The following is a 56217-nucleotide window of genomic DNA, read 5'->3' on the forward strand; positions in this document are numbered from 1 at the left end:
CGATTATCTTGTTAATAACTTTGACTCTTCACTACGTACGACTCTGGATATTGTAGCTCTGGTGAAAAATAGAGCCTGGAAAGAGAAGAACTTGACTCCGTGAACTTTTTGTGTCTGTCTCTGTGACCATGTGTCGTCCTCCTGCTATTCTCTTGTGGGGTGTCCCACAGGGCTCAGTTCTAGGCCCCCTAAAAAAATTTTTTTTTAAAATCAACAGACTTTAACCGTGTCCACTGTGAGGGTTGTTGTTTCTGGACTTTTCCTTTCTGTCATGCTGAAATGAACTTTGACCTTCAGTGTGTTAACGCTGTGCAGGCAGCTCGCTGCAAACTAAGCAGGAAGGTAAAGTTGTGTTTTGATGTAAGTGAAGAAGAAGAAGGAAAGCTGTTTTAAACGGATTCATCTTCACTTATTCACACGTTGTAAGTTTGACAAACTGAATTTGTGCTGGTTTCAGTCTCTTGGTTCCTGATTTGTAGCTAAAAGTAAGAAGCAGCTACTTTCAGCTGTTTGAGAGAAACTGAAGAAGACGTTTACTGAAGTTTTAGGACCAACAGACTGATGAATAAACCAAGTAAACCAAAGTAAAGACAAGCTGCACTTTGACTTTTATTTGAACAATTTGCTGGAACTACAGAGTAATGAAGTACTTCAAGGTTTTGTGTGGATGACTTCCAACCTTACTGTACAGCACAGAGCACAGAGGGACAATATATGTAATCAATATATGATGCAGAATGAACAAGTAAAGACTGTAAGCTGAGTCTGAGGCTCATGCAGGACATTTCATAGTGAGGTGTCTTTGGTTGGATTATTCAAACATTTACATCAAAGCACCAAACTCATTTCTCACAGATGAAGGTCTTTGAATAGGAATAATATGAATCTGTCCATCTCCCATCACGGTCACAGCAGACTCCATAGAAACCATAACCGGGATTCCCATATCCTTCTTCCAAGAACCTGTCAGAGAGATCAAATCTGATATGAAACTGGACTAAACTCATAACTATTGTCACATTCATATAAATATGAGTCTCTTTTGGAATATTTCCAATATTTCCTGTATTTCTTTCCCAGGTTTCTCGCCCACTTTCCCTCCTTTAGACTTTTCTCTGAGAATCATCATGCACACTAAAACAGCTTTCAAGCTTTGATGAATATGAAATCTTCCTGCTGTAAAAATGGAGAATAAAAAGAAGTCAGAGCTGACTTTCTGCTGTTTGAAATTGTTTTGTCAGCTGTTTACAGACATCACTTTGAAATGTGTGTCTATCAGGTCATATTTACTGAAGCTTCTTCCTTCATATGTTCTGAAGTTTTACAAACACCAAAGAAGAAGAGACAGGAATTCTCTGAAACAGTTTTTGTTCTGTGAGAAAAGAAACATTACAGCACAAAAAACATGAAGACAAATTGAACAAAGTGAAATGTGTCGGTCGCTGCTTTGAACATGTTTCAATCCTGATTTCTTCAAACTGACTTGTTGTAACTGAACGTCATCACAGACTGCAGATGAAGAGAGTTCAAGCACAGCTGTTCATTCAAAGGAGGATTTCTGCTTTTCTTTACATTCAGTTTGTGGGGCTGTTGGAAAATAGCTCAACTCATGTATTGCTGATCTATCTTCCAAAACATCAATGTTTCACTTCTAAATAATAACTCTGGAATAGAAACAAACTAATGTCTCACGTTTCTGTCAGCGGTGCTCCGTCCACCCATTCCCATTCATATCCTCCTGATGTGTTTTTGGCTTCCAGACCAATCCAGAAGAATCCTCTGAATTTCCTGACAAATTCCTGTTTGAGAAGAGACACAAATATTGTCTCCAGTCATAATTCAGCACTTCTGTTGTGGTGACATCATCTTGTGAATATGTCTGAAGGAAGAATAAATGTGATGAAACTTTTCTTCCATTGTGCAGAAATCAGAGAGAAATCCATCAGAGTGGAAACAGGAAGCAGGTCACAGACTGACAGCAGGTCAAAAACACAAGTAACAGATGACTGTCAGCTCCATCAAAGATCACACAGACATGAACAAACACACCCACCCGTTCCTCTTTGCTGTTTATCATCACCAGATCAGCTCCTTTATCCTGACAGTCTCTCCTGCTGTCAGACCAAGTTTTAATCTCACTGGATTTAAAGTAACAGCTGCTTCCAAATCTCGTCCATCCTTCATCACACTTCTCTTAAAGTCAAACACATGTTTTAAAGTCAGACTTTGTGTCATGTTGTATCACATTAATCTTTGGTCCCTGTCATTTTCCCTGTAAATACTTCATTTAAACTCAGGTTTTCTCTCTTATTCATAATTAACTGAAACTTACATTTATACAGAGAAACTGTTACACAGCATCAAACATTTAGGATTCAAGACAAAGACACAATCAGGTTATCACTGTGTAACACTGATGTTTTCTATTAGTTATTCAAACTTTATTACCTTCTATCTTCTCCTTCAGCTTCTTCACTTCTTCCTGTAGCTGAATGTGGTTTTTACTCAGTTCATCATAACTGCTCTGTAACTGAGTCAGGCTGGTTTTTGTGTCTTTAGAGAAAAAAAGATTCAAATTAGGTTAAAATGTTCTGCAAATATATCTGTGATATAAGAACTTGGTGTTTGCTTACCTTGAAGTTCATCCTCAGTGTGGCTGTTCTTCATTTTGTTGAATTCACTCTTGTTCAAAGCATCTGAAATATTTCAGTGAAATCAAAATAAAATAAAATAAAATGAGTGAAACATTGAACAGAAATAATCTTCTTCCTCTGCTTTGTCAAATATCAATAAGAGTCAGAAACTTGCAGCCATTGTTCTTTAACATGTCCTGTGGGTGGAGGTGTTAGAACTACAGGAAATCTGATGAGCTAAATACGTATCAACTGTGAACAAAAACCACTGACAAGATTCAGAATAATTGTGCTTCAGTGTGGAGGAAGAAGGTGAAGAATCAAACAGCATTTCTACACCTGTAGTCAGAGATGTTATCTATATGCTTTGAAAGAACAGACAACACTGGGAATCAACACTTCCTCATATCACAGGTGTTTCCATGTGATCAGGTACTTCCTGTGGAAGTGCAGCTCTCACTGTGTGTTTCCTGTTTCACTTCGAAGGAGTTTGTAGGGCTGAGCTGCCTTTGACTGTGAACAGTTTCTCCTGTTTATGTTATTTTGGGAGGTCAGCTGCTGTAATTTGGTTTGTTTCTTTTTTTATCTTAACACAAGAAGCTGATTCAAAATGTAAAATCAGTTACCTTTCAAATCCGTCTCCAACTCTGACAGTTTTTAATAGTTTCTTACCTTCCATCTCGTCCTTCAGCTGCTCTTTTTCCAAACTCACCAAAATATCTGGTTAGAAATGCAACAAAACCGAAGATTTAGAATTTAAAATGATTTAAATAAAGTTTTTCATTTTCCTATGAGATGAATGGAGCTAACATTAGCTTGTTAGCTACCTGCTTAATACACCAAGTGAACTAACTAGTCGCACAATGACAGACGGCCACTGTCTAACATAGTGTGACTGCACCTGCATCAGTCTGCAGCAGATGCTGCTGCCTGTCTGCTTTGTTGATATAATCACAGAATCACCGTGTTGAGTGAAGAGTTTGAAGGAACAACAAGAACATTCACTCCACCTCCACAACACACACAAGATATGAGCCAGGAATCATGCACACAGACACACACCTGCTAATCAGTGCTAAGTAACAGACTCATGAAATACTAGAAGCTCAGTCAGCAAAACCAACGTGTTGGTCAGGCTGTACCACACAGCAGCTCATATTATTGATCAGAGAATTCCATTTAAAATGCCACCGTGCAGGTTTTATGAAGAGGAAACTATCCTTAGAGACCAAAACTCATTTGGTCCTGAATGGAAACATGTTTTTAAGGCAGCAAAGGTGCTCATTTTAACATGGGAGTGTATCATGAGCATGATAATAAAACTCCTCACAGCGTGTTGTGATTCCAGCCAGAATCAGCACATACAGAACCACCAGCTTCACTTCAACAGCTCTGAAACGGCTTCTTTTCACAGCTGGAAGCTTCTCCTGGGCTTTTATTTCTACGAAGGCAAAATGGAGAGAAAATAATTTGTTAATTTAATTATTAAACATGTTTTAATCATAATTTGTTTCCCATTTTTCAAGCGTATTTTATTGGTTTATTGTCAGAAAGACTTTCCACCTGCAGCCGACCTGATGATGAGCTGAACAAGTTCATTCTAGCAGTTTTGATATTTACAGGAGACTTTGTCACATGTTTGTCTTCAGGTGACTTTTACATATGTGAGAACAGAGACTCTGACAGAGAAACGCTTTGATGTGACTCAGAAACAGACGAATGTGTATCAGCCGTGTTTCACACAAAGACCAGATCATGAAGACAATGTTGGTTATTATAATATGAATATTATGTCATTAAAACAATATCTCCATGATTTGCTGAAATGAAAACAGAGTTGTTATTCATTGGTCTGATTTCCTGTCAGCTAAAACTAGCTGTGAAAAGTGTGCTTTGAGCAGTTTCTGTGGTTATACTCGCTCCACAGTGTCGACCAACACTTCCTGGTTTCTTATATTTCTGCCTTCACCACTGATCTGTGAGATAACTCCTCCAACACTTTTCTGTCAGCTTGTGGAGACTGAAGAGTTTCTACACTTACTAAAATAACACACTGATACTTTAAACTAGACAATTTTTATCATTTATTCTCTAAATAAACAGAAAACATTAAAAATATAGAAACATATAAAGCATAATAAGAGCAGAGACTGCACACCTTCACCAAAGCTTGAACTTTCCTCCACACTATGAATAAACTGAGTCTCTGGACCCAAAAGCTTTGATGGATCTGTATTAGTTTGATATTTTATTGAGAAGATGGAAACAGTCTCTCCTGATTCCTGATCCCTCAGTATTTGATACTTACCTCCGTCCTGTGTTGAAACAGGGACCTGATGGTCTGTGCAGGAGTCCACATTCTCATGGAGGAGGACCAGTCCCTCCAGTCTCTCTCCTCTGTCCTCTCCTTTGCTGTATTTCACACTCATGCTCAACTCTGGATCCTCATCGATGATGGAAGACATTTTAAGATGCTCAGTTTTCAGCAGTATCAGTTTCCTGTACAGCAGAGCTGTCACTCAGTCGCTGTGTTTCTCTGTTAACTGGAGCTTTTCTATGTGAAGCTGATTCTGATTCTGCAGTAAATCATAAGTAAATGTTGGTCCTCTGTATTCTGATGCTGCTGTCGCTTCGCTTCCTCTGTCTCTCTGTGAGCTGCTTTGAACAGGAAGTGCAGAGGTCATGACAGGAAAAGCTGAACCACATTTTGTCCATAGTTAGAATTAAAACTGATAACACAAAGTCCAGATAAACAGAATCAACTTTCTGGGTTTATTGAAGGTTTGTTCAACAAATTAAACTAAATTTCCTTCAAAATAAAATGTTTGCATTTTATTTTATTTATTTATTCATTCATGATTTGAGTTTATGAACTCTACTTTTTCACAGATATTTCTTTGTTGTTGTTTTTTGGACAGAGACCATTGAAACAGTAAAGAAAGTGGGGGGAGAGAGAGGGGCTGACCTGCAGCACAGAGCCTGGGCTGAACACGAACCTGAGACTCTGCAGTACTTTTTACTGCTGCTAGTTTTTCTGTCCTGACAGATGTGATGATCTGATCTGTGACTAAATAAGAACACAGAAGTGTTTATATGACAGCCGAGTCACATGATGGAACAAATTTATAGGACAACATGATAAAAGTGCATCTGAACTGTTTCTGAAAATGTTTTTCTTATCTGATATGAAACTTACGTTGACCCCTAGAGACAACGCATGTACAAACTCCAAAACACGTACAAAATCCAAAACATGTACAAACTCCAAAACACATGCAAAATCCAAAACACATGCAAAATCCAAAACACATGCAAACTCCAAAACACATGCAAAATCCAAAACACATGCAAAATCCAAAACACTTGCAAACTCCAAAACACTTGCAAACTCCAAAACACATGCAAAATCCAAAACACTTGCAAACTCCAAAACACTTGCAAAATCCAAAACACATGCAAACTCCAAAACACTTGCAAAATCCAAAACACATGCAAACTCCAAAACACATGCAAACTCCAAAACACATGCAAAATCCAAAACACATGCAAACTCCAAAACACAACGGAAGTGCTCCAGGACGCTAGGGGCAGTGTTGAGGTCGATTTGCAAAATAAACGGCAAGTTTGTTGCAAACACATGGGCTGTATGGGACGGTCTAGTCTCCGTCGCGCTTCCCAGGTTGCCTAGCAACCATGATACTAACCGCTGGAAACTGTCATATAACTTTGTTTGACAGAAATGAAGGAAAACATATTTTTTTCATTTGTTTGTTTGCTTCTACAAGAGCTTTGTGTGATTTGATAAGTATCTGAGGCTGAGACCACAGGACAGTAAAACATGATTTTTGGGCTTCATTTCTGTACTGAACAGTTATTTAAGATTAGCTAGTAAATAACAATTAGCTAATGTTGTTCATGAGACTAAAGTCATCTCACTGTGGTAATGTAAATATAATATGGCCAATATTATAGTTATTATATTAATCATTATTAGCTATTACAGCAGTGAACATGAACTCTGTGTCAAATACTGAGCCTCAGTACAGATTCAAGTTGCAGTTATTTATATGTCTTATCACCTTAAATCTTCACTCAAAGACAAGTATCTTTGACAGTGCATATATAGGTGTATCATATATAAGAGACAAATGTTGTTCCTTCACTATGTTGGCATCACTAAATTTGGCTCATTGCTTACATATATTTATAAAAAGCAAATGTACAAGCTGTGATAACTGTGTCTGATAAAATGAAGAGTAGACTGATATATTGAATATTCCTTTATTGGGTGAGAAAATCAGACCATGTCATAACTGCTTTAAGTCATACAGAATAGATATCAGAGCCTTAAACAGGCTGACTTCTCATAAAAACCTTTTCACAGAAAATGTGAGTGCATTGCTGAACCAAGTGAAGCGGTCCCTTACCCACTGGACACCACTCTCTATGTCTCTGGTAGGACGTATCAATTCAATTAAAATGACCATTCTACCCAAATTTTTATACCTTTTCCAGGCCATACCCATTTTCATTCCCAACACTTTTTTCAATAAGCTGGACTCTGTCATCTCATCTTATCTATGGCAGGGTAAACGCCCAAGGCTTAATAAGATGCATCTTCAAAAATCTAAAATTGAGGGTGGGTTTGCACTTCCCAACTTTCGTTTTTATTATTGGGCTGCTAACATACGATGTTTGGTGTTTTGGTATTTTTACCATAATCGGAGTGGTTGTCCTGACTGGGTCACTATGGAATTGCATAGTGACAACAGTATATCCTTACCAGCTGCACTTTGTTCTCCACTCTCATCCTCTTCATTCAACTTCATTCCCAACCCTGTAGTGGTGCACTCATTAAAAATATGGGGCCAGTTTAGGAAATATTCTAAACTTTGTGACTTCTCCCTTCTCAGCCCCATTGCATCTAACCATCTCTTTAAACCTTCGACCCAGGATGGTGGGTTTGCGGAGTGGCACAGAAGTGGAATAACTTACTTTAAGGACCTATTCATAGCCAACAAACTAGCATCATTTGAACAACTTGCTAATAAATATATTCTTCCACCATCACACTTTTTCAGATACTTGCAAGTCAGGCACTTTATTTGTTCCCAGACTTCAGGCTCAAGCCCTCCACCAGAGCCTACACTACTAGAAACTATCCTACAACTCAATCCAACCAATAGAGGGCTGATTTCCTTGCTTTACAATAAAATGTTAAATTTGACACATACCTCTTCATCCAAGCTCAAGACACTGTGGGAAGAAGACTTAAACATGACAATCTCTGACGAAACATGGGCCTCTATACTCAAACATGTCAACACAACATCATTATGTGCCCGCCACTGTTTAATCCAGTTCAAAGTGGTGCATAGAGCCCATTTCTCAAAATCCAGATTATCCCGTATCTACCCTGAAATCACTCCATATTGTGACAGATGCAAAACTGCTGAAGGCTCACTGGTCCACATGTACTGGTCTTGTCCCAACCTCATTCAGTTCTGGTCAGAGGTTTTTCGTACCCTGTCCAGGATTCTCAATGTGACGCTGGCCCCCGGCCCCCTTCTTGCTCTGTTTGGCATCAGTGGGAATGAGGTGCTTCTACCGGCCTCTAAAAAACAGGCATTATCATTCTGTTCCCTTTTGGCCAGGAGGGCAATTCTACTGAGGTGGCGGGACGCTGCCCCTCCCACTCACAAACAGTGGTTATATGACCTCATGGCCTGTCTAAAACTGGAAAAGATAAGACACTCACTTCAGAACTCCACTGGGAAATTTCAAAACATGTGGGGACCCTTCCTTGATGCTTTTCAAAATCTATAAGAATTTTTCAGCAAACTCTCTTAAGTCAGGTGTGGAATTACAGTGTGCAGGTGCAGGCAGTGACCTGGTTGGGAATGAATGGGATTGTTTTGCAGGGATTATGTTACTTTGGGATATATTATACATTTGTTTATATTTTTCTCTCTTTTTTCTCTTTCTTTCCCTTTTTTTTCTTTCCTTTTATTTCACAGCCGAAGATCTGAACTCATTTTACAGCTTAAATGTACTACTTAACCTTAATGTACAGATCATCTGTAATCCTTCTCTTTTCTTTCTGTTTATATGTATAATATATATGTTGATGTTTATGTGTATAAAAGGAAACCTCTTAATAAAAAAAGACATTGTTTAAAAAAAAACAGGCTGACTTCTGCTAAGTGGGTCAAACTGGGCAGAAAGTCTACAAACACATAACATCCTTATAGAATATGATGTAACACTATAGATCAACTTACCTCAGAATATATAAAGCATATAAACAATTACAGCAATATGATGCAACAAACACAGCAGTGCTACTAATCCAAAATACTCAAAGCTTCATAGAACTGAAACAAACATTTATTTTTAGCTCCATTCTGCTGCTGATACATACTTTAGGTTTCTGAACATTAAACTTGTTGCTGCCTTTCATAGTGTGTAACTTGAAGGCCCTGAGTACTTTCTCCCACACTGAAAACACTGGATGATAACATTATTTGAACATTACATAATAAGACTGATTCAGGATAGACAATTAGTTATTTTAAACTTCTCTAGCAGTCCTTCAAAAACAGGGAACAGTCTGTCTATTCTCTCCATCTGTCAGCTGCTGCTTCCTTGGTGTACATCTGGCTGAGGATCTTACGTGGTCAGTACACACAAACAAAACAGTGAAGAAGGTGCAGCAGCGCCTCTTTTTTCTCAGGAGACTGAAAAGATTTGGCATGAGCCCCCGCATCCTCAGGACCTTCTATCGCTGTGCCATTGAGAGCATCCTCACTGGATGCATCACCACCTGGTACGGCAACAGCACCGCTTAAAACAGCAAAGCTCTCCAGAGAGTAGTGCGGTGCTCTGACCAGATAATTGGAGGTGAGCTTCCCTCCCTCCAGGACATCTACAGGAAGCGGTGCCTGAGAAAAGCGGGGAGGATCATCAAGGACTCCAGTCACCCCAGCCATAAACTGTTCAGACTACTTCCATCAGGAAGGAGGTTCTGCAGCATCCGGTCCTGAACCAGCAGACTGAGAGAAGCTTTTTCCACCAGGCCATCAGACTGCTGAACACTTCATAGACACCTCAGCTTCACTACTGGAACTTCAACATTATGCACCACACACTGTATATTAATGCCACTTGTTTTGCACATGTCCAACTACCAACGTCTGTATATTTTATATATTTTATTTTATTGTTTACTCTATTTAATTTGTAAAATATGTATATACACACACACACACACACACACACACACATATATACACACACGTAGAAAAACATATTTAGTATTGTCGGATTATGATATTATTTTATGCCATGTTAGACCCCTAATTAAAGATTGTGAATTATTATGTAGTTTTAGTTTGCATTATGCTCCTGAATTAGAAGAAGGTGATAACTATTACATTTGGTAAACTGATTTGCATTATATTAGACTGCTGATTTATTGTGAATGAATGATATTGTTTTATGATGCATTATACTGCTGAGTTATAGGAAATATTGTTCACAGAAAGTCATCACCTCATTTGTCTGATTAGAAGAGAACAGAGCATACTGCCCCATCTTAGCAGGAGCAGATAAACAGGGAGCCAAGGTTGTAGCTTAGGCGCTGTGTGAGAGAAAGAATGTGAATGTTTAGGCTCTGATGATTAGGTGGGGGCCACTAGAGGCTATAAGAGTTTGATCAAGGCTCCACCATTTTGAGATCTGATGCTGTCTGATGTATGGTGTCCATCTCCCACGCGTGTGTTCATTAAATCATCGTTTGACTTGACCCGGCCGGACCAGTGTGGTTATTTTGGGTTTTCCTCCTGTATCCCTCCTCAATATTTGAATCCGTAACAGTTTTGGGGGCTCGTCCTGTGGTATTGAGGGGGAAGGTTTGGAGGTTTGGACGGTCCGAGGTGGTCGAACGGGCAGGCACGAGCCAGTGGTCTGACGTGAGTGGGCAGGCCAGCACATCTAAAGGTAAGGCACAACCTGTTGAATGTAAATCCAAACTGTGCCAAATTGGATTGTATAAATTAAAAGTCTACTCACTGAAATTACTGGTGAAGGCCTGTTTTGATTTTGATGAAAAAATCTCATGAGTGTTGAAACTTGAAATAAGCTTAAAAGTAATAATACTGGGTTAGAGTCCCAAGGTAAAGGAAAATAATACTGAGTTAAAGTCTCAGGTAGTTTGATAGGGAATTGGTCATTTTGTGAGTTAGAGTCTCCATTGGTTTAAAGGATTGCATCTGTGTTGGCCATGTTGAGAGTTAGAGGCTCCATTGTCCATAACGTTGCATCTGCGTCGGTCATACTCTTGTTTTAGAGGGTTGACGGCGGTTTAAAAGTATTATAAATTTTGTTAGAACGGTGGTTAGAGTCCACTAAGAGGCGCATAGCCCGGAGGTTACGCTCCCTCCTGGCCGCGGACGCGCGACCTTGACCTGTCGGCGAACAGGGTTAGTTCAGTTGGCTTGACTGTGGGGTACAGGGCATCCTGGAACAAGCTAGGAGTTAGAGTCTCCTTATCTGCGCTTTTTTGGGCACTGTAAATTGACGTAGGGATTTTAGAGATGAGGCCAGATACAGTTAGAGTCTGATACTGGTTAATTGATTACAAAAAAGTTGGACTTTCTTCGGTTGGACCCGTTATCTTAAATTTGTCAAAATTGTGTAGGCGCTAAAACTTTCAGGCCTGAGAGTGAGTGTAAATATAAGACGTCTTTGTAAAATAACATAGAGAGTTGAGTGTGAAACGAGGCTGTGTGTGACGACAGTGCGCTGCGAGCTATTTTTAGATAGTGTGTGAACATGCAAATGAGGTGGCTGCTGTGAAGCCCACAGAGGACTTCCTGTTTAGCGTGTTATTGAGTTATATAAATATGATTTGCAAACAATGATACATGCCTGTAATTAAAACGCTGATTTTGCTGATTACAATATTACAAAGAAAGTTTTAAATCACTACGGTGAATGTTTAATGTTTGGCTGGGTTTTGATATGGGAGAGACGGCTTCGCAGCTGCTGGGGGTAAGTGACCGGAAACTTGCATGCCCATAAAAGGCAACTGCCTGACTGTGTGAACTATGCACCAAGAGAGAGAGTAAAATCTAGGTAGATGAATTAAATGGATGTTGTAAGAAAAATAGTAAATGAATGTTTTAGTCTCTTAATACAGGTGGATTTCTCTCAACCAGGAAACCTGAGTACAGCAGCAAAAGGATAGATTAATAAAATTGGGACGACACACATGCCAAGCTCTGGCTCAAAATTTTACAGGTTGACCTCTCACTTTGTCCCCACCCGAAAAAGAAGCTTAAAGGACATCTTCTCCTCCAGTTATCGGTTACCATCACTGGAAATTTTCAGGCAAGTTTTTCACTGAATTGTTTTTGGCACCATGTGTCCCTGAATCTCACAAGCAAGCTCTAATTCCTGGCTGAAGACATGGAATGCTGTTATTTAAGGTGGGAAATCAAAATTTGGGAAACAAAATTAAAAACACACACAATTGGAGAAATGCCTTGCTTGAGAAGAAAAAAAAAAAAAAAAAAAAAAAGTTAAAATAACCCACCCACAAACGCACACACACGCAATGAAGAAACAGCTTACACTCATGAACACGTGAAAATTTTCAAGCAAGGTTAAAGCAGCGAAACTTAACATACACCTGATGTTAAATGATAAAGTCTATCCAATACTAACAAATAAACTCTCTGGGTTGCAGGACAACAACTTGACTTCAAAAAGACAGACACTGGTAAATCACAAACCAGTGATGAAACAACAAATTTAGTGGTTAAAAGAGTCAAATTGTGACATGTTTTCCTCTGATTGATTAATATAAGTGATTATTGAATGAAATAAAATTCCTTTTTTGAATTATTAAACATGATCTTAAGAATTTTAACGTGTACCTGTGTTGTCCTGTCAACTTGGTGGGTTAGGAGTTGATTATATAGTGAGAAAAAACAAAAAAAAAGGGGGGGAGAAGGCTGAAGGCCTGGCCCCTCTCTGAATAACATAGCCAAAACAACATTATTTTCAAACAACATCATTTTCCTGTTCGTCTGTTTTTGTTTTGTTTTTGTTTTTTCTCTTTATGCTTAATTACAGGCTGCTTTGTCGGCCCGGAAAGCCGAGGCTGACCTGGACTCCTGCTCTCCCCTCTACCATCTTTGCTCTCCCCTCTACCATCTTTGCTCTCCCTTCTACCATCTTTGATGTGACCCTGACCAAATGCTACAGCAGCTGGACTCACAACAACAACCTGAGAATGTCAACAGTGCTGCAGGAAAGAGATCTCATGCAGCGGAGACGGAGAACGTTAAATCCAAGGCCCGTTTCACTACACGGGGGAGATTTCCAGACAGCTTCAGCTGACAGAGCTGTGACGAGACGCCTATTAAGCCCGGATGAAAAGTGAGGCCGAGCAAAAGAATGCTAACCTTAACAACTCTGCATTAAAACTGTGCAGGACAGTGATGGACTAACACGGAGGATCGGGCAGCAAAAAGGGCGTGCCAGAGACACGAGGAGTAACTGAGGTCAGAAGGCACCTCAGATTGGACAAAAGCAGCAGAAGAACATAAGCTGAAGGCACAAGTGTCGGGGCTCAGCCAGGAGCTGACCTCTGAGAAGAGCCGAACAGCAGAGCTGCAGAAGGCCGTGGAGCAAAGCAAGGAAAACATCAATAAACTTCAATCTGACGTGTACGGAAAAGACTGAGGTTTCTGTCCTCAGTAAGAGCTCAAGGCATCAGAGCAGAAACTGAGCATGCCTGAGGAGGAGCTGGCTGCTAATCGAACCCATCAGTCAGGCTTGGAGTCCCAGATACAGGACTTAAAATCAGGCCGGAGCTTGCTGGAGCAGGAGGTTGTCAAACCTGACGAGAAGCTCCAACACCAGGAGCAAACCCTGAAGAACCTACAGAAGCAAAAAGGGCCAAGTTAAGGAGAAGATGCAGGACACTGGAGAAAAGGACTGCCTCAATTGGGGCCAGAACCAGTATGGAGAGAACTTTGGGCAGCAGCACCAATGGACCCAAACGGACTGAAAAGGAGGAGAGCAGGACCCCAGAGCACGCTTCAGGCCATGGTTTACCCAGAACACCAGAACAGGAAAGTGATGAACACAAACACACACACAAACACACACATTTACATACACTGACTCAGAAGCAAGAGAAACACATATGAACACATATGCACTCGTTGATTGACTGAGAAATGACACACACACACACGCACACAAATCGAAATGCTGATTCAATTCATTGAGAAGTGATCCAAACACACACTCACATACACACATACACCTACACATGTTTGTGCAATGAAGAGTGATACACACACGCTGCTGCAATGAAGAATGCTTTACTAACAAATGCTATGCTGATACGCAAAATGCTGCACACAAACGTCCAAATACAGAATTTGTTACAACAACTAGAAGCCATTGATTGTTTAATTGGTTAAATGCATTTCATGTCACCCAGAGGGCATTTGTGTAGATTTAGGGGACAGGGTCTAAGGCAGTTCGGTTATGAAAACAATGTCTGTGAGTGATGTCTGTTTATGGCTCAAGGCCTCGACTGAATTGTTTACTGTGCTTCACACAGCCTGATAAGGAGCAGTGGTACAGAGTGAAAATGATGAATTAACGGTGTGAGCCTTATTTCGGAGCACCACATTTTTGTGATTGAGATTTAATTGAAGGAGGAACACACTGAAAAAAAAAAATAAAATAAAAATAATAACAATAATAAAATATAAAAGAAAAAGAAGAAAAGGGGGCCAGCCCTTGGATTTATGTAAACATCCCACAGGTATTTAACACAATTGCCTCAGGCTTTAAAGATCTGTACAAAATTCAACAGGAAATCATAGCTTCCCTGTATTTCCTACATTGTTGGCATGCTGGTGAGTGCTGTTGCTCCACAGTAAGAAGGTCCTGGGTGCAAGTCCACAGTCTGGCTAGTTTGCAGTGGTTTCTCTCTGGGTATTCTGGTTTCCTGCCACAGTGAAAAGTCATGAAGCTATTAGAGCTAGGTTAATTGATGATTCTAAATTATCCGTGAATGTAAGTGTAAATGGTTGTTTGTTTCTAGGTGATAGACTGGTGACCGGTTCGGGGTGCACCCTGCCTCGTAACATATCACTTTAGAGTTATTTCCCAGCCCTCGTGCAATCAGGATAAAGATAGGAGGATGGTAGTTGTTGTAGACCCATTCACTTTTTATGGTAACCAGAATTTAGACTTTGTTGAACCGTAGGCAATATGAAGACAACATGTAGTATTTAAGGGACCAAGTAGAATTTGGATAAAAGTTATTGAATAGTGTTGAAATAAAATGACAGAATTGTGAAGGATTAAAATATTCCAGGAGCTTAACTTACTCCATCTGAACATGTCTTAATCGTGTTTTATGAACACAAAATGCACAGGTTTACTGAATATGAAAAGTTTGTGTTGATTTAACTCAGTTGTTTAAGTTTTTACCAAAGCAAAACATTTGTGTGCAACTAGTGTCCACTATTGAATCAAATAAGTCCAACATGTTTTTGTCAGTGCAAAAAGAAGTTACGGTACCTGTATGCTTACACAATATTGTCCCTGGACGGAGAAAAACTTTCTGGTGAAGTTTTGGTTGATTTTGGGTTTTGCTTAACACTAGGTTGATTTTATCAGTGAGGTTTGGATTGTTTTCTTTCTCTAAGAGAGAGAAAGATGGTTTTATGCTTGGACATGTTTCCAACGGGCCCCAGTATTTGTTATTATATGAGTATTTTATTGGTTACGTTTGTTTTTGCTTTTGTTACAGTGCACTGAAATAAGAACATCTGAGAGGAGTGATCCACCGGTGGTGATATTTTGGTATTTTGTGAGTTCCTGATTTAACAAATCAGCTCTTTAATCCAGGCCTGAGAGATTGAACTTTAAAGCGCTATAAAACATGATTACTAGAAACAGTCGCAAAGTATTTTTCTCCATAATTATAATGGGCTCTGGAGAGATTCACTTATATGGGACATTGATCACATGAGAAGTCCTGAGCCTAAAAGGATTGCAGCGAGTCAATCCAGTCCAAAAAACAAGGAACTGTTTTTCCTTTAAAATGATGACGTCATCTTGCTGGTGATGGAGCCTCGAATAGGTTCCACGTGGGACTCCATTATCAGCAATATCTGGTATGAATGTGTGTGAATGTATGCATGTGACTGGACTGTGATGGACTGACGACTAAAAGTTTTAACTGACTTGATACTGAGACAAAAACGGTACCGACTTTAGGATTAGTAAATGTCCACAAACAATTCACCCAGCTTGTAAAAGAAGGGTGGATGTTTTGTCTCGCTTTGTTTTGTTTTTGCAAGAGTAGGAGGACAGAGACTAAAGGGGGAGGCTGTAGCTTCACATGAGTGTGAACTGCAGACTTAACCCTTTGGTTGCTAATTTTGAGCTATTGATGTTTACATGAAGAAAATTGTGTTTTATTACTTGTGTTTCGATTAATGCAGCACATTATATTGTTGGGAATGTTAAATGCTAAAGTGAAGAGAAGCTTTGATTTCACTCAAGACTGAACATGTTATTATTAACCATAGCGGGCCACTGTAAAAAAAAAAAAAAAAAAAAAAGCCAATTAATTTAGATAGAAAAAGTCAAAAAACTCAACTGATGTCGATGAATAACAGGGGAATGATAGACTTGTCACATTCAAAATAGAGATATGTAATGACAAACCTTGGTCCACGTCATTTAGGTTCTCCATTGAAATAGTCAATAATTTAGAAAAGTAAGATAGAACCGACAGGGGCATGTGGTGCTGCACAAGAACAAGAGCAAAATAAAGAAAATTATTGTGTTTAGCTTTGATAAATTAAAATTAAAATGTACCATTACACTCAGAGGATCAATATGAAATTCAATATATGCTAATTTTGTATGAAGTACGTGACTGATAACTGTTCTGTCCTGAGCTTTTGTTTTACAGCACCCACTTGACCACACCAACAGTTTCTCGCCACCAAAAGCGGGTACTTGCAAAGAATAGGGAGGAATATCATCAGAAGTGGGAAAGGTAAGCCCCGATGGGGGTGATAATGTAACACACCCAAAGAAAGATTTTAGGTCTGACCAACCGTCTCAGTCGTGGGCAAAACGATGACAGTCAATAAAATTCTAAAAGATAAGTTAGTGACAAAAAATATCAAGAGATAAAAGATAAAACAGTCCAGTGTCCCATTCATGAATCAAATAAAAACACACAGTCCCAAGGCCAGAGCCAGCTATGCCACACGGCCAGTTGCACTCCACATGTTGCCTTTAACAGGGGTAGAAGTTGTCCTTGGAGACCCACTACCCTGCATATAGCCAGTGATCACTCCAACCTGTGCAACTATGCTGCCTTTAGGCTGTGGCATATAATAGGCCCTGGCCTGCACAGAGAGACAAAATGACACCTTCAGTATAAAATTCATAGCGCAAAACCCATTGATCCCAAACATATCAGATTATCACATTACATACATGCACAGAGAGACAAAATGACATAGCAGTGTTTGTAGTGTGGGCTATAAGTAGACCAGTGTATCAGTGCAATCAAGTACACCTGTCTGTAATTAGTCAAACCGAATTCCAGCCATTGGCTCACCAAAAATGTGACACACACACAAAAAACCACTCCCAACCCAGTGCAACTTCACACAATAATATGGAGCTGAATTAACACAGGCACACTAGTCTACCATGTTACAATAACACCATTAATTTCACGTATGGTCAAATTCTTAAAACTTGACCCCAAACATGAAAAATTCTTCAAACATTTAGAGACAGAGTGGAGTTCTAGATAAACATAATGTAGCAAACCACATAAGGATGGACCATTGGAATTCATAAAATGGTGAAATAACACGCAGGAAAAATGTTGATCATGTTGATTATGTTTATTCCAGTGTGCAGGGATTGGCTAATCTGACCAGGAAATGTTATAAATGGATTGTCGGAACAGTCGGCGTTAAAGTCACCTTTGACAGTCCAGACTAAGATGGCGTTGGACATCTTCAGGGCGGAAAAGGGTTGGTGTGACCAAAGTGTGGTTTGGCTTGTTGTATGTATATTTCATAATGATACAGCTCTGGATGGACCAGTTACCAGGGCATGGAAGGAGGACAGACTCATTAAATGAGGAGAAGGAATTTTCTGGGATTGGAGATCCTGTGGGTGAGTGGTTGACTAAAAGCATGCATAAAATAAAAGCTATTTTTTGTTATTGATTGGTAATAGATTGATAATTGGCCACATTCACAGTTGTATTAACTTGTGGTGGACGTAGTCTACTTCATGTTTAAGCACTCTAATTAACAGATTGAAAATAGTGACATTAAAGGAAGAATATGCAGCACCACCCTGTCAAATGCCAGTGCCGGTGGGGCTCAGTGATGAATCAGGTGAGCTTCATGGCTGAATTAAAACATAGAGGCCCCTGCTGTGGTCAGTAAGGGATAAAAAGGGTGTGTTTTACTGTTATTTTAGCATCAGCATTATTGTTACATCAGAATCATATAACAAGCATTGCATTGAACATTTATTGAAGCTATTGACATATTAACATTTGTATTACAGTGATTGTTATAACCCCATGTTAATCTTCTATCTACAGGTGTCAAAAGTAGTCAACAAGTTCATGTTGAAGTGAAGTTCATAATAATACAGGTTTTGTTTGTAGACAATTGTGAAGACGCAGGCTCTGGGCGGAGCCAGGAGTTGAACAGATCTAATATGACAATTAAATTGATTTCATTCCCTAACACAGGATAACAAGACTGGAGCAACGACACTGGATAGGAGAAAGTCTGATACTTTCTAAGATACGAGGTCACTAACCTTTTCTTTTAATTTTCTAGCTTCATTGAATGGACACATGTTAGATTTAGAAATGGCTAATTTGTTTATGTCTTTTATTAGAATGAGTGGTTTTAATCATTTTTATACATATCTTGCAAATGTGCTTATAATGAGTTGGCACTCGGTTTTTTGAAGGTCATAAGCTTCGTTCGGCGATAGTCCGGACTGATAAAGTGTAAGAAATGCCTTGAGTGCAGCGGGCTAAATGCAAACACGCTTACACACACATACACTAAATTAGGATAAGTCCTTGGGACATTCTGAATATTCTAAACAAATTCTGAATCACCAAAAGATCAGTAGACAGCAACATTAGATTGTTAGAGCTAGGAAGAGAGGTGTTTTGGTTTTCTGTCTCTTACAGAGAAAGGAACAGACACCAGACGAGGTCACAGAAATACGAGGATCCTTCGCAGCAGAGACAGACACGGTGACTGCGGAAACATCAACTGGGTTCAAGTGTCATGGCATTTTGGGCTCCAGTTAGTCACCTCAAAAGGATGGATCCCATAAACACAGCAATAATCATGAAGGGGTTGACGGAAATCCAGGAACACCACACCAACGACGTTCGAGAGGCTGTTGGTCATAAGGAGAACACCTTTCTGTTCCTTTTCCTGGGGAACACAGCTGTGATCCCAGAATACACAGATCATTGTTTGAAATCGGGGCAGAATAATCCCCTGATCTGTGCAACGACTGAAGGGTTGTCTAACCCCTGATGTTGAAGGAAACAAGAGTAGAAGATCACCCGACTGGAAGACACTGGTGCCTACAGCCATAAAATAAAGGTTAAAAGCTCCTCGGACAGAGGTTCTAGTCTGAGTACGTTTGGAGGGTATAAGGTAGCACCGAAATAAAGCTGTGGGAGAACTGGGGAGTGATGGGAGTATCATCTGTACCTACTGTTGTTGTTGTAATAAAAGTTTTTCTTGCATCTGAACTGCGCAAACATAGAGGTCATCTCACATATGGTTCACCCAACAGGGGGACAAAGGGCCTCAGGAGTAAGGAGAAATGAACCCGGCAACACTGGATTGCAGGGTGTAAGTGAGCTCTTTATGTCTAAAGAGCTCATCAGGGGGAATTGTCGGATTATGATATTATTTTATGCCATGTTAGACCCCTAATTAAAGATTGTGAATTATTATGTAGTTTTAGTTTGCATTATGCTCCTGAATTAGAAGAAGGTGATAACTATTACATTTGGTAAACTGATTTGCATTATATTAGACTGCTGATTTATTGTGAATGAATGATATTGTTTTATGATGCATTATACTGCTGAGTTATAGGAAATATTGTTCACAGAAAGTCATCACCTCATTTGTCTGATTAGAAGAGAACAGAGCATACTGCCCCATCTTAGCAGGAGCAGATAAACAGGGAGCCAAGGTTGTAGCTTAGGCGCTGTGTGAGAGAAAGAATGTGAATGTTTAGGCTCTGATGATTAGGTGGGGGCCACTAGAGGCTATAAGAGTTTGATCAAGGCTCCACCATTTTGAGATCTGATGCTGTCTGATGTATGGTGTCCATCTCCCACGCGTGTGTTCATTAAATCATCGTTTGACTTGACCCGGCCGGACCAGTGTGGTTATTTTGGGTTTTCCTCCTGTATCCCTCCTCAATATTTGAATCCGTAACAGTATACACATTCAGTAATATGCATACACTCTTATATTGTACATATATTTATTCATATAATTCTCAGATTTAGCCATTCTTATATTTTGCTTGTTCTTATGGTATTGTATTTTTGCACACCTCTGTTGCTTGTGAAGCTCGCACACAAGAATTTCACTCACATGTAGTGTACCAGTGTAACTGCACATGTGATGTGACTATAAAAGTCATTTGATTTGATTTGATTTGAAAAGGAACACAGTTTGTCCCGGACTTCAGCTAGAATGAAAAAAGAAACAAATGTAACCCTGGTAAGATTTACAGCAATCAGAAGTACAGGGTTCTTTGAATGCATCGTAGTTCTCGTCTGATAGTTTAATTTCCGGGCTTGCCCTGAAGGCATCACCTGCAGCTCGGTGCGCAGTGTGTGGTGTAGAAGAACAAAGACGGCAAGGAAAAACTCCATGCTGCCGCGGAGCACGGTTTTCCTCAGTTGAAAGAGAGAAAAGAGGTTCAATTAATATTTGTGAGAGAGCTGTCGTTAGCGGTGAACCACAGACGGGTACCTACCTCGAAGGAGTCGGAGTGTTTCTTCGAACTTTTTGAACTATTCTGGTGAGTTAGCCTAGCTCACTTAGCACCGCTATTGCAGTTTAATGCACTGAAAAAAACAACTAACCAGTCAGAATAGTAGTAAATGTGTTTAATTATGTTTAAGATGTGTTTTCATAGTATTGCAATGTTGTGACAGTTTTGTTTATTATGAGTGCTTAGTGTTTTTTCCTTTCATGGGCCTGCTAGTTCAGCTGCAGCCAGCTAAGTGGTTATGCGCAGTTCACGCGCAATAGCTGTGCTGTAGCTGTAACTGCGGGTGATGCACATTAATGCCAGTGTATTTACTTTTAATGTGTCACAAGATGCAAATTTATTTTAATATTTAAAAAGAACCAAGGACATTAGGAACAAGGACATTTAAGGATTGTGGACATCTAACATTCTGCGTATTTGTATGCAGACTGTTTTTTTTTAGAGGGACATTTCTGTGGAATCAGAACGATGCCACCTTGAAACGAAACCGAAAAAAATATTTTATATTTTATAATATTTAAATTGATAGTTAAAAACACTTAGTTGAAACTGTAATTTTTTTGTTTTCGCTTACATTTTTTTTTTTTTTCGGTTTCAATCCATTTTTTTTCGGTTTCAATCAATTTTTGAGTTTCAATCCATTTTTCGGTTTCAAACCATTTTTCAGTTTCAATCTGCTGGCACTGTTTTGGCGTCTGAGGGCACGCTGGGGGGGGATTCCGGCCCGCGTGTATTTGCATACATTATAGAGGCCACTAGTGCTGTCCAAGCTGCCATCTTTCTCTCTTCCCGTCTTTCAATGGCTGCTTCAATTTCAGCTGGACCCTCCAAACCGCAAGTAAGTAATCATTTTTTGTCATCTTTCCTTGCTGTCCCACTGGACTGGACATTAGTTTAGTTTTTTTTAGCTACATCTGGTGAAGTTGTGGTAAAATGCTGGTATTAGCCTATTTGTCGTAGCAAGCTAGCCCGAAGCTAATATTAGCTAAATTTAGGGACACCCGTGTCTCTTTAGGAGTTGGAGGCCGGTGTTTTAGGAACGGCACAAGATCTCATCAACAGGCAGAGTTGGGCAGTAACGTAATACATGCACCGGCGTTACGTATTTAAAATACAAAATATGAGTAAATGTATCCGTTACAGTTACCGTTCAATAGGTGATATTAAGAATACAGTTAGTTTGTTGAAATAAATGGATTACATGGCGGTATTTTCCTGTTTCATAAGTTAAGCTATGGTCTCTCTATTTTTGGTAATTCCACGCCGGTGGAAACCCAAACTAAACACGCAATAAGAGCCTCTAAAAATTATTATACAAAAATGATTTAAGAGTGTTACAGGCATCGCCCTAAACAATGTAGCCTCATGGGCAGTGTAGTCCGTGCTGCAGGGAGAATGGACTGCCATACCCGTTATGTGTCTGTGAGCGAGGGAGGGAGAAAAAGGAAAAGTACGAGCTGTCACGGAGCAGAAACGGGAGCTGGAAGCATGTAAATATAATAATAACCACTGCAGCCAAGAAGAGAGCCTGACGAGCCCAGCTGTAAGTAAGCTATTAAGACTCGACTGTACACCGTGTTCGTGTTTTCCTCCAAAAACAATAAGTCCCGTTGGAGCAGCCTTTCAACGCCTCTCTCTGTCTCTCGCTAGCAAAGTTGACCCTGGCAACAAAGTAAAGCTAGTTTTCAGCTACGGGCCCGACACAAACTCGACGTATTAGCCAGAGGTCCCTTTACTACGGTTCGGAGCCGCTGACCTGTTTTATATACGCGCGGAATAGTTTTCTACACGAGATCGCTGCAAAAAGTGCAGCCTTACCTAATGTCCACCTACTGTTACTCATTTATATTATGATTTTAACATCTAGTTGGTGTTGGTATGGCGAGTAGCCTTCAGTAATAGTAATAAATCACACAGCAATAGTACATTCATGTAGTTGTAAAGTATTCAGAATACATTACTTCTATAATCTTTGGTGGAATACATTTTAAAATTAACCTTCCCAACACTGTCAACAGGTTAGCACCTCATACCACAGTGCAGCAAAGCAGTCTCATGAGCGCTGGGAAGGACAAGCCCAGAGCCCAAAACAGACAGTGCAGGAGATGACAAGGTTAGTAATTGTATGGTGAAAATTATACTTTTAGTTGTCTTGATTGGAAAAGAAAAGTAAATACAAAATCTGCTTCTCACATATAGGGCATTTCCAAGATTTTTTTTTTCAAAACTTCTTCAATTTCTTTCATTACAGCTGTCCTGTGCCAGATGTTCTCTTGACCCACAGTGAGAGGCATCATTTCAGAAACACCAGGAAGACTGAAACTCATCGCCGGGATCAAGCAGGGCTCAAAATTGCATATTTTGACGTGTGTGAACCGGAAATGTGGGAGGGATGTGGGAGGAAGTTGTGCTAGACCAGTATCTTTGCTAGATGGCAGCTGTCGAGCTAGCGTTTGAAGAGAGAGTCGCCCTTCTCTATTTACTGTGGAGAGCAGAGCAGCGGCGTTAAGGACGTCCTCGCCGTACCTGAGTCCATCAGGTCCTTCAGACGCGTGAGCAGTTTGGTGAGTTTCACCACTTGCTCCAGGAGCTGCGCCTGGATGACGTTCGATTTCAGCGATATCGCCGTCTTCCCCTCACCCAGTTTGAGGACCTGCTGTCCCGCGTTGGTCCAAGCATCGCCCGCCTAGACACCAACTACAGGCGCTCAATCCCACCTGCAGAGCGCCTGTCCGTCTGCCTGAGGTTAGTAAAAGTGTTTAATACGGTAGTCCTTTATTGATACCTGTGCTAATATATGCTAAACTATCGTTTATAGACTGCTAACATGGATGTGCTATGCTATCAATGAATGCCGTCGGTGTTTACTGAAAGCAAACTGTGGTATGGAGACGACTGTTTATAATATTTCTAGTGCACAGAACCTGGGCTGAACACGAACCTGAGACTCTGCAGTACTTTTTACTGCTGCTAGTTTTTCTGTCCTGACAGATGTGATGATCTGATCTGTGACTAAATAAGAACACAGAAGTGTTTATATGACAGCCGAGTCACATGATGGAACAAATTTATAGGACAACATGATAAAAGTGCATCTGAACGGTTTCTGAAAATGTTTTTCTTATCTGATATGAAACTCACAAATACGTTGTGCAACATTTAATGTGCCACGCATCCTCGTGTCCTCATTTTACATCATCAGATGTTACAGCCGAGATAAAGTGGAGAGAGAGAGAGAGAGAGAGAGAGAGAGAGAGAGAGCGAGTCTTGAGATGTGAGAGATTTGTCATGTTTCGTGTGTTTGGAGTGTGTAGATAGCAGTGTTGCGCAAGTTCCTATGAAAAAGTAATTAATTATAGTAATAGTTACTACTTCAAAAAAGTAACTGAGTTAGTAACTGAGTTACTAGATTCTAAAAGTAATTAATTACTTGAAAAGTAACTTTTGTGTTACTTTAAAAAAATGTTTAACCCTCTGGGGTCCAACTACTTTTGATGTTTCCTCCACATTTCACCTTTAAAAACTATTTATTTGCCTTGTTTGGTCTCATTGTTTTCAGCACAACCTCACGTGTCTGAATTTACAGTCATGTTTTCATTTTGACAAACTGTGTTAACACAATTGATCAAAATCAGACAAAAAAACTGTAACAACCACAAACATGTTTAATGATCATATTTCATAACTTTAAATGCAAATATAAACTGTCAATTTTAAAATCATATGCACAAGTTCTGCAAACAACAAAGTTATTTGCATCCATTTAATTTTACCTTGATTTTTTAAATAACCATTTCAAACTATTTACAGAACAATCAGCTGTTCTTCAACAAGATGCCACAAATTATTTGTGCCACTGCAAATATTTCTGTCCACTATAAAGGAAACATCATAGCCTGATACCTGCAGGTCTGACAGCAGCAGGTGTATCACTCCTGTTTCTACCTGGAGACAGCAGTCGCCTCATTGTTCTGACACACAACACAAAACTATCCACAACACTACACACTAACTACACAAGACAACACACTAACTACACAAGACAACACACTAACTACACACTGCAAACACGCTGAACGTCACTAATCTCTCTCTCTCTCTCTCTCTCTCTCTCTCTCCGTCACCTCTTCCTAAACAACCAGATGTCATGTTGCCATATCATTTTTTAATTGGTCGACATGGTGCATTTTTCCACAAACACAAAACTCATGATGTGATATTATAGTATATAGTATATCAGAAATCTGTTCACTATTTGTATTACAAATTATATCAGTAAGGAAGCTGACTAAATATTAACTGATAATTTATGGCAAAGGGGTGGGATTAAATAAGTGTTTACTTCTTCCCTTTCAACATGTAAATTAATCAGAACGTTTTTTTTGTATGTAATTTGTATAGTATTTTTTTTCTTTCTTGTTTTCTTTTCTAAATGTACTTGTATATTGTTCACATGTTGAAATAAATTACCAATTGCCGTCCCGTACAAACGGGATCGTCCCACATTCAGAGAAAATATTACGCGGTAAATGACGTCAGTGTGCACACTGTGTCTGAGGAGGATGTGTGGAAGTGCTTCAGGAAGGTGAACGCACGCAAAGCTACTGGTCCGGACGGGATTCCCGGCTGCGTCCTGAAGTCACGCGCGGCTCAGCTGGCTGGAGTGTTTACACACATCTTCAACCTTTCCCTCTCTCTGTCTGTAGTCCCAGCCTGCTTCAAAATGGCCACCGTCGTCCCTGTACCCAAATCCTCCACCATCTCCTCATTGAACTTCTGGTGACCTGTAGCCTTGACCCCCATTGTGAGCAAATGCTTCGAGAAGCTGGTCAGGGACTTCGTTTGCTCTGCACTACCCGACTCACTGGACCCTCTACAATTTGCATACCGCCACAACAGGTCCACCGATGACGCCATAGCCCTGACACTACATACTGCCCTCTCACACCTGGAGAAGAGAGACGCGTATGTGAGAATGCTGTTTGTAGACTACAGCTCAGCATTCAATACCATCGTTCCCTCGAAGCTGGACAGGAAACTGCAGGATCTAGGACTGAGCAGCTCCCTCTGCAGCTGGATCCTTAACTTCCTGTCTGACAGACTCCAAGTGGTCAGACTGGGCAGCATCACCTCATCCCCCATCACACTGAACACTGGTGCTCCACAGGCAGTGATGGGAAGGTTACTTTTAAAATGTATTCCATTACAGATTACAGATTACATGCCCCAAAATGTATTCTGTAACGTATTCCGTTACGTTACTCAATGAGAGTAACGTATTCTGAATACTTTGGATTACTTAATATATTATCATGCTGTTTACAACTACATGAATGTACTATTGCTGTGATTTATTACTGTTACTGAAGGTCCGCGGCTCCGAACCGTAGTAAAGGGACCTCTGACTAATACGGGTTCGTGTCAGGCTCGTAGCTGAAAACTAGCTTTACTTTGTTGTCTGGGTCAACTTTGCTAGCAGAGACAGAGAGAGGCGTTGAAAGGCTGCTCCAACAGAACTTATTGTTTTTGGAGGAAAACACGAACACGGTGTACAGTCGAGTCTTAATAGCTTACTTACAGCTGGGCTCGTCAGGCTCTCTCCTTGGCTGCAGTGGTTATTATTATATTTACATGCTTCCAGCTCCCGTTTCTGCTCGATGACAGCTCGTACTTTTCCTTTTTCTCCCTCGCTCACAGACACATAACGTGTATGGCAGTCCATTCTCCCTGCAGCACGGACTACACTGCCCATGATGCTACATTCTGCATTCTGCCTGTTAGCTTAGCACAACAACAAAAAGGCCTCTCTCACCGAGGAAACACGCAGAGCGAGAGCGTCACCCTGTAACCATGGCAACCGTAACGCTGCCGCCTGGAACAACAGAACGTAGCTGTCAAACAAAACCCAAACAGTCCTGACCCGCTACAATATGAAACAGGGAAGTACCGCCGTGTAATCCATTTATTTCAACAAAGTAAAAGTATTCTAAAAACCACCTTTTTAAACGGTAACTGTAACAGAATACAGTTACTCATATTTTGTATTTAAATACGTAACAGCGGTACATGTATTCCATTACTCCCCAACACTGTCCACAGGGGTGTGTACTGAGCCCTCTCCTGTACTCACTCTACACCTATGACTGCACAGCCACTAACAGCTCCAACATCATTGTGAAGTTTGCGGATGACACTACAGTGGTGGGTCTTATCACCAACGGTGATGAGACGGCCTACAGGGAGGAGGTCAGCGCCCTGACCCACTGGTGTCAAGACAACCATCTCACCCTCAACGTCGCAAAGACAAAGGAGTTGATAGTGGACTTCCGGAGGTGCAGAGAAGTACACGCCCCCATCACCATCAACGGTGCTGCTGTGGAGAGAGTGAGCAGCTTCTGCTTCCTTGGTGTACATCTGGCTGAGGATCTTTTGTGGTCAGTACACACAAACAAAACAGTGAAGAAGGCGCAACAGCGCCTCTTCTTTCTCAGGAGACTGAAAAGATTTGGCATGAGCCCCCGCATCCTCAGGACCTTCTATCGCTGTGCCATTGAGAGCATCCTCACTGGATGCATCACCACCTGGTATGGCAACAGCACCGCTTACAACAGCAAAGCTCTCCAGAGAGTAGTGCAGTGCTCTGAACGGATAATTGGAGGTGAGCTTCCCTCCCTCCAGGACATCTACAGGAAGCAGTGCCTGAGAAAAGCGGATCATCAAGGACTCTAGTCACCCCAGCCATAAACTGTTCAGACTACTTCCATCAGGAAGGAGGTTCTGCAGCATCCAGTCCCGAACCAGCAGATTGAGAGAAGCTTTTTCCACCAGGCCATCAGACTGCTGAACACTTCATAGACACCTCACCTTCACTACTGGAACTTCAACATTATGCACTCCACACTGTATATAAATGCCACTTGTTTTGCACATGTCCAACTACCAACCTCTGTATATTTTATATATTTTATTTTATTGTTTACTCTATTTAATTTGTAAAATATGTATACATACACACACACACACACACACATATATATACACACGTAGAAAAACATATTTAGTATACACATTCAGTAATATGCATACACTCTTATATGTACATATATTTATTCATAGAATTCTCAGATTTAGCCATTCTTATATTTTGCTTGTTCTTATGGTATTGTATTTTTGCACACCTCTGTTGCTTGTGAAGCTCGCACACAAGAATTTCACTCACATGTAGTGTACCAGTGTAACTGCACATGTGATGTGACTATAAGTCATTTGATTTGATTTGAAAAGGAACACAGTTTGTCCCTGACTTCAGCTAGAATGAAAAAAGAAACAAATGTAACCCTGGTAAGATTTACAGCAATCAGAAGTACAGGGTTCTTTGAATGCATCGTAGTTCTTGTCTGATAGTTTAATTTCCGGGCTTGCCCTGAAGGCATCACCTGCAGCTCGGTGTGCGGTGTGTGGTGTAGAAGAACAAAGACGGCAAGGAAAAACTCCATGCTGCCGCGGAGCACGGTTTTTCCCAGTTGAAAGAGAGAAAAGAGGTTCAATTAATATTTGTGAGAGAGCTGTCGTTAGCGGTGAACCACAGACGGGTACCTACCTCGAAGGAGTCGGAGTGTTTCTTCGAACTTTTTGAACTATTCTGGTGAGTTAGCCTAGCTCACTTAGCACCGCTATTGCAGTTTAATGCACTGAAAAAAACAACTAACCAGTCAGAATAGTAGTAAATGTGTTTAATTATGTTTAAGATGTGTTTTCATAGTATTGCAATGTTGTGACACTTTTGTTTATTATGAGTGTTTAGTGTTTTTTCCTTTCTTGGTTCTGCTAGTTCAGCTGCAGCCAGTGTATTTACTTTTATGTGTCACAAGATGCAAATTTATTTTAATATTTAAAAAGAACCAAGGACATTAGGAACAAGGACATTTAAGGAATGTGGACATCTAACATTCTGCGTATTTGTGTGCAGACTGGGTTTTTTTGAGGGACATTTCTGTGGAATCAGAACGATGCCACCTTGAAACGAAACCGAAAAAAATATTGAAACCGAAAAAAAATATTGTAACTGAAATAAATGTACTGAAAAATCTTGTATTGAAACAAAAAAAAAAATGATAGTGAAAAACACTTGGTTGAAACTGTAATTGTTTTGTTTTCGCTTACAATTTTTTTTTTCAATCCATTTTTTTCGGTTTCAAACCATTTTTCAGTTTCAATCAAAGTGTTTTGGCGTCTGGGGGCGCGCTGGGGCGGGGAATCCGACCAGCGTGTATTTGCATACATTATAGAGGCCACTAGTGCTGACCAAGCTGCCATCTTTCTCTCTTCCCATCTTTCAATGGCTGCTTCAATTTCAGCTGGACCCTCCAAACCGCAAGTAAGTATCATTTTTGTCAACTTTCCTTGCTGTCCCACTGGCCTGGGTATTAGTTTAGTTTTTTTTAGCTACATCTGGTGAAGTTGTGGTAAAATGCTGGTATTAGCCCATTCATCGTAGCAAGCTAGCCCGAAGCTAATATTAGCTAAATTTAGGGACACCCGTGTCTCTTTAGGAGTTGGAGGCCGGTGTCTTAGGAACGGCACAAGATCTCATCAACAGGCAGTGTTGGGCAGTAACGTAATACATGCACCGGCGTTACGTATTTAAAATACAAAATATGAGTAAATGTATCCGTTACAGTTACCGTTCAATAGGTGATATTGAGAATACAGTTAGTTTGTTGAAATAATTTAATAATGAAGGCAATAGCAGAGTGTTACAGGCATCGCCCTAAACAATGTAGCCTCATGGGCAGTGTAGTCCGTGCTGCAGGGAGAATGGACTGCCATACCCGTTATGTGTCTGTGAGCGAGGGAGGGAGAAAAAGGAAAAGTACGAGCTGTCACGGAGCAGAAACGGGAGCTGGAAGCATGTAAATATAATAATAACCACTGCAGCCAAGAAGAGTGCCTGACGAGCCCAGTTGTAAGTAACTCGACTGTACACCGTGTTCGTGTTTTCCTCCAAAAACAATAAGTTCCGTTGGAGCAGCCTTTCAATGCCTCTCTCTGTCTCTCACTAGCAAAGTTGACCCAGACAACAAAGTAAATCTAGTTTTCAGCTACAAGCCCGACACAAACTCGACGTATTAGCCAGAGGTCCCTTTACTACGGTTCGGAGCCGCTGACCTGTTTTATATACGCGCGGAATAGTTTTCTACACGAGATCGCTGCAAAAAGTGCAGCCTTACCTAATGTCTACCTACTGTTACTCATTTATATTATGATTTTAACATCTAGTTGGTATTGGTATGGCGAGTAGCCTTCAGTAATAGTAATAAATCACACAGCAATAGTACATTCATGTAGTTGTAAAGTATTCAGAATACATTACTTCTATAATCTTTGGTGGAATACATTTTAAAATTAACCTTCCCAACACTGTCAACAGGTTAGCACCTCATACCACAGTGCAGCAAAGCAGTCTCATGAGCGCTGGGAAGGACAAGCCCAGAGCCCAAAACAGACAGTGCAGGAGATGACAAGGTTAGTAATTGTTTGGTGAAAATTATACTTTTAGTTATCTTGATTGGCAAAAGAAAAGTAAATACAAAATCTGCTTGGAAAAACGGCATTTCCAAGATTTTTTTTTTCAAAACTTCTTCAATTTCTTTCATTACAGCTGTCCTGTGCCAGATGTTCTGTTGACCCACAGTGAGAGGCATCATTTCAGAAACACCAGGAAGACTGAAACTCATCGCCGGGATCAAGCAGGGCTCGTGATCTTCAAATCAAATTCAAATTTTTTATTTGTCACATACACAGTCATACACAGTACGATATGCAGTGAAATGCTTGGACAACTGCTCGTGACCTAAAGAAAAAAAGAGAAGGCTATGAATAAGATAGGAAATAAATATGAAAATAAAAAAGGGTAAATTTAACCAGGAAGGAATAAAATAAAATAAAATATAAAAATTAAGTTAAGAATGAGATAACTGTGCAACACAAATTAGAATGAAGGGTAAATTTAACTGGGAAAGAATAAGATAAAATATATAAATTAAAGTTGAAAATAAAATAACTGCCTCCGTGCTGGGGCTCTGGCTGGGCCTTGGGGGCTTCGGTCCTCGTCGGTGTGTCGCCGAGGTTGTGGGCGGGTGGGTGCACGGGGGCTCAGCCCTGGCGCAGGGGGCCTCTTGTGCATCGGCCTAACCGGGGGGCTCTTGAACTGGCAGGGAGGTTGTTCCATCTTTGCAGGAGTCCACTCTGCAGGTGGGGGAGAGACATAGGAGAGGTGGAGAATAAACTTAACCTGGGTGTCTGTGTCTTGTGTAGTCTGGGAGATGATTGAATGTTGGGGTGGGTACAGTTTCCTCTGCGGTGGGGTGGAGTGGGCTGCCCCGGGTCCTGTGGGGCTTGGCGGTGTTGCTGCCGTAGGCCCCGGTCTGGATGGGCCTGGGCTCCCTTGCCTTGGTGGATACCAGAGGACGGGGGTGCATATTGGGGTCAGCGGGGGAGCTGGCCCTAGGGAGGGACACCCTCCCCTCCCTTCTTTTCCTCCCCATCCCCGGCTGCCTCCCTCTTCACGCTCCACCACACCCACCCACACAGGTAGGGCTTTGGGGTGCGGGTGTGTCACCTGGGTGCAGGGGAGACATTCCCCCCCCCTCTGTCCTCTTCTGGCCACCTGTGCCTCAATTTTATCTCACAACTTAGACATCCACATTACTTACACTCTCATAACACACACATATATATATATATAGGGCCTTGAGGGTGGGCACGTTAACGGCGTCCAGTAGACGGTCTGTGTATTCAAACCTGCCTCTGGCGCCGGTGCCCACCTCTCAATTTTAAATCCATGTAGACATTGAGGGTTCTCGGGAGGGGCCGTGCTAACACCTGCTGCTCTCTGGCAGCAGCACCATGCTCTCCCTTGTTTTAAATACACTTTAGAGCAACACGCAGCAACACTACACTTGAGCGGGAGGAGGGAGGTATGGGGTCTTAACACACCCCTGTTCTCTGCTAGCCATCGGGGCGGGGGGGCTGGGAAGAGATGCTGGCTGTCCGATTGGCCTCCCTGCTGCTGCGGAGCCTGGGGCGGCCTGCTTGCCTCCACCCCGGAGGGAAGGGTAACATCTCTTGGGTCTGGGTGCCGTTTCCATCTCTGGGGGTGAGGATACCTGGACCCGGGATATAGAGTATGTTTGGGGAGTGTGATTGTGTGTACATGTCCATTTACGTTTATTCCTGCGTTGGGTGAGTGCTGAGTGTTTGTATATGTGTGCATGAGGGTGGGAATGCATGTCTGTGTCTGTGTGTGCCTGTTTGTCTGTGTCTATATGTCAGGTCGGGTCTTAGACTTCACCTCTCTGGGAACTCCAAGGCCCTCCAAAGTGTGGAGGCCTATCTCCCCTCACCACACTCCCTGCCGGTGACTGATGCCCTCAGGGGTCGGTGCGTTGGTGGTTCTTGGTGTCCGGGGCTGGGCGCTCAGGTATGTACCAGCTCACTCCCGGTGACTACTTGGCGGGGCCTGGCGCCTGCTGCTCGGTCAGGCCTCTTCCGGGGCGCGGGGGGCCCTCGGGCCTCCGGCCTCTGTGCCTGCGGCTCGGTTCACTCTGGCACAGCTGGCTGCCGGCAGAGCCGGCGGGCACGCCGGTGCAGCCCCCTCTAGCTTCTGCCCGGTGGCTACTGGGTGACCCCTCATCTGGGGATCCTCAGCCCTTCCCATGAAGGTGGCACGGATGCCCCTCCGGTGGTCCTCCTTGGGCTCTTGCACTCTGGGGCCTCTGGATGTCTGGGGCCTGGATCTCCTCCATGCCTGCTTCATGCCCTGGGGGACGGGGCTATGGCTCTCTACATCCTCTAGCAGACCATTACATGGGGAAACCATTTGAATACAAGCGCGCCGATCCACACAGGTGTGCACATGGGTGTTCACTATTCGTAGACTTAAATCACACCTTTCTTGGCTGCTACTTCAAAGCACATTGTGCGCTGTCTGTCCTGCGTGCTGCACAACAACATTCAATATTTAGTATTTACTGCTGTTTACACTTAGCTAGATTAATGCGATGGTGTTGTGTATAGTATGTTGCATTGTTTTTTTTGTTTTTTTTTTTTGCTTGTTTTCTACTCTTTTTCTCTCAACAGGTGATCCCGGAGATATTTTTTCTTCCCCCCTTTCTCACTGTCCCTCTCCCCTTCTGTTTTTCTTTTCCTTCCTCTTTCTTTCTATCTTTCCTATCCCTCACTCATGTCTGTCCCGTCTGTAACAACTGAAAATAAAATAAATAATAAAAACAAAGGTCGATCAAATGGACCAATACGGCAATGCCATGATGATCCATTTGGCAAAATAAATCCATTGGGTATCCTTGTTGGTCCTCAGACAACAATTCTGACGGCTAAAGAACCAAATGGGACAGGCGAAAAAAAATAAATAAATAAAAAATAAAATAAAATAAAATAAAATAAAATAACTGTACAACAAAATACACAGTATAGAACTATATAAAATGTATGAAGAAATATAAATATAAATATATATACACACACAATAACAGCAGCTGTACAAATATTAACTGGAAATGAGGAATATAATGTCCAGTCTTGTGCAATCCACATTATATAGTGTCTTGTGCAGTGCAAATATGCTTAAAGTGGTTTAAGTGATGAAGTGCAAAACAATGTCCAGAATGTTCAGTGTGTGTGTAAGAACTATATGTGTGGGTCAGTACTGTGTGGTGGTGTGATTGAGAGACCGTATCGCCTGTGGGAAGAAGCTCCTCCTCAGTCTCTCTGTGTTGGTCTTCAGGGAGCGGAATCGCTTTCCTGACCTCAACAGAGAGAACAGTCCGTTGTTGGGGTGGCTGAGGTCCTTCACGATCTTCCTGGCCTTGGTCCAGCACCGCCTGCTGTAGACTGAGTGCAGGTCAGGGAGCTCTGAGCGGATGGTGCGCTCAGCTGAACGCACAACCCTCTGTAGAGCTCGTCTGTCCTGCATGGTGCTGTTCCCGAACCAGGTTAAGATGTTGTAAGATGTTAAAGTTCCTGAGCACCTTGGAGGGCAGTCGGAAGTCTCTCAAGCGTCTGAGGTGGTAGAGACGCTGACAGGCCTTTTTCACCACGGTGTTGATGTGACAGGACCATGACAGGTCCTGCGTGATGTGAACTCCGAGGTATTTGAAGCTGTCCACTCTCTCCACTGGGCACTCGTTGATGACGGGGGTCTGGTAGTTCCTCTCCTGCTTAGTGCTGAAGTCCACTATCAACTCCTTTGTCTTACTGACGTTTAGAAGGAGGTTGTTCCTCTGGCACCAGTTCTCCAGATTCCTAATCTCCTTCAGGTAGGGCGTCTCGTTGTTGTCAGAGATCAGGCCCACCACGACGGTGTCATCAGCAAACTTGATGATGGTGGTGGAGCTGGTAGTGGCCACACAGTCATATGTGTACAAGGAGTACAGCAGGGGGCTCAGAACACACCCCTGGGGGGCTCCAGTGCTGAGAGTGGTGGAGGCTGAGACATGTCCGCCCATCCTTACTGCCTGTGGTCTGCCAGTTAGGAAGTTGGAGATCCACTGACACATAGATGAGCTGAGTCCCAGATGCTCCAGCTTGGTGGTGAGTGTGGAGGGAATTATGGTATTAAATGCAGAGCTGTAGTCTATGAAGAGCATTTTAACATAATTCCCCCTTCTAGTGTCCAAGTGAGTAAGTGATGTGTGGAGGAGATGAGAGATGGCATCGTCTGTGGAACGATTTGGACGGTAAGCGAACTGTAGTGGGTCCAGTGTGTCTGGTAGTGAAGAAATGATGAAGTCTCTGACCAGGCGTTCAAAGCACTTCATCACTACTGAGGTGAGGGCTACAGGGCGATAGTCATTGAGAGAAGCAGGGTGGGGTTTCTTTGGGACAGGAACAATGATGGACTCTTTGAAGCATGTGGGGATCACCGACTGAGATAAAGAGATGTTGAATATCTCAGTGAACACAGGAGCTAGCTGGTATGCGCAGTCTCTGAGGATACGACCTGGGATGCCGTCTGGTCCTGCTGCTTTCCTGGTGTTCACTCTCTTGAAGGTTCTCCTTACTTCATGCTCGGAGATGACAAGCACGTTTCCGGTGCTGGCAGTATCTTCCTGTCTGCAGCCGTTAGCGCCGCTAGCACTAGCATCGTTGGAGTCCTTAGCTGCAGCCTCGAAGCGAGCATAGAAAGTGTTCAGCTTATTTGCCAGAGTCACGGCCGTGTTCGTCATACCGGTTGTTGGTGCTTTATAATCCGTTATTGTCCTTAGTCCCCGCCACAGGCTCCTAGAGTCACTCTGTTGGAGTTGTGACTCTAGTTTCCTCCCGTAGCGCTGCTTCGCCTCTTTCACCGCCTTCCGCACGTTATATGACGCGGCTTTGTACGGGTCCATGTCCCCCGTCGTGAGTCCCATGTTGTAGGCAGCGGTGCGGGATCTCAGAGCGTCGCGGATGGTTTTATCCACCCACGGCTTCTGGTTGGGAAACGTTGTGATAGTCTTTGTCTCCACGGTATCATCCGCTAGTTTCCCGATGAATCCCACAACCGCTTCCGTAAACACGTTGACATCATTGTCGGAGCTGTTTCTGAACATGTCCCAGTCTGCGTCGTCGAGTGCGTCCTGTAACGCGGCCACCGATTGATCCGTCCAGCGCGCGACCTTCCATCTTCACCAGCAGCTCCCTCACAAGAAGGATAAACCCAGCATTTCATGAACACTGATGGAGACCTTTGCTTTGTGTAATGTTAGAAGTACTCAGATAATCCTCAGAGGGTCTGGACTTTTACATAATAGAATAGAATAGAATAGAATCAATTTTTTACCATAACAAAGAAATGAGTACACCTTTGTAGATATCACTGAAAAGGTACTGTGGGGTAAAATTGCTTTTTTGGTGGTTCATAAAAAATATCTCAAAAAGCGATGTTAGTGAGGGGACCAGAAACACTGGGTTGCAGAGCAGTTGGTAAGGACTTGTATATTTCTGGAGAGTCTGCAAAAGCTGTCTTGCTCGTGCTCCTGATTGGATATGTGGAGCCCGGCTCTGATATCTCACTGGTGGCAGCTTAAGGTAGGCACGCCTTGGAGGCGGAGTTGGTCTCGGGTTCAATCTTTCAAACGTGCCTCACGGCATTTCAGGCAACCTCAGGCCGGAAACAACATCCGGTCACTCGCGGTCAAAATCCACGCAGTGCTGGTGTTTCGCAGCGATCAGGTTAACACATCTGGCTTAAATCAGAGTCTGAAAATATAAAGAAAAACAAAAAGAGTTTTAAAACACGCAAACTAGCAAAATATCAAAGGAGCATAACATAACAATAACAAGATGATATGAGATACCTGATGAGGCCATGATAGGTGATGTAGACATGTAATGTATAAACTTTTACGGGAGTTAAAGTCGAGCTTATCTATATTTTAAAGTGTATTGTACGTGGGATTGGCTCCAGCGCACCGCACGAGCCTGTGAAAAAAGGATAAGCGGAAGCGAATGGATGGACGGATGGTGTATTGTACGTGTTACAAACCATTGTGATATTTTTTAAATGAAAGGATTGACAGAATGGTAAAAAGGAAAATGCAAAAATGTAGTTAGAGAGGAAGATTAACACTTACCGAATGATATGCACATAGGGAAAGCGACGGCAGTTATTGATCCCTGGTTCGTGGTTGTTGCGAGCTCGTTTCCCGCAGGCTCTTCTGCACTTCGGGCGTAGCGATGAGGCTCAAAACACCCCAATCAGACAAAGTAAAGGCGATCCGCGGTGTGACCAAAACTTTCACCCGCTTTTAGCTGGTAGAAATAGATTTCGCTCTCTCTAAGGCTGAAAGCATAGCCCCAAAGCCCACCGGTGTTGAGCCTGAATCTCTCCTCCATCGGACCTGCAGCCGAATGGCTAACCGGGGTGCGAGGGGAGCCGCCCCATTGTTATGTGATTGGCAGCGGGGCGAAGTTAGGCGGAGTTGGTCTCTGGCGGAAATTTTGAACGAATAGCCAGAATCATTGTGCGGCAGATGTGGAGCGAACAAGCAGGAAATATTTGTGCTCTGGAAGCGGTTTGATTAAGAGCAAAGGGAGAACTTAGACTCTGCGTTGAATGAGGTAGCTGGTAAGAGGGATCGTTTTGAAGAAAACAGACTAAGGACTTTTCAGGATTTTTCCCCTGTTTCCGAAATATAAGGTTTTTGGGAATAAAAGGGGTAGCTAGCAGGGTTTTCAGGAGTTTTTCCCTGGTTATTTAGTCTAAGGATCGGGGTGAATTTGAGAAAAACGAGTAAGGTTTTTTCAGGTGTTTTGGAGAAAACGCGGAGCATTTTTTCAGGATTTTTCCCCTGTTTCTGAAATATAAGGTTTGGGGAAAAGAGGGGCTACCTACCAGGGGTTTTTTTGGAGAAAAGAGTTTTTTATGTTGGGAGCCGCGGTGCGTTTTTTAGGGATCGCCAGAGTTTTTTGTTTTTTTTTCACGATTCTGAGTTTTATTCTAAATCTCCTTGTCCGGATTAAACAAATGCATATAAATTGAAATAAAGTTTTCCCCAAAGGCATGGAGCCTGTATTTCTGGCCATACTGAACAAAAGCACAAGTTTAACTAAACAGTTTCACTAATTTACTATGTATTATTAACACGTTTTCACACATAAGCACGGAGCCCGAGACACACAAAGTCCGGAGACACAGACACACGGCCTCGGGCACGCGCCCTCGCACACACGCTGAGCCACCACCAGATGGCGTTTTTTAAGCATAAAAAAAAATAAAAACTTTTTTTTTTTTAATGGATTAAAAAAATAAAAGAATGCTATTTGATATATAAGAAACTTAAATAATCAATTAGTTCTTTTTAGGGGGAAAAAGCAATGAGCTATGAACTAGCATATTTTTATGAATATCATATTTTTATTACTTCCTTTATTACTTTATTATTTCATAGGACCATAAATCATTCTAGGGGTTCATAAATCACTCAGTTTGACATAAGGGGTATAATATCACTCTCTTATAGCTATTGCTAATCTCAACCATTGTCCCTTGTTTGGCTTACAATCACAATATATACTTTTTACAATAAAACATAGAACCAAAATACATCTTAAATAAAATTAATAGACAGTAAATTACATGAGTGTTACAAACTGTGAGATCACAGGACAGCTTATGAGGATTTAAGGTACACAGGTGTGATCATTGTAATGGGGTGACAGTAGTTGATTCTTTGTTAATAAGGCCTTGATGAGTTTTGGGACAAATTGAGTGAATTGCAGAAACAAATTATCACTAACATCACATGAGTTTGTGGCTTAAGTTTGGTGTTTTGCTTCATTCAGCTCAAACTGTTTGTCGTCTTTACAGGAAGTGTAGCAGCACATACAACAAAGGATGAACTTTAACATTTTGTGTGTGTGTTTCTAGGAGGGGACACTGACTATGACGAGGAGGCTGATGAAGACTCTGATGAAGTCAAAGCTCTCAGAGGCAGCAACAGTAAGTCTTTCTCAGCTAACGTGTTGTATCAATGTGTAATATTTTTGTGTAATTTTTGTGTGTAAAGTTACATAATTTTGTACTCTGGTTTGACTGATTTTAAACTCATGTTGCAGCTGAATACTGTGCTTTTTTTCCTTTCACAGTGTCCATTGACCAAGACAGTGATTACGATAGCTCTGACTCTGGTGTCTCTGACTGATCTCTCGTAAGTGTCTCAGATGTGCTTCACAGATTCACAATGAGTTAATTTAGGATATTAGAAAGTTGACATATGGAGAGGGATGCACCAGCCTGATATTGGTCTTGCAAAGCTGGATCAATAAGTTGTTAGACATTAATGAACGTGATGATTATGACATTTGGAATTATTGTACTAACTAGAAAGCGAAAATTTCAGAAGAAATTTTAAGTGTGCCTATGCCGCTGCTAATCAGTGTAGTTTGCCATTCATACGGCTACAGAGAGCAAAACTCAGCAGAGCAGCCATTCTCCACCATGAACTATGGTAAAAACAAACACCGCTCGCGCCTCACAGATGACAGCTCACAGTTTTGTGTAAAGATAAGGTGACTTCGTACAGCCCCGATTTGCAGACGCTGTGCACAGAGGTTCATGAGCAGAAGTCCCATTGTACCACGGCAGACCAACAATGTTTGCATGAACACGCTTTGTAGCATTACTTTATTCTTTATTCTGAATGATTAACAATGGTCTACAGCCAATATTGTGAATTAATATACAAACTTTGGTTGTAAGATTCAGATAACTGTTTAATAAAAGCTAAATATTTTATATGAGAGTAAGAAAGAAAAGTATTTCTTTGTGCCCCCCTTTTCCCTGTTAATGCCCTACCTGGCCCCCTGGCAAAACTTTGCTAGATCCTCCCCTGCACAGTTACCAGCTGTCAGCTACTTAGAAAACAGAAACAGTTCATAACTTCCCTTCAACTCATCCATGTCACCTAAAAGGTAAACCTGTTTCTCCATCACCTGTTCAGCTCTGATGATTCAGTAAGGACATCTCCTGGTTTCATCTTCATGTTTCCCTCTCACCACATATCCAAACCATCATGACCAGCAGCTTTACAGCTGTGGCTCCAGCAAACATCAGCTGATGCTAGAAATTAATATTAAATCAATTCTAACAACAGCTGATCAAACGTGCTGCTGTTGTTTAGCGACATCAGCTGGTTTCCTGTTTCTGGCGCAAAGTGATAAACAAACAAGAGAGAAAAGCCGATCAGCTGATCATTGATCAGTTTCATGATTGAAGTTGCAACAGGCGAGAGAGGGGAGAGAATGACAGGGGAAGAGGCAGCTGTGCAGCGTAACGACAGAATAACTCCAGCTTTGTGTCTTTTTCCATTCTAGCTGAAGTTCGGGACAAACTGTTCCTTTTCAGCTCAACACGAAACGCGTAATATTTTCTCTGAATGTGGGACGATTTCGTTTGTACGGGACGGTTGGAAACTCTACTAACTAACCTTATAAATAAAATAAAGTTCAACATCAGTAACATCATAGCACCACCCAGCTGTATAGAAACTCCGTCATGCTAGCTAGCATGCAGTACGAGTTATTGTAACTGACTGTAAAAAGTCAGCACAACAAAAATAAACTCCACCTAAACTTGGTTTATATCTGACCAGATAAACTGCAGGTCATAACTTCTTACCTGAAGTTCAGTGTGTGTGTCTTTCAGTTTCTCTCGTTATGTTCCCTTTCAAACTTTAGAGACTTTATTTGAAAGAAGACACTAGTGTGAGTGTAAATAAGAGCAGTGAGCTGTAAAGACCGATTAAAGTGAAATGAGATGAGGTCAAATGAATGTGATGACTTTTTAATTTATTTATTTTTTGGACTTTTACATTTTCTAATAAATATCAGTAGGTTTCTATTGTTGAAGTCTTTGTTATATTTAACTGATTTAAAGTTAAAAAAAAGTTCAGTGTGATTACACATAAGAGTTTAAGTTGGTGCATCCCTCACTGAGAACCTGCTGTTACTCTACATGTAAAATAATACTGTTGCTCCTCTCTGCAGCTGATTCTGACAAACAAGGTCAGGCCCAGGAGTCATCCTGAATCTTCAGCTACATCAAGTTTCACGGCTCGCATGAACTAGATTATTGGCATACAGGCTACAATAATTAAAAATAATAATGATAAATATAAATAGTTTATTTTGCACTTTACAGATTAAAAATCTGAGGTATAATGTGGTTCTTTAGCTTTCCATGAAATGGGTTTTAAAAGTGTTCATGCTTCCTCAATCTGAACCTTCATGACAGCAAAATTTATGAGTCAGTTTTGATCAGTTTAAAACTTTTAGAGTAAATCATAAATCTGAAAACATGTTTGTAAAGATATTTGAAACATTGTCACTGGTTTATGCACCTGTGAGAATAGTTTCATACCGATTGGACACAAAGCAGACGCTAAAGTCTGCATCTGATAAAGTGGGCGGAGCTCAGCAGTCACACCTGCTGCCTCTGCAGGAAACAGCTCCAGGCAGGTGGAAGAAAATGTTTTAGTGTGACGTCTATTAATGCATATAATGTTTTTATGTAGGAGAAATATAATTAAAATCATAATATTTAGAAGTGAATACATAAAATAAAATGGTTGGATACTAAACAAAGCATAAATGTAATGTGAAGGTTGGTGCTTTAACCCTTTCACTGTAAGTTGGCTTAATGAATCAGACCTTTACAAACAGCGAGACCTCAGGTGCTTGAGAGAGTTACATGATTTTAGATACTCTGGTGTGATCATTGTAATGGGGGCGTGGCATAAACTGGTTATCTCCTTTTTTATTATGGCTTTTATGAGTTTTTGGCCAAATTGAGTGAACTTCTAGATGATTACAAAAACTACAGTCTGTCTGTGTAAATACATTTATTGTTTTATTGTGCCTTAAATATTCATTTGCAGTGAAACTTTGTTTGAAAATAGAGAAACTTTTTCTGTGGGAAATTTAGGGCAGAAATCTGGAAAATGTTGTGTTTCAGTATTTTCTTGCATTTACATGTAAGCTCTTAATTTGAAAAGTTCTGTTTCCAAGGTAATTTCTACTTTTATTCAGCACGAGCTAGGATTACTTTATTGATTGGATAAGATGCTTTAATTATATTCTAGATTTTAAGTTTGAACTTTACGGTAAAAGGTTCAGTCCACATGATGAAACTGTCTGTGGATGAATCAGTGAAATATTTGCTGTAAGACTCAAATTCTTCTTGTAATCCTGAAATGTCTTCCATTGTGTGGGCGTTTACTGATAATAATGATGGATTGTAAAGCATCGTATATTTGAAGATTGTGTTCTTTCTTTAAATAAGTTATTCTGTTTACTCTTTTTCCCCATTTAAAAATAAAAATTTCAATTTTTTGTTTCTATTTTTTCTGTAATAAAAAATATAAGAATAAGAAAGTGTAAGACTTTTAATTCATTTGAAAGCCTGATGCTTAGCCTCGTCCACCCCAGCTGTAAAACTCAGAAACCAGTCTTACTTGTTATCATCTATCGTCCACCTGGGCCTTACACACAGTTTCTGTCTGATTTCTCAGACTTTATATCTAATTTAGTTCTCAGCTCAGATAAAATAATTATTGTGGGTGATTTTAACATCCATGTTGATGCTAAAAATGACAGCCTCAACATGGCATTTAATCTGTTATTAGACTCCATTGGTTTCTCTCAAAATGTATCAGAACCCACCCACCACTTTAATCACACTCTAGATCTTGTTTTAACATATGGCATAGAAACTGAACATTTAACAGTGTTTCCTGAAAACCGTCTCCTGTCTGATCATTTCCTGATAACATTTACATTTACAATCATTGATTACACAGCAGTGGAGAGTAGGGATGGGTATCGTTTAGGTTTTATCCGATACCGGTGCCAAACCGGTACTTTTGAAACGGTGCCGGTGCTTAAACGGTGCTTAAAGAATGGAGAACACAAACTTTGTCCAAAAACCTCTCATGTTTAGCTTTTTTTTGTAAAAAGATAACAATGTTAGCCTTTTCTGCAGCTATGGGGCAAATATGGTTTCACTCTTGGCTGGAAGCAGCTTAAACAATGGAAAAAACAAACTTTGTCCAAAAACCTCTCATGTTTAACGGTTTTCCACTTTTTCTTTGGTCATTTTAGCCTTTTTAACCAGAAGGGTGAAGGGAGTATCTGCCATCAAACAAGAAGACAGCCGCATGTAACTACGACGGTGTTTGCTAGTTCACCTTACATGCATTAATGTAATAACGTGCTCTAAAAGAACGTACGTACCTGGACCCGCCTACTATCCTCGGAAACGTAAAATGATTGGCTAGAATCTGAAGTGTATGACATCTCAGGAAAATAAAGCACCAAAATGTGCGCTGCTTTTCGGTCTGGTTACTACCGTTTATTACCGGTACCCATCCCTAGTGGAGACGTTATCACAGTAGATGTCTTTGTGAAAGTGCTGTAATTAAGTTTAAGAATATAATCCACCCACTGTTATCATCTTCAATGCTCATAGAGCAGAGCAGCTATCTGAACGCTACTCCAACAGAGGTCGATTATCTTGTTAATAACTTTGACTCTTCACTACGTACGACTCTGGATACTGTAGCTCTGGTGAAAAATAGAGCCTTGAAAGAGAAGAACTTGACTACGTGAACTTTTTGTGTCTGTCTCTGTGACCGTGTGTCGTCCTCTGCTATTCTCTTGTGGGGTGTCCCACAGGGCTCAGTTCTAGGCCCCCTAAAAAATTTTTTTTAAATCAACAGACTTTAACAGTGTCCACTGTGAGGGTTGTTGTTTCTGGACTTTTCCTTTCTGTCATGCTGAAATGAACTTTGACCTTCAGTGTGTTAACGCTGTGCAGGCAGCTCGCTGCAAACTAAGCAGGAAGGTAAAGTTGTGTTTTGATGTAAGTGAAGAAGAAGAAGGAAAGCTGTTTTAAACGGATTCATCTTCACTTATTCACACGTTGTAAGTTTGACAAACTGAATTTGTGCTGGTTTCAGTCTCTTGGTTCCTGATTTGTAGCTAAAAGTAAGAAGCAGCTACTTTCAGCTGTTTGAGAGAAACTGAAGAAGACGTTTACTGAAGTTTTAGGACCAACAGACTGATGAATAAACCAAGTAAACCAAAGTAAAGACAAGCTGCACTTTGACTTTTATTAGAACAATTTGCTGGAACTACAGAGTAATGAAGTACTTCAAGGTTTTGTGTGGATGACTTCCAACCTTACTGTACAGCACAGAGCACAGAGGGACAATATATGTAATCAATATATGATGCAGAATGAACAAGTAAAGACTGTAAGCTGAGTCTGAGGCTCATGCAGGACATTTCATAGTGAGGTGTCTTTGGTTGGATTATTCAAACATTTACATCAAAGCACCAAACTCATTTCTCACAGATGAAGGTCATTGGAAGAGAATAATGTGACCGTGTCAATCTCCCATAAAGGTCACAGCAGACTCCACGGAAACCAGGAAAAGGATCTGACAAACCTTTTCTCCTGAACCTGTCAGAGAGATCAAATCTGATATGAAACTGGACTAAACTCATAACTATTGTCACATTCATATAAATATGAGTCTCTTTTGGAATATTTCCAATATTTCCTGTATTTCTTTCCCAGGTTTCTCGCCCACTTTCCCTCCTTTAGACTTTTCTCTGAGAATCATCATGCACACTAAAACAGCTTTCAAGCTTTGATGAATATGAAATCTTCCTGCTGTAAAAATGGAGAATAAAAAGAAGTCAGAGCTGACTTTCTGCTGTTTGAAACTGTTTTGTCAGCTGTTTACAGACATCACTTTGAAATGTGTGTCTATCAGGTCATATTTACTGAAGCTTCTTCCTTCATATGTTCTGAAGTTTTACAAACACCAAAGAAGAAGAGACAGGAATTCTCTGAAACAGTTTTTGTTCTGTGAGAAAAGAAACATTACAGCACAAAAAACATGAAGACAAATTGAACAAAGTGAAATGTGTCGGTCGCTGCTTTGAACATGTTTCAATCCTGATTTCTTCAAACTGACTTGTTGTAACTGAACGTCATCACAGACTGCAGATGAAGAGAGTTCAAGCACAGCTGTTCATTCAAAGGAGGATTTCTGCTTTTCTTTACATTCAGTTTGTGGGGCTGTTGGAAAATAGCTCAACTCATGTATTGCTGATCTATCTTCCAAAACATCAATGTTTCACTTCTAAATAATAACTCTGGAATAGAAACAAACTAATGTCTCACGTTTCTGTCAGCGGTGCTCCGTCCACCCATTCCCATTTAGATCCTCCTGATGTCTGTTTGGCTTCCAGACCAATCCAGGAGTATCCTCTGAATTTCCTGACAAATTCCTGTTTGAGAAGAGACACAAATATTGTCTCCAGTCATAATTCAGCACTTCTGTTGTGGTGACATCATCTTGTGAATATGTCTGAAGGAAGAATAAATGTGATGAAACTTTTCTTCCATTGTGCAGAAATCAGAGAGAAATCCATCAGAGTGGAAACAGGAAGCAGGTCACAGACTGACAGCAGGTCAAAAACACAAGTAACAGATGACTGTCAGCTCCATCAAAGATCACACAGACATGAACAAACACACCCACCTGTTCTTCTTTGCTGTTTATCATCACCAGATCAGCTCCTTTATCCTGACAGTCTCTCCTGCTGTTAGACCAAGTTTTAATCTCACTGGATTTAAAGTAACAGTTGCATCCAAATCTCGTCCATCCTTCAGGACACCACTTCCCTTAAAGTCAAACACATGTTTTAAAGACAGACTTTGTGTCATGTTGTATCACATTAATCTTTGGTCCCTGTCATTTTCCCTGTAAATACTTCATTTAAACTCAGGTTTTCTCTCTTATTCATAATTAACTGAAACTTACATTTATACAGAGAAACTGTTACACAGCATCAAACATTTAGGATTCAAAACAAAGACACAATCAGGTTATCACTGTGTAACACTGATGTTTTCTATTAGTTATTCAAACTTTATTACCTTCTATCATCTCCTTCAGCTTCTTCACTTCTTCCTGTAGCTGACTGTGGTTTTTACTCAGTTCATCATAACGGCTCTGTAACTGAGTCAGGTTGGTTTTTGTGTCTTTAGAGAAAAAAAGATTCAAATTAAGTTAAAATGTTTTAGTAAAATATTTTAGTGAAATCAAAATAAAATAAAATAAAATGAGTGAAACTGACTGTTGGGTCGTTTTCTCTCTATAGAAAAAAACATGTTAATAAATGTAAATATAAATTTTATCTGACAGTAGTATTTTCTTGTTAATTTTAAATACTTTCTTACCTTGATGTTCAGTCTGTAGCTCGTTGTAACTGTGGTTCAGTTTGTTGTATTTAGTCTGAAATTCTTCATGTTTGATTTGAAGTTTGTTGAATTCACTCTTGTTCAAAGCATCTAAAATAAATCAAAATAAAATAAAATAAAATGAGTGAAACATTGAACAGAAATAATCTTCTTCCTCTGCTTTGTCAAATATCAATAAGAGTCAGAAACTTGCAGCCATTGTTCTTTAACATGTCCTGTGGGTGGAGGTGTTAGAACTACAGGAAATCTGATGAGCTAAATACGTATCAACTGTGAACAAAAACCACTGACAAGATTCAGAATAATTGTGCTTCAGTGTGGAGGAAGAAGGTGAAGAATCAAACAGCATTTCTACACCTGTAGTCAGAGATGTTATCTATATGCTTTGAAAGAACAGACAACACTGGGAATCAACACTTCCTCATATCACAGGTGTTTCCATGTGATCAGGTACTTCCTGTGGAAGTGCAGCTCTCACTGTGTGTTTCCTGTTTCACTTCGAAGGAGTTTGTAGGGCTGAGCTGCCTTTGACTGTGAACAGTTTCTCCTGTTTATGTTAGTTTGGGAGGTCAGCTGCTGTAATTTGGTTTGTTTCTTTTTTTATCTTAACACAAGAAGCTGATTCAAAATGTAAAATCAGTTACCTTTCAAATCCGTCTCCAACTCTGACAGTTTTTAATAGTTTCTTACCTTCCATCTCGTCCTTCAGCTGCTCTTTTTCCAAACTCACCAAAATATCTGGTTAGAAATGCAACAAAACCGAAGATTTAAAATTTAAAATGATTTAAATAAAGTTTTTCATTTTCCTATGAGATGAATGGAGCTAACATTAGCTTGTTAGCTACCTGCTTAATACACCAAATGAACTAACTAGTCGCACAATGACAGACGGCCACTGTCTAACATAGTGTGACTGCACCTGCATCAGTCTGCAGCAGATGCTGCTGCCTGTCTGCTTTGTTGATGTAATCACAGAATCACCGTGTTGAGTGAAGAGTTTGAAGGAACAACAAGAACATTCACTCCACCTCCACAACACACACAAGATATGAGCCAGGAATCATGCACACAGACACACACCTGCTAATCAGTGCTAAGTAACAGACTCATGAAATACTAGAAGCTCAGTCAGCAAAACCAACGTGTTGGTCAGGCTGTACCACACAGCAGCTCATATTATTGATCAGAGAATTCCATTTAAAATGCCACCGTGCAGTTTTTATGAAGAGGAAACTATCCTTAGAGACCAAAACTCATTTGGTCCTGAATGGAAACATGTTTTTAAGGCAGCAAAGGTGCTCATTTTAACATGGGAGTGTATCATGAGCATGATAATAAAACTCCTCACAGCGTGTTGTGATTCCAGCCAGAATCAGCAGATACAGAACCACCAGCTTCACTTCAACACCTCTGAAACGGCTTCTTTTCACAGCTGGAAGCTTCTCCTGGGCTTTTATTTCTACAAAGGCAAAATGGAGAGAAAATAATTTGTTAATTTAATTATTAAACATGTTTTAATCATAATTTGTTTCCCATTTTTCAAGCGTATTTTATTGGTTTATTGTCAGAAAGACTTTCCACCTGCAGCCGACCTGATGATGAGCTGAACAAGTTCATTCTAGCAGTTTTGATATTTACAGGAGACTTTGTCACATGTTTGTCTTCAGGTGACTTTTACATATGTGAGAACAGAGACTCTGACAGAGAAACGCTTTGATGTGACTCAGAAACAGACGAATGTGTATCAGCCGTGTTTCACACAAAGACCAGATCATGAAGACAATGTTGGTTATTATAATATGAATATTATGTCATTAAAACAATATCTCCATGATTTGCTGAAATGAAAACAGAGTTGTTATTCATTGGTCTGATTTCCTGTCAGCTAAAACTAGCTGTGAAAAGTGTGCTTTGAGCAGTTTCCGTGGTTATACTCGCTCCACAGTGTCGACCAACACTTCCTTGTTTCTTATATTTCTGCCTTCACCACTGATCTGTGAGATAACTCCTCCAACACTTTTCTGTCAGCTTGTGGAGACTGAAGAGTTTCTACACTTACTAAAATAACACACTGATACTTTAAACTAGACAATTTTTATCATTTATTCTCTAAATAAACAGAAAACATTAAAAAATATAGAAACATATAAACCATAATAAGAGCAGAGACTGCACACCTTCACCAAAGCTTGAACTTTCCTCCACACTATGAATAAACTGAGTCTCTGGACCCAAAAGCTTTGATGGATCTGTATTAGTTTGATATTTTATTGAGAAGATGGAAACAGTCTCTCCTGATTCCTGATCCCTCAGTATTTGATACTTACCTCCGTCCTGTGTTGAAACAGGGACCTGATGGTCTGTGCTGGAGTCCACATTCTCATGGAGGAGGACCAGTCCCTCCAGTCTCTCTCCTCTGTCCTCTCCTTTGCTGTATTTCACACTCATGCTCAACTCTGGATCCTCATCGATGATGGAAGACATTTTAAGATGCTCAGTTTTCAGCAGTATCAGTTTCCTGTACAGCAGAGCTGTCACTCAGTCGCTGTGTTTCTCTGTTAACTGGAGCTTTTCTATGTGAAGCTGATTCTGATTCTGCAGTAAATCATAAGTAAATGTTGGTCCTCTGTATTCTGATGCTGCTGTCGCTTCGCTTCCTCTGTCTCTCTGTGAGCTGCTTTGAACAGGAACTACAGACGTCATGACAGGAAAAGCTAAACCACATTTTGTCCATAGTTAGAATTAAAACTGATAACACAAAGTCCAGATAAACAGAATCAACTTTCTGGGTTTATTGAAGGTTTGTTCAACAAATTAAACTAAATTTCCTTCAAAATAAAATGTTATTTATTCATTCATGATTTGAGTTTATGAACTCTACTTTTTCACAGATATTTCTTTGTTGTTGTTGTTTGGACAGAGACCATTGAAACAGTAAAGAAAGTGGGGGGAGAGAGAGGGGCTGAGCTGCAGCACAGAGCCTGGGCTGAACACGAACCTGAGACTCTGCAGTACTTTTTACTGCTGCTAGTTTTTCTGTCCTGACAGATGTGATGATCTGATCTGTGACTAAATAAGAACACAGAAGTGTTTATATGACAGCCGAGTCACATGATGGAACAAATTTATAGGACAACATGATAAAAGTGCATCTGAACGGTTTCTGAAAATGTTTTTCTTATCTGATATGAAACTCACAAATACGTTGTGCAACATTTAATGTGCCACGCATCCTCGTGTCCTCATTTTACATCATCAGATGTTACAGCCGAGATAAAGTGGAGAGAGAGAGAGAGAGAGAGAGAGAGAGCGAGTCTTGAGATGTGAGAGATTTGTCATGTTTCGTGTGTTTGGAGTGTGTGGATAGCAGTGTTGCGCAAGTTCCTATGAAAAAGTAATTAATTATAGTAATAGTTACTACTTCAAAAAAGTAACTGAGTTAGTAACTGAGTTACTAGATTCTAAAAGTAATTAATTACTTGAAAAGTAACTTTTGTGTTACTTTAAAAAAATGTTTAACCCTCTGGGGTCCAACTACTTTTGATGCTTCCTCCACATTTCACCTTTAAAAACTATTTACTTGCCTTGTTTGGTCTCATTGTTTTCAGCACAACCTCACGTGTCTGAATTTACAGTCATGTTTTCATTTTGACAAACTGTGTTAACACAATTGATCAAAATCAAACAAAAAAACTGTAACAACCACAAACATGTTTAATGATCATATTTCATAACTTTAAATGCAAATATAAACTGTCAATTTTAAAATCACACGCACAAGTTCTGCAAACAACAATGTTATTTGCATCCATTTAATTTTACCTTGATTTTTTTAATAACCATTTCAAACTATTTACAGAACAATCAGCTGTTCTTCAACAAGATGCCACAAATTATTTGTGCCACTGCAAATATTTCTGTCCACTATAAAGGAAACATCACAGCCTGATACCTGCAGGTCTGACAGCAGCAGGTGTATCACTCCTGTTTCTAGGACATTCGCGGCTAAAACACTGTTAAAAGTGTAGTTGGTGACAGAAAAATGGGGTATTTTAAAACTACACCACCACCTTTGCTGCCTGTGATTTGAAATGCATTCTGGGATACCTGGCTGCCCCAAGTCTACACAAGCAATCGATTATCTAGGATCGACCTGTTTTGACTTACTTTGCACGGCAACAATCAAATGTTAGAGAAGCTGCATGGGCAGCGTTAACCCCGCCCCCTGCGTTTGATGGGTGAGGTTGACAGATAAAATGAATTCAAGATGAGAGCCAGGCGCCAGGACTGCCAAAATGAAATAAATAAATATATCATTAAATAGTTAATTAAATGTGTCAATAATTAATTAAAATGTGAAATACATAAATAATTAATTAAATGTGTCAATAATTAATTAATTACATGTGTCATAACTATTTATTTAATTAATTATTTCCCATTTTAATTAATTATTGCCACATTTAATTAATTATTTAATGGTGTATTTAATTAATTCATTATGGCAGTCCTGGCGTTCCATACTTGTGAAGCTCGCACATAAGAATTTCACTTACATGTAGTGTACCAGTGTAACTGCACATGTGATGTGACTATAAAAGTCATTTGATTTGATTTGATTTGAAAAGGAACACAGTTTGTCCCTGACTTCAGCTAGAATGAAAAAAGAAACAAATGTAACCCTGGTAAGATTTACAGCAATCAGAAGTACAGGGTTCTTTGAATGCATCGTAGTTCTCGTCTGATTATTTAATTTCCGGGCTTGCCCTGAAGGCATCACCTGCACCTCGGTGCTCGGTGTGTGGTGTAGAAGAACAAACACGGCAAGGAAAAACTCCATGCTGCCGCGGAGCACGGTTTTTCCCAGTTGAAAGAGAGAAAAGAGGTTCAATTAATATTTGTGAGAGAGCTGTTGTTAGCGGTGAACCACAGACGGGTACCTACCTCGAAGGAGTCGGAGTGTTTCTTCGAACTTTTTGAACTATTCTGGTGAGTTAGCCTAGCTCACTTAGCACCGCTATTGACTATGTGCACGTTAGCATATGCTACTTCCTGTGCGGAAACTCCTGTGGGGAGCTTTGTTTCCGGTGTCCTATTCGCGCCCTGTTTACGGTCCAAAACAAGTTAAGCAAATAAATAAATAAAGCGGCGATTTACATTTCTATAGATGTCTCGGGCATTTACCCAATATATCTGTAAATGATGTTCATTGACTTGTCGATATTTTCCCCCCACGCCTCAGGGGAAAAGAGAAAATGGATTCAAATGTTATATTTCTCAGCTGTCCCTCGTTTATCGCGGGTGTTATGTTCTAAAAATAACCAGTGATAGGTGAAATCAAGTAGCCAATTTTATTTTTTGACGGTGCAAAACGTTTCGTGTACATCGTGGACATACAGCACTGCACTTCAGAGTCACACTGCTAGCGATAGATGCAGCGATTCTGTACTGTACAGGAGAGACGGAGGAGATCGTCTGCAGCGATCAGGATGCAGGACGTAAATAAGCATGCAAACTTGCACTAAAAAATCTGCGAAACAGCGAGGTGAAAGGTGAACCGCGTTATAGCGAGGGACCGCTGTAATTTTGAAGGTAAGTCACAACATACCCTTCATAAATACTAATGTATAGAAACCGTTACCAGCAATCATTAATTTTTTGTGTGGCTTTTTTTCACGGTTTGTTAACATGCTGTGTAGGTGTGTACTTGACTAGCTGATCTCGACATAACGGGGAAAACATCTGGTTTGACTATTGTTCACCTGTAGTTTGAATGCTGAACATCTGCCTGTTTGAATCATGAGACCAGTCACTGTACAGAGATGTGCTTCTGAATGTGGACGATGTGTCTTCTGCTGCAGTTCTGCTTGTGTTTAGTGATGTAAACAACTGATCGATCTAAACTCTTTAAACGTCAAAATTGATCATTAGATTTTTATGACACAACAGTGGTGAGTGTTCCCACCTTCTCCTCTTTGTAACTTAACGCGATCGTTCCGTTTTCGAGTTTTGGACATGATTTTGGAGTATATCTTCGCAGTAGCGATTGACCGCAAAGTAAAGCTACCGGAAATGTACAACCCCACATCCGGTCTCAAACCAGGAAGTTAGCATTTTCTCGTGCACAGGGTCAATTGCAGTTTAATGCACTGAAAAAAACAACTAACCAGTCAGAATAGTAGTAAATGTGTTTAATTATGTTTAAGATGTGTTTTCATAGTATTGCAATGTTGTGACACTTTTGTTTATTATGAGTGTTTAGTGTTTTTTCCTTTCTTGGGCCTGCTAGTTCAGCCGCAGACAGCTAAGTGGTTATGCGCAGTTCAGGCGCAATAGCTGTGCTGTAGCTGTAACTGCGGGTGATGCACAGTAATGCCAGTGTATTTACTTTTAATGTGTCACAAGATGCAAATTTATTTTAATATTTAAAAAGAACCAAGGACATTAGGAACAAGGACATTTAAGGAATGTGGACATCTAACATTCTGCGTATTTGTGTTCAGACTGTTTTTTTTTTGAGGGACATTTCTGTGGAATCAGAACGATGCCACCTTGAAACGAAACCGAAAAAAATATTGAAACCGAAAAAAAATATTGTAACTGAAATAAATGTACTGAAAAATCTTGTATTGAAACCGAAAAAAAATTGATAGTGAAAAACACTTAGTTGAAATTGTAATTTTTTTGTTTTCGCTTACAATTTTTTTTTTCGGTTTCAATCAATTTTTCAGTTTCAATCTGCTGCCACTGTTTTGGCGTCTGGGGGCGCGCTGGGGGGGGGGATTCTGGCCTGCGTGTATTTGCATACATTATAGAGGCCACTAGTGCTGACCAAGCTGCCATCTTTCTCTCTTCCCGTCTTTCAATGGCTGCTTCAATTTCAGCTGGACCCTCCAAACCGCAAGTAAGTATCATTTTTGTCATCTTTCCTTGCTGTCCCACTGGACTGGACATTAGTTTAGTTTTTTTTAGCTACATCTGGTGAAGTTGTGGTAAAATGCTGGTATTAGCCTGTTCGTCGTAGCAAGCTAGCCCGAAGCTAATATTTGCTAAATTTAGGGACACCCGTGTCTCTTTAGGAGTTGGAGGCCGGTGTTTTAGGAACGGCACAAGATCTCATCAACAGGCAGTGTTGGGCAGTAACGTAATACATGCACCGGCGTTACGTATTTAAAATACAAAATATGAGTAAATGTATCCGTTACAGTTACCGTTCAATAGGTGATATTGAGAATACAGTTAGTTTGTTGAAATAAATGGATTACATGGCGGTATTTTCCTGTTTCATATGTTGGGCTATGGTCTCTCTATTTTTGGTAATTCCACGCCGGTGGAAACCCAAACAAAACACGCAATAAGAGCCTCTAAAAATTATTATACAAAAATGATTTAATATGAAGGCAATAGCAGAGTGTTACAGGCATCGCCCTAAACAATGTAGCCTCATGGGCAGTGTAGTCCGTGCTGCAGGGAGAATGGACTGCCATACCCGTTATGTGTCTGTGAGCGAGGGAGGGAGAAAAAGGAAAAGTACGAGCTGCCATCGAGCAGAAACGGGAGCTGGAAGCATGTAAATATAATAATAACCACTGCAGCCAAGAAGAGAGCCTGACGAGCCCAGTTGTAAGTAAGCTATTAAGACTCGACTGTACACCGTGTTCGTGTTTTCCTCCGAAAACAATAAGTCCCGTTGGAGCAGCCTTTCAACGCCTCAGACAACAAAGTAAAGCTAGTTTTCAGCTACGAGCCCGACACGAACTCGACGTATTAGCCAGAGGTCTCTTTACTACGGTTCGGAGCCGCTGACCTGTTTTATATACGCGTGGAATAGTTTTCTACACGAGATCGCTGCAAAAAGTGCAGCCTTACCTAATGTCTACCTACTGTTACTCATTTATATTATGATTTTAACATCTAGTTGGTGTTGGTATGGAGAGTAGCCTTCAGTAATAGTAATAAATCACACAGCAATAGTACATTCATGTAGTTGTAAAGTATTCAGAATACATTACTTCTATAATCTTTGGTGGAATACATTTTAAAATTAACCTTCCCAACACTGTCAACAGGTTAGCACCTCATACCACAGTGCAGCAAAGCAGTCTCATGAGCGCTGGGAAGGACAAGCCCAGAGCCCAAAACAGACAGTGCAGGAGATGACAAGGTTAGTAATTGTATGGTGAAAATTATACTTTTAGTTATCTTGATTGGAAAAGAAAAGTAAATACAAAATCTGCTTCTCACATATAGGGCATTTCCAAGATTTTTTTTTTCAAAACTTCTTCAATTTCTTTCATTACAGCTGTCCTGTGCCAGATGTTCTGTTGACCCACAGTGAGAGGCATCATTTCAGAAACACCAGGAAGAATGAAACTCATCGCCGGGATCAAGCAGGGCTCAAAATTGCATATTTTGACGCGTGTGAACCGGAAATGTGGGAGGGATGTGGGAGGAAGTTGTGCCAGACCGGTATCTTTGCTAGATGGCAGCTGTCGAGCTAGCGTTTGAAGAGAGAGTCTCCCTTCTCTATTTACTGTGGAGAGCAGAGCAGCGGCGTTAAGGACGTCCTCGCCGTACCTGGGTCCATCAGGTCCTTCAGACGCGTGAGCAGTTTGGTGAGTTTCACCACTTGCTCCAGGAGCTGCGCCTGGATGACGTTCGACTTCAGCGATATCGCCGTCTTCCCCTCACCCAGTTTGAGGACCTGCTGTCCCGCGTTGGTCCAAGCATCGCCCGCCTAGACACCAACTACAGGCGCTCAATCCCACCTGCAGAGCGCCTGTCCATCTGCCTGAGGTTAGTAAAAGTGTTTAATACGGTAGTCCTTTATTGATACCTGTGCTAATATATGTCAATCGTTTATAGACTGCTAACATGGATGTGCTATGCTATCAATGAATGCCGTCGGTGTTTACTGAAAGCAAACTGTGGTATGGAGACGACTGTTTATAATATTTCTAGTGCACAGAGCCTGGGCTGAACACGAACCTGAGACTCTGCAGTACTTTTTACTGCTGCTAGTTTTTCTGTCCTGACAGATGCGATGATCTGATCTGTGACTAAATAAGAACACAGAAGTGTTTATATGACAGCCGAGTCACATGATGGAACAAATTTATAGGACAACATGATAAAAGTGCATCTGAAAGGTTTCTGAAAATGCTTTTCTTATCTGGTATGAAACTCAGAAATACGTTGTGCAACATTTAATGTGCCACGCATCCTCGTGTCCTCATTTTACATCATCAGATGTTACAGCCGAGATAAAGTGGAGAGAGAGAGAGAGAGAGAGAGAGAGAGAGAGAGAGAGAGAGAGCGAGTCTTGAGATGTGAGAGATTTGTCATGTTTCGTGTGTTTGGAGTGTGTGGATAGCAGTGTTGCGCAAGTTCCTATGAAAAAGTAATTAATTATAGTAATAGTTATAATAGTAATTATAATAATAATAGAAGTTACTATTATAGTTAATAGTAACTTCAAAAAAGTAACTGAGTTAGTAACTGAGTTACTAGATTCTAAAAGTAATTAATTACTTGAAAAGTAACTTTTGTGTTACTTTAAAAAAATGTTTAACCCTCTGGGGTCCAACTACTTTTGATGTTTCCTCCACATTTCACCTTTAAAAACTATTTACTTGCCTCGTTTGGTATCATTGTTTTCAGCACAACCTCACGTGTCTGAATTTACAGTCATGTTTTCATTTTGACAAATTGTGTTAACACAATTGATCAAAATCAGACAAAAAACTATAACAACCACAAACATGTTTAATTATCATATTTCATAACTTTAAATGCAAATATAAACTGTCAATTTTAAAATCATATGCACAAGTTATGCAAACAACAAAGTTATTTGCATCCATTTAATTTTACCTTGATTTTTTAAATAACCATTTCAAACTATTTACAGAACAATCAGCTGTTCTTCAACAAGATGCTACAAATTATTTGTGCCACTGCAAATATTTCTGTCCACTATAAAGGAAACATCACAGCCTGATACCTGCAGGTCTGACAGCAGCAGGTGTATCACTCCTGTTTCTAGGACATTCGCAGCTAAAACACTGTTAAAAGTGTAGTTGGTGACAGAAAAACGGGGTATTTTAAAACTACACCATTGCTGCCTGTGATTTGAAATGCATTCTGGGATACCTGGCTGCCCCAAGTCTACACAAGCAATCGATTATCTAGGATCGACCTGTTTTGACTTACTTTGCACGGCAACAATCAAATGTTAGAGAAGCTGCATGGGCAGCGTTAACCCCGCCCCCTGCGTTTGATGGGTGAGGTTGACAGATAAAATTAATTCAAGATGAGAGCCAGGCGCCAGGACTGCCAAAATGAAATAAATAAATATATCATTAAATAGTTAATTAAATGTGTCAATAATTAATTAAAATGTGAAATACATAAATAATTAATTAAAATGTGAAATACATAAATAATTAATTAAATGTGTCAATAATTAATTAAAATGTGAAATACATAAATAATTAATTAAATGTGTCAATAATTAATTAATTACATGTGTCATAACTATTTATTTAATTAATTATTTCCCATTTTAATTAATTATTGCCACATTTAATTAATTATTTAATGGTGTAT

General features: G+C 40.5%; 1 protein-coding gene and 2 long non-coding RNA genes across 4 annotated transcripts; 1 reads left to right on the forward strand and 2 right to left on the reverse strand.

The window, feature by feature from the left end:
* Window positions 1-206: 206 nt before the first annotated feature.
* LOC146492532 (uncharacterized) lies at window positions 207-48376 on the reverse strand. The gene is made up of 9 exons (XM_085149220.1): window positions 47937-48376; window positions 46958-47068; window positions 46300-46347; window positions 45589-45699; window positions 2634-2696; window positions 2449-2553; window positions 2054-2193; window positions 1693-1799; window positions 207-963 (listed from the first exon to the last, which is right to left on the reverse strand). Exons 1-9 carry the CDS (start codon window positions 48091-48093, stop codon window positions 843-845), a joined length of 963 nt encoding a protein of 320 aa, XP_085005346.1. The 5' UTR covers window positions 48094-48376; the 3' UTR covers window positions 207-842.
* LOC146492533 (uncharacterized) lies at window positions 20229-41544 on the forward strand. 2 transcript variants are annotated; one of them, XR_014872047.1, is made up of 6 exons: window positions 20229-20804; window positions 21596-22890; window positions 23029-23522; window positions 38206-38277; window positions 38424-38485; window positions 40323-41544. It is a non-coding gene; the product is annotated as an uncharacterized LOC146492533 (long non-coding RNA). The 2 variants fall into 2 exon arrangements; XR_014872046.1 differs by lacking the exon at window positions 20229-20804 and having other exon boundaries at window positions 21367-22890.
* Window positions 43420-45408, reverse strand: LOC146492534 (uncharacterized). Its single transcript, XR_014872060.1, has 2 exons — window positions 44888-45408; window positions 43420-44633 (listed from the first exon to the last, which is right to left on the reverse strand). It is a non-coding gene; the product is annotated as an uncharacterized LOC146492534 (long non-coding RNA).
* Window positions 48377-56217: the final 7841 nt, after the last annotated feature.

This window comes from Neolamprologus multifasciatus, chromosome 22 (assembly GCF_963576455.1).
Source record: "Neolamprologus multifasciatus chromosome 22, fNeoMul1.2, whole genome shotgun sequence".
In the NCBI taxonomy this organism is placed as follows: domain Eukaryota; kingdom Metazoa; phylum Chordata; class Actinopteri; order Cichliformes; family Cichlidae; genus Neolamprologus; species Neolamprologus multifasciatus.

Coding starts and splice junctions, on each gene's coding strand:
- LOC146492532 (XM_085149220.1), bottom strand. CDS start 48,093: ATGTCTTCCATCATCGATGAGGATCCAGAGTTGAGCATGAGTGTGAAA. Junction 47,069..47,936: donor TGTTTCAACACAGGACGGAG/GTAAGTATCAAA, acceptor TTGCCTTTGTAG/AAATAAAAGCCCAGGAGAAG. Junction 2,697..45,588: donor GCTACAGACTGAACATCAAG/GTAAGAAAGTAT, acceptor GAAATATTTCAG/ATGCTTTGAACAAGAGTGAA.